At 33.9% G+C, this 72089-nt stretch overlaps 2 protein-coding genes across 2 annotated transcripts; both read right to left on the reverse strand.

Annotated features, from left to right (window-relative positions):
- Positions 1 to 8406: 8406 nt before the first annotated feature.
- Positions 8407 to 10670, reverse strand: LOC107914685 (ras-related protein RABA5c). The gene is made up of 2 exons (XM_016843681.2): positions 10181 to 10670; positions 8407 to 8967 (listed from the first exon to the last, which is right to left on the reverse strand). The coding sequence occupies exons 1-2, from the start codon at positions 10626 to 10628 to the stop codon at positions 8654 to 8656; spliced, it is 762 nt and encodes a 253-aa protein (XP_016699170.2). The 5' UTR covers positions 10629 to 10670; the 3' UTR covers positions 8407 to 8653.
- A 12737-nt stretch (positions 10671 to 23407) lies between these two features.
- Positions 23408 to 29274, reverse strand: LOC107914687 (transcription factor bHLH128). Its single transcript, XM_016843682.2, has 6 exons — positions 28658 to 29274; positions 25405 to 25727; positions 25072 to 25203; positions 24248 to 24313; positions 24009 to 24077; positions 23408 to 23751 (listed from the first exon to the last, which is right to left on the reverse strand). Exons 1-6 carry the CDS (start codon positions 29013 to 29015, stop codon positions 23698 to 23700), a joined length of 1002 nt encoding a protein of 333 aa, XP_016699171.1. The 5' UTR covers positions 29016 to 29274; the 3' UTR covers positions 23408 to 23697.
- Positions 29275 to 72089: the final 42815 nt, after the last annotated feature.

The following is a 72089-nucleotide window of genomic DNA, read 5'->3' on the forward strand; positions in this document are numbered from 1 at the left end:
TTCCTGTACTGGCAGCGAAGCAGATCGAAGACACCAGTCTTATCGCCTTGACGTTGTAATGGAATAGATTGAAGCTACAACGGCGAATCTTACTTCCCTGGCGTTGCAGCGGAGCAGATTGAAGCCACAATTGTGAATCTTATCTCCCTGGCGTTAAGGCTTGGATTAGCTGAAGTGGAGCGGATTGAAGCTATGGGCAGCGAATCCTATCTCTTTGGCATTATAGTGGAATAGATTGAAGCCACAACGGCGAATTTTACCTCCCTGGCGGTGTAGTGGAACAGATTAAAGTCACGACGGTGAATTTTGTTTCCCCGATATTGCAGTTAAATAGATTGAAGCCACAACGGCGAATCTTACCTCCCTAGCGGTGTAGTGGAACAGATTGAAGTCACGACGGTGAATCTTGTTTCCCCGACATTGCAGTTAAATAGATTGAAGCCACAACGGCGAATCTTACCTTCCTGGAGGTGTAGTGGAACAGATTGAAGTCACGACGACGAATCTTGTTTCCCTAACATTGCAGTTAAACAAATTGAAGAAAATAATCTTATCTCCCTGAAGTTACAGTGGAGCAGATTAAAATCAGATCTTATTTCTCTAAAGTTGCAGATTGCATTCAGTCTTATCTCCCTGAAGTTGAAGTGAAGCAGATTAAAGAAAATAATCCTATCTCCCTGAAGTTGCAGTGGAGCAGATTAACATCAGATCTTATCTCTTTGAAGTTGCAGAAGAGCAGATCGAATCCAATCTTATCTCTCTGAAGTTGCAGTGGAGTAAATTGAAGAAAATAATTCTATCTCCTTGAAGTTGCAGTGGAGCAGATTAAAAACGGATCTTATCTCTATGAATTGCAGTAGAGCAGGTCGCGTCAAATCTTAGTTTAACAAGTTGAAGCTACAAGTCTTATCTCATTGAAGTTGCAGCGGAGCTGACTGAAAATAGCAAATGTTCCCTCAAAGCATTACAAATCCTATTTCTCTGATATTATGGTGGAGTACGATGCACCAATTCCTATACCTCTGAAGAGGCAGTGGGCTGGAATAAGACTACTTGAAGAAGAAGCGCACCAAAGTTCAGCATGACCGGGCAAAATTGGTTATTTTTAGAGTCTTTGCTCTGTTCTCATTTCATGACAACGAGCAAAGAGGGGCAGCTGTAAAACCCAATTATTGCCCGGGGCCCAAAACCATTTACAGCAGCCCAAATTACAAACTAAAACCCAAATTTAGCCCATAACAAAAACCAAAATGGCAGAAACCCAAGGCAATTTTTCCCCATGCCGCAGCAACTGCCCCACTGCCCACGTCGTTGCTCGCACGTTCAGCAACCCTATACAATGCCCGTTTCCACGTTCTCCTCCACTTGCAATAAACCACGAACAATACTAATAGGACCGAATATACAACAAAAAAATGGTTAAAAGATTTGGCTATAAAAAAGCCAATGAATTTCTGTAATGGGGTTGGACAAATGTTGTATTGAAAAATATTGAAGAAATACGAAAACAAAGAATCAAAAACAATTTACTGTTTCTTTTATTTTCTTGTTTCTTAAAACAAATAAATGAAAAAGGGAGTAGAGGGGGACCTACCGTCGCGAGCAACATTGGGGGATCTCTTCATTTCGTCGTTGGAATGAGAGGGATGTGGAGCGACGAAGAGCAGTGTGTTGCGGCGTATTTTTGGAACAGTAGAAAGGATAGGGCTTTAGGGTTCTGAGGGGTTTTTTTATAGGGCATTAAACGACGTCGTTTGGGGCCTGTTTCAGTGGCCCCAAAACGGCGCCGTATAGCCTATACTCGAGTGTGACTCGACCCATTTTCTTAAGATCCGCATTTTTTATTTCAAATGGAATATTTGCACAATTAGTCCTCCTGATTTTATAGTGTGTCTAAATTAATTTTTTTTATTTCTTTTAGATTTTGCAACATGTTTTATTACTGTTTCAATTCGGTCTATGTTGTTACGCAGTGTTTAAGAGATTTGGGTAAATTTTCCCTTTGGTTCCTCCCCCTGTTGCGCGCATTTTAATTTAGTCCCTTTTTGTGTTTTCTATCTTTAAATTCGGCCTTTAAACTCCATTTATTTTTCAATTTAATCCTTAATCTGTCATTTTAGTTTTTTATTTTTTTAATATTAATATTATTGATATTGATTGTATCCTTATTATTATATTATTTATTATTTTTACCATTATTATTATTATTATTATACATATATACACGCATTTTTTTATAATATATATGCATACATTTTTTATAAATACATGTGCATATTTTATATATATATTTTATTATTATTTTATTTTCATAGTTTTTATATGCACTTATATTTTATAATACATATACATTTTCCTTATTTTATAATCCATGCACATATACATGTATTTCTTATAATATATATACATACTTTTTTTTTAGAAATTACTATAAGTTTTTTTTTGTTTTATATATTTCATTCATTTTCTTATTTTATATATGTGTACTTATATATACTTATTTTAATATATGCATATATTGAATGTTGTATTGAAACATATTGAAGAAATACGAAAACAAAGAATCAAAAACAATTTTGAAGGTGATCTGTTTTGTTCTGTTTTTTCTTTTCTTTTTACTGTTTTTTATTTTATTTTCTTCCTTGTTTCTTCAAACAAATAAATGAAAAAGGGAGTAGAGGGGGACTTACCGCCGCGAGCAGTGTTGGGGGATCTCTTCATTTCGTCGTCGGAATGAGAGGGATGTGGAGCGACGGAGAGCAGGGTGCTGCGGTGCATTTCTGGAATGGCAGAAAGGATAGGACTTTAGGGTTCTGAGGGGGGTTTTTTATAGGGCATTAAATGACGTCGTTTGGGGCCAGTTTCAGTGGCCCCAAAACGGCGCCGTATAGCCTATACCCGAGACCCAACCCGTTTTCTTAAGATCCTCATTTTTTTATTTCAAATGGACTATTTGCGCAATTAGTCCTCCTGATTTTATAGTGTGTCTAAATTAATTTTTTTTATTTCTTTTAAATTTTGCAACATGTTTTATTACTGTTTCAATTCGGTCTATGTTGTTGCGCAGTGTTTAAGAGATTTGGGTAAATTTTCCCTTTGGGTCCTCCCCCTGTTGCGCGCATTTTGATTTAGTCCCTTTTTGTGTTTTCTATCTTTAAATTTGGCATTTAAACTCCATTTATTTTTCAATTTAATCATTAATTTGTCATTTTAATTTTATAGTTTTTTTAATATTAATATTATTGATATTGATTGTATCCTTATTATTATATTATTTATTATTTTTATCATTATTATTATTATTATTATTATTATTATTATTATTATTATTATTATTATTATTATTATTATTATTATACATATACACACGCATTTTTTTATAATATAATGCATACATGTGCATATTTTATATATATATATTTTATTATTATTTTATTTTCATAGTTTTTATGTACATTTATATTTTATAATACATATACATTTTCCTTATTTTATAATCCAAGCACATACACATGTATTTCTTATAATATATATATACATACTTTTTTGTTTTAGAAATTACTATAAGTTTTTTTTGTTTTATATATTTCATTCATTTTCTTATTTTATATATGTGTACTTATATATACTTATTTTAATATATGCATATACATATTTTCAAAATTTACTTATATATCATACTTATATATATATACATATTTTGTAAAATACATATACATATAATTCATATTAAATTATTTGTTTCACGTTGTATATTAACATTTTGTCATTTTTTAGGAAAATATGTTTGATTGCATTAAAGCATTAAAACCATTTTTGTTCAAAGGCTTTCAAGATAATGTAATATTTGATATTTGAGATTTTCGAGAAGATTGAGCCCTAACGTATTGGGTTTCAATTTTCCTTGTTAACCCTAAATAATCGAGAATATTTTTTCAAAACGCATAAATAAAAAATCATTTTCGGGAATTCAACATGTTATGTCCTAACGCATTGGGTATGACATATTGTTTTCTCGAGATGAAGATTTTCCTAAAAAATAAAGGCAATATTCAGTGTTTGGGATTTTGAGAAATTGTACCCTAACGTATTGGGTCTCAATTTCCTCGTCTGACTTAAACAATTGAATATCCTTTTAAATTTCCGCTTGAGGTTTTTGGACAAGCTCATTCTTGAGGATATGAAATATCATGCCCTAACGCATTGGGTGTGACATTTTCTTTCTCCTAAATGAGAGAATTTTAACATATAATTTGATTTATACGAGTTTTTAAATACAAGGATTGTATTTTAAAATCTTTTCAAACTTTTGACACTAAGACATTAAACAATCGATTCGGTACCAATTTTGGGCATTACGAGGGTGCTAACCCTTCCTCATGCGTAACCGACTCCCGAACCTATTTTCTCAAAATTCGTAGACCTAAAATTATTTTCAAGGTAAACCAGTCACACCTCAATAAAAGATTGGTGGCGACTCTAATTTTCGTTTTTAAGTCGACAACTAAATTTTTTTTGTTTTATCAAAAAATGGTTTCGACAATTTTGTTTAGATTTCCCCTCGTTGATTTGTAAAACATCTTATCCATTTATTGTCGATATTAATTTGAGATACCATAATAATACACAAAATGATAGTTTAAATTTTATATTGAACATTTAAAAGGCATAAATATCAGGTTGGAGATTATTTTAAATTACAAGTGTAGCACCCATAACCTGGTCCGGTCGTCGGACTCGAGTTACAGAATGCTACAGTCATAACCTGAACAGAATGCATTCAATTTACATCGATTACCTCAAATAAACATAAAATACTTCATGAATGCATAATTATAAATTAAATTGTTCTGAATTGTTTTTAGAACTTTTGTAAGCTCAATACTCGAATCTAATTATATATTGTAATATTTGAGTGTTTATGATATGAATGATGATTTGAAGGATTTGTTTAAGATATAATTGAACTGAAATTTGGAAAATGTTACAAATTAGTCCTAGTTAAGTTCTAGATGATATTGGAGCATATATAAGCCCGTATATGATCTGAGAAATGACATATTTGTTAATTATAAATTGAATTGACTATGATTGGATAATTTTTATTTAATTTGAGTAATAATTATACATTTATGAAGTATTCTATGTTTATTTGAGTTAAACGATGTGAATTGAATGCATTTTATTCTGACTATGATTGTAGCATTCCATAACTTGGGTCCGACGACTGAACCAAGTTATGGGTGTTACAGCAAGTATGAAATGTGATGTTATAATTATATTATATAATCTTTAAATTACCAATAGTATATAAAAAAAACCTTATAATAAAATATATTTTCAATTTAACAAATATTATAAATTATGTTTTGTCGTCACATATAACTATTAAAGTTTCCATTTTTAAGAAATTATAATAGGATTATACGCATAAAATTATTTAATATTATTAAAAAACATAATACTTGTCGAAACCGTTTTTTGAAAAACAAAAATTTTAGTTGTCGACTTTAAAAACAAAACTGAAGTCGCCACCGATCCTTTATTAAGGTGTGATCGGCTCACCTTAAAATGATTTTGGTCTACGAAATTTAAGAAAATGAGTCCGGGAGTCATTTACGCACGAGGAAGGATTAGCACCCTCGTAACGCCCAAAATCGGTACCAAATTGATTCTTTAATGTCTAGGTGTCGAAAGTTTGAAAAGATTTTAAAAGGAAACTTTTTATCTCATGAATGCATCAAAATAATAAGACATTCTTATTTCAAAGAAATAAAACACCATACCCAATGAGTTAGGGCATAATGTTTTTAAATCTTCAAAATACCCGAATATTGCCTTTTGCTTTTAAAAATTCTTATCTCGAGGAGTCAAAATATCAGGACCAGTAAGTTAGGACCCAACATTTTTAGATTCCCAAGAACTAGCTTTTATTTGAAATTTGTGTGATTTTATTGAAAAATAAATACTTGGCTCTCTAAGTTCATTGAAAATAATCGCAATCCAGTAAGTTAGGACACGATCTTTCTCGAGAATCATGGATGCCAAATATTTAAGAATTTATAAAATAGGATGATTTAAATACTTTGACAAAATCAAAATATATTTCCCACAAGGTATGTTAAAAGTTAATGTATAATATGATACAAAACTTTACTTTAAGACAAATATGAATAAATATTTACAACTACATATATATATATATAAGTACAATATACAAGTAAATTTGCAAATTTGAGTATGCGTATGCTTAATACATAAATACAAGTGTATATATAAAAAGGAAAGCAAGGAAACATATAAAAACCAACTTGCAATAATTTCTAAAATTATGCATGGGAGTATATAAAAAACTGTTTAAAAGGACTCAAAAATATGTATATATATATCTAATAAAAAAATGTGCATTTCAGATTGTAAAGTATGGGAAACATGTGGATTTTAAAATGTGTATGCTTACATATATGTATGTTTTAAAAAAAATATAAAGATCTCATGTATATAATATTTATGAAATAAAAAAAATTGAATATATAAAATATATATATATATGTATTTAAAAAAGTTAAAAAAAATACAAAACTATGTACAATATACGTACAAGTATACATGTCTATATATAAAACAACATATATATACATATATAGACGATGCATGCATATATATAAAAACAATGACAATAATAATAAGAAAAATAATGATAAAAATAATATAAAAAAGACTAAATTGAATTAAAACGGAAAAAAGGGGGCGAATTCGCAATAAAACAAAAAAGGACCAAATTAAACGCGTGAGCAACAATGGGGAACTAAAAGGGAAAATAATCCCACCCTCCAAAACGCTGTGTATTGAAGGACCAAATCAAAACACAAAAAGAATAAGCGGCCGAATTTAAAAAAGGTAAAACAGGTCTAATTGGAGTGCGCTGCAAAAGCGAGGGATCTATTGCACAAATTTCCAAATTCGACGGAACACGCGGATCCCTCGGGTCGGGTCGGGTCGACGCGCGGATCCTGCTCTCTTAAAACGGCGCCGTTTCGCAATTTCAATAAAAACCAAAATTTCCCTTTTAAAATTTTATAACCCATTTTTAAAAATACAAACAATGTTGCCCCCCTTTTTGCTCTCTGCTTGGGTTTCGCACCCCCCTCGCCGCCGCCGTTCATCTGCCATGGTTTCGACGCAACCAGTGGCCGGAGAACTGGGTTTTCAACCCCCTTTTGGAGCAGCCCTGAGGGTGAGGTAAGTTTCCCTTCTTTTTCTTTTTTATTTTAAATGAAAAATAAATAAAAGAATAGAAAAACTAAAAACGATTCACCTTCGAAAAATATCTTAGTCTCAGTATATTTTTCTCTCTATATTTGTATGTCTTTTACACTGAAAAAATCCCCCTCCCCCTTTTACACTGAATCCCCACGGCTTTTAAATAGCCGAAAATAACAAAAATAAGCAAAAAAAAAAATCTCCCCTTCAATATTAGTTGCAATTTTTGCTATTACTCTGCTATTGCTGCTCCATATGCTTCTTTTTCGCAGGTTTGGTGGCTGTAGAGTGCGCGCGGAGCGGCGGGCACAACGTGCGGGAGTGGTTGCGCGATGTGCGGCGCTTGCGGAGGGGTGGTGCGCAGGGTGATGCAGCGCTAGGGCCAAAGCTGCTAGGGTTTTCCTTTTTGGGTTGATTTGGGTCAAAAAAATGAGCCTATAATTTGGTTATTGGGTCAGGGTGTTATTAGGTTTGTTTATTGGTTTGGGCCCGGGCATATTTGGGCTTGTACAAATCTAGTTTTTGGTAAAAAAATATTATATACATTTAAAATAAGTAATATTTAAATTGTACTAAATATTGTAATAGTTTAATTTCTTTTTTTAAATTTTCATGCAGAGCATAAAAATAAAAATATAAGTAAACCAACTAACATAAATGTATCCATTAGATTAATTAAAAATGCAGAGAAAATTAAACTAAAAGTAACCAATGGTGCATGATTAAAAGTACAATTTTTTTTAGGAGTAACTTGTAAAATGTTGGAGGAGCCAAATATAATTTTTATAAAAGTTTTAAAAAATTAGGGGCCAAATACAATCTTGCCATAAATTTCAAACAAATACACCATAATTTAAAAAAAAAAAAAGTCTACAAAATTTGAAGTTGAGCCTGCCTTACCCTCAATTACGGCCCCAACCGATGCTGGATACATACCATATCCGACACTCAAACTCGTCGATTTTTAGTAATATAGGTAAGTAACAACTAAAGAATATCCAGGAACGAGTTACCAAGCATTAATCAGGTTCCAAGACTCATCTGCCAACCCCCTAATTAAACATATGTTGTTCCCATGCATTTCCATACGGATATAAACTTCTAAGAATCCTCCAAATAGAGAGAGAGTTATACAACTACAAATACTGCAAGCCTGCTAAGATATTGAATTAAAAATAAATAGTTTTACAATGTGAAATCAGATGGCTGCCTGTTTCACTTCACTTTCAGCATACATCTTTGTATCCATAAGCCAAACCAGAAATAAGAGTCTTTATTTTCTTTAACCACAAAACAATAATTTAACTATGTAATGTGATATTTTCTGTAAAACCAACCAAATTGAATGAACAAACCATGGGAAGACCTTGACTCTTTCCAACGTACAAGATCACCTGGAACAGCAAGAAAAATTTTGGGTTTTCTTCGATCCATCGGTTTCGGTAAGGGTTACCCAGTTTACGGTTAATTCAGCTTTTTGAGTATCCGAATTCAGGACCTTCCTGCTGACATTGTTGTAAATTTCTCGTATAACTAACTCGAAAGCCTTGTTGACATTTGTTGAATCTAAAGCCGATGTTTCCATGAAAAACAACCCTTCTGCTTCAGCAAGGCTTTTACCTTCTTCAACACTCACATCCCTGATAGTTTCCAAGTCACATTTATTGCCGACCAATATCCTTGCTACAGTCGTATCGGAATGAGCTGCAAAACAGTTTTAAAATAAGCATGACCCTTGAACATCTCCCAACTTCAAAGCAAATATAAATAGATGTTGAGCATAAAAGCAGACCAGAAATCACAAATACAGTAAACATAGAGAAGTAAATAATATGCAAGAAGAGTGCAGAAGGCAATGGAAAGCATGAAACTGTCTCAATGCTCTGGAGTTTTACGGAACAACAAAAGAATAAAGTATGGTTTTGGAGATTGAGTATTGAAGTATTATTTCTGGTGTTATCATACTCGTATAGTTGTTTTTTTAGTTCTTCTAAATACAGAAATTTGAGTAGCAGATTCCAAGAACCTACACTGGACATTGCCACTTGTGATATTTATCAGCATTCTCTATTGAACAGTTTCAGGATAAATCCTAATTTGACAACCTTGGCTCATTCTATAAGACATAAAGATTAAATATCACCAGAAACAAGGCAGAAAACGAGAATGCACATTGCCAAAGACGAGTTGAACAATCTAAATCTAACATCTTTATTTGTTCTAATGTATAATTAAAACTGAGAAGGTGAAAGTACCTAGCAACATGCACACACAAGGTAAGAATTTGCAACATGAAAGTTATCAAATACCCTGTTTGACAAAATGAAATCAAGCCAAGGGGTAATGAAACTAGTTAAAAAGCATCAAGAAATCAGTCCCTTGCCCTCTGTTTTCTATTTTCTACAAGGGTTTTCACCTTTCTTCCTATGTTACATGATCTCTAAGTATGAATATCGGATATATGTTCAACAGGAGCATGGTCAATTTTGTTTAAGCTTTTCATGTATTTGTAGGGCTCTCGGAGAATGATATCCCGTACTCATGTCTATATATATATATAGATCACCTGAAACTACAATCATTACAGCATCAGATCTATGCCTTCAACACAAGATAGAATCCTGAAAAAGACACAAAAAGGAACAAAAAAAACCACCAATCAAACTAAAAATTCAATTGGATCTTCCTATAAGACTCCTTTTTAGTGCCAAATCCACCAAAAGCGAATCTTGAACCGTTACGATAACAATTAACCATTAGATACAAAACACCAAACCCTCCCATTACAAAGCAAGATCATTGAACCTGCTTAAAATCCATATAAATTCACTCCATCTAGAAAAGATCAAAAACCCAGATACGAAAACGAAAACCAAGAAAAGGAAAAATCAGCAAACAAAGCGTTAACAGAAGTTACTCTTGAGTTCATCGAGCCACCGGCCGACACTGTCAAAGGTGGTGCGGCGGCTAATATCATAAACAATAAGAGCACCAGCAGCGCCTCTGTAATAAGCAGAAGTGACGGCACGGAACCTTTCTTGACCAGCAGTGTCCCAAATCTGAGCTTTAACCTCTTTTCCATTGATTTCCATGGTTTGGGTCTGGAACTCGACTCCAATGGTGGCTTTGGAATGTGGGCTGAATTCGTTTCGGGCATAGCGGGAAAGGAGGTTGGATTTGCCAACGGCTGAGTCCCCGATTATTACAATCTTGAAAAGGTAGTCTTCTCCAGTGCCTTCGTCGTCCGACATGGCTTTGCCTTCAGATTTGGGTGTTGAGACAGGACAGAAGAGAAGAGAAAAGACAGGTGAATGGGATTTGGGGCGATGATGCTGTGTCTGAAAAGCTAAGCTGGCAAAACTCATACTGCTTATTTAGTGGGTTGATCATTGATTCTTATAGGATTCTTTTTATTTATTTACGGACTAATTAACTACTTTAGTAGTTTGTTAAATTTTTATATACATTCTAATTCATGTATTACTAAACTAGTAGATTATGGTACATGATATCAAAATTTAAGTCTGAGATCTTGAGTATTTAAGTTTATGAATTCCATCATGTCATTTGTGATATAATAGTTTGATATTTGGCATATATTTAGATTTGTATTTTGATTACGACTTTGATTAAAATTGTAAAAATAAAATATTGAATATCATAATATTTTACTCATAAATTTCATATATTTTCTAAATTTATGAAGTTTAAATGTTTTAAAAGTGATGATAATGTTACAAACTTTAAAAAAAAAAAAAGTAGATAATTTTTTTATATTTTTCCTAACATATTATTATTTACAGCTTGCTACGTTAAAGAATTGAAGATTTATTTGAGTAATTAACCTTTTTATAAAAAGAGCTATACTTATAGCAGTGCAGAATTATTGAATGATATTATATCACTTATTTATTTATATTCAAAATTCTATTTTACATCTTTCCTTATTAATTTTAATATTTTCACACAATAATATGCTTTAAATTATTTTTTACATCATTCATAAAAACCATAACAAACTTATAAAATGATTTAATGATATTTAATTATTAAGGGGTAAAAGATTTTATATCATATATATCATATTCTAAATCATTAATTCTATATCTACATATTGTATCAGTTCCATCTTTCAAAAAATTTTCCTCTTAATTAAATCATAAATTATATTTATAACATTATAAAATGTTATATTTATATGTTATATTATAATGTCTCAAGATCCCAATTATTCTTTTTACCATGTGAATTATTCCTATTTTAAATAAGTTTGGACAAAAATCTTTTTTATGCATATTATAAACATTACATGTACGTTGTGATTATATTAGTTTTCATCTCATATTTGTATTTTAGAGTATAAATTTATATATAATAATTTTTTATAAGTTAATTATTTGTTTGACATATTTTTGTATGTTTGCCATGTACATGTTATTTTACATGTAATGCCATATTTTATCCTAATGACTCAATTTAAAGAATAATATATATGTTCATATCGTTCTCGTGTTGCGTCTTAATGCATATCATATTTTGTATAAATTTATAATATCGGTTCAATTTAAAGAAAAAAACTCTATGTCTGTGTTCATTTAAATTAGCAAATTATATAGATTTTTATAAATTAATAATTTATTTTCTATAGATAATACTATGTTATTTTTCATGACGTATTTATTTAAAAAATTATTTATCGTATTAAGTGCTTGTAATCACTTCAGATATGTCGTGCTTAAGTTATAACAAAGTCAATTGTCAATGTGTTATAATGTGCTATTGATGCTGAGGCCGAGGCCGAGGCTTTTGTTATGTTAATGGACTTGTCATTTACCATTTACGACGAATGTTTACTATTTTTTTCTATAAAAAAACAAAAAGGAAAAAAATTATAATTACGTTTTTATACATTAATTAAATATAATATTTAGGATTTTAATATGATGTTTTGACGCATAGCAAGGGACGTGTTCTATTAATGAAGCTTTTCACCAAATAATGAATGTTTGGAACCAACTTCAACTTTTGAAAGTTTCTTATAGTGTTTTTTTTTTAAATTTAAAAAAGCTATTATATATATATTTGTGTTAATGCTCCTACAAATGAAAAGTATGCTTTATTTGAAATTTAATTATCTAAAAACTTATTAATTAAATTTTTAAATTTGATAACATACTTAGCAAATAGAAACTATGGCTAGAATAGTGCTTGAAACTATGACCACGGTTTCAATTACGAAATCAAAAGTGCAAAAACGTAAAGATGACCACCGAGATTGTTTACCTACTAGTCTACGTCTGCAAAGCCTTGCCTAGAACAATGATCCATTACCTTTCTCATAGTCCAACCAATGATTTAATTCTTAACATCAGTTTAATTCTCACCAATTTAGTAGCCTCATTGTTGTACTAAGGCTAGGTCACTCTCCCACCAAGGTTCCCCCTTGAAAGTTTAATTTTGCTATACAAGAGATTCTCTAGATTGCTTACAAAAACAATGCACACATAGAACGTTCCTTATTTGAACAAATTTGTGCTCTCTCAATCACTCGATCTTTTCTTAACCTAAACAAAACATAAGTTTATATACTACTTAGGTTTTTCTTACATAAGAGTCATAGTCTAATCACTTTTTTTATTAAGTAAAGTTAAAAATCAACATAGAATAATCTTGAAATGATTCCATAAGAGTCTCGGTGTAATTCAATGTCTTCAAATATAGAAAGCGACTTTACTTGATTTGCAAGTTATCAATATTCAAATCTTTAATTTCAACTCAATTAGTCTTAATGTTTTGGGCTTTAACTTGTTCAAATATCTCCAGAACAAATAGTTCAATTCTTTTGTTCTAAAATTTGCCAACTCTGAAAATAGGAAAAAACAACAATGAAACAATGACTGAAGTTGTGGCCACTATTCAACCACAGAAACAACCACAAAATTTTTTCTTGCCAAATGTGTCAAAATTCTCCCCTTTTGACAATTTTTGAACAAAACATATATAGGGAAAAATAAACTCTTCACTTTGTACCTTGGAATGAACTTAGGTATACTTATGATTTATATGGAACTTTTGAATGTTAAGATGACATAATTCAAGTCATAAAAGTGTTTAGATATGATATAAGATGTTTGAAAATGGTTTTGACTTAGTTGAAGGTGTTTTGGGTAATCTGTCTTAGTGTTGCAACATCCAAGTCAGTCTCGCGACACTCGAAGCTAGTGTCACGACATCTGAGTTTAGCGTTACAATATTAAGCTTACTGTTTTTAGTGTCGCGACATTGACCCTGTTTACCCTGTTTTGTTCCGATTAAACCCAAAACGACCCCGTTTGTAACCAAACTTTAAAGTAAGCCAAAAAATGACTTAAATAGATATAAAATAGTTTATTTATGTTAAAATTGTAACACCCCAAAACCCGGTGTAGAAGCCCAAATTTACCCGGGGCCCAAAAACCCAATTACAACCAAAAAGCAAGCCCAATTAAATAACCTAGCCCAAAACCTAAATGGCCGAAATGGCCCAACACAAAAAAAAATCAGAAAACCCTAACCCTAGGTGCGCCGCACCTAGGGCCTTCCGACCCTTCTGTCCACCTGCTCTGCCACCTCGCCGCGCGCCTCTGCCCACCTGCTCTAACCGCCCTGCAAAATGAAAAGACAATACAACAAAGTAGACAAACAACAAAAAAGAAACAAGTTGAAAAGCAAAAACAGATAGGGCCTTGTATTTTCGGCTATAAAGCCATTTTTGAACGGATTGTAACTTGGGGCTTTTTAGAAAAATATTAAGGAAACAAAACAGAAAAGAAATCTGAGGTTTTTCTTCTTTTTGCTTTTGAATCTCTTGTATTATTTATGTTTTATCTTTCTTATTTTTGTTATACAAAATAACCAAAAAAAAAACAAGAATAAAAAACCTTACCTGCGCCGTGCCAGAAGAGGAGAAACCAAACGGTTTCCCTCTGTTTCAAGGGTTCGTGGCCACCTTTCAAAGGATTCAGCCTTGAATCCGGGTTCTGGGGGTAACGAACCTTAAGCGGGGCTAAGAAAGGCCCGGTTTTGCGCCTCCGGCCGCCGCTTGCGGTGGAGCTACGGCGGAGGTGCGCCGGAGCCTTCGTCGGACCTAGGCCGGACTAGAGAGAGAGGCCGAGAGAGAATGAGTTTTTTTTTCTGGAAAAAGAAGAGGAAATGAAGATTTTTCTGAAAATTTTAGTTTTTATACAGCTGCGAAACAACACCGTTTCGTTCAAGGTGTTTTAGCGCCAAAACAGCGCCGTTCTGTGCGACCCGCGTGGTGACCCGACCCTGGGGGGAGGACCCGCGTGTTTTTTTCAAATGGGATATTTGCACGCGCAGTCCCTCTGACTTTGCAATGCATTGCAATTTGGCCCTTTTTCGTTATTTTCTTTTATTTTAATTTAGCCACATAGTTTTATTTTTGTTTCATTTTCGTCCAATGCAGCGCCGCGTTTTGGGAACTTAGTCTATTTGCCGTTTTGGTCTCCCCTCTTTCGGCGCGTGTCGCAATTTAGTCCTTTTCGTTTCTTTTATTTTGAATTTGCCTAGTAATTTCGTTTTTATTTCGATTCAGCCTGTGTTTTTAGCAGTTTTATTATTTAGTTAATTACTTTATTATTATTTTCTATTATTATTATTATTATTACCATTATTATTATTATTAATCATTATTAGTTTTATTTTTCTTTTATTTATTCATTATTATTGTGATAATATATTAATTAGTTTTATATTATTTTAGTTTTATTTTTATTTCATATATATATATACATATATGCATCATGCCCGTACATATATATATTTTTTATTTTATAATATTTACACATACCTACATACATGTTTATATATATTTCATTTTCATAAATATACATATATATATACTTAAATATTCTTTATACTTTCAAAATATATATTTTGTTTATATTCTTTATATTTTATAATTCATATATTTACCTACATATATATATATATTCTTTTATATATTTGATGATTGTTATATATGTATATATGCATGTACATACATACTTACATATATTTTCATGTATAATAGTTTTAAATATGTGTACACGCATATGTTTTTTCATTTTCATAATTTTATACATATATATACATTTTTTATATTGTTATAATTTTGTTCATTTATTTATTTACATGTCTATTATGGTTATTTTTCTTACTTTAGTTTTTATTTGTTTATTATTTGTTATTGTGCCTGCATGGTTGTTTTTTATTTATTTGTTTTATTGGTCTTATTATTTATTTATCTTTTGTTTTGCTCGTATTATTTTACTTACAGTATCATCATTATCATTATTTTACATCCATTTTTACTCGGGTTTGTCAAAAAAGGAAAAATTTCAAATTAAAAGCAATACTCGGTATTTGCGATCTTCGAGAGAATTGAACCCTAACGTATTGGGTTCCAATTTTCTTCGTTGGATCTAAATAATCGATGGTGCTCTTTAAAACAAAAACATAAATAAAAAGTTCATTATCGGGAATTCAATAAGTTGGGTCCTAACGCATTGGATGTGACACATTGTTTTCTCGAGACGAGGTTTTTCTAAAAAATTAATAAAGGCAATATTCAATGTTTAGAATTTTGAGAAATTGTGCCCTAACGTATTGGGCCGTGATTTCTTCATCTGACTTAAATAATTGAATATCCTCTTAAATTTTACCATACGAGTTTTTCGGACAAGCTCATTTTTGAGGAGGTGAAATATCATGCCGTAACTTATTGGGTGCGACATTTTCTCTCTCCAAAATGAGAGAGCCTCAACGAATAATTTGATTTATACAAACATTTTAATAAAGGATCGTATTTTTAAATCTCTTTAAAGTTTTCAATTTTCGACATTAAGGCATTAAATAATCGACTAGGTACCAATTTTGGACGTTACGAGGGTGCTAATCCTTCCTCGTACGTAACCGACTCCCGAACCCGTTTTCTAAATTTCGTAGACCAAAATCGTTGTTTTGATAAAATCAAATCGTTTATTAAAAACAATCATTTTCTAGGGTGACCCGATCACACCTCATCAAAAAAGGATTGGTGGCGACTCCCATTTTCGTTTTCATTTTCAAAAATCCAAGTCGACCCTATTTTCTCCAAAAAATGGTGTCAACACCCGGCCTAGAAGTTTAGACCATATTCCGAAGATTACACTGGCCACCATAAGTGGCAGAAACAAAAACTTTAATTCACACCAAGAAAACCCTTTTTGTTCGTTATGTTTGAAACAACCTTAAACTGATGTCGAAACATTCAGAAATAAAACCACAGGTTCTAAAGTTTAGTTCAGATAACACTTTACGAAAATCCCACATAAAAATTTTGTACCACAGTTTATATAATCGTTTCACAACCGACTTAAAACTGAACGTATAAAACTTATGTAATTTTACTTAAACCGAAACAAATCATATCTTTCTAAGACCTCCCATAAGCCGAGTCCAGCTTCCAAAACACAGACTGTACCTGAAAGGAAGAAACACTAAGGGAAGGTGAGTTACACGAGCTTAGTGTGAGTTAGAAACCAAAAGTAATTAGCCAACAGAGTAACACATCGAATATTTTAGATTACTAACTGCACACGAATCACATACAAAGTGAACTCAAATTGGTAACATTTAGCATACAAAATTGTATTCAAAGCATTCCAAACACACATTAAGTAACACACTTATTATAATATATTAACTATTTTGCCAATATTCCAATGGCCACATAATCAGATATATATATATACAGATTCGCAACAGATGTAATGAGTCAAAAATCCCACCCCACTAACCAAACACCGTTTCATCCACCTTGCACACCACATAAAGGCTACAGAAGGCCCGTCCACCCTGTACACCACATAGAACTATAATAGGCTCATCAATCTTACACACCACAATGCAGAACTAAGCCACTGAATTAACAAAATGTAGCTGAGCTAGCATATGTATAGTACAGTGCGGTAAACCGTTGTACAGATGTATTATAGTTAAACTGCCAAATTAGATCGGTCTTCCTTCTCTCTATAACCAAACCCCAAAGTTTTCATGCTAAGGCAGCAATACAGATAGTACGCAGACATACATATAGAAATAGACATTCATGTTTCCAGTTGCATAGGACCGGATTTGATTACACTAATATTTCAATGCTTAGTTATGAAAGCAAGAATAAATTCAGACTTCTACACTATATATAAGAACAATAAAATTAAAGCTTATAATTGCACAATTAATCACAAATCCAAACTTGACTGAGTCCCAAACACACTTACCAAGGCTTAACCGAGAGTCGAAACATACAAAAACACAAAACAAGTCAAATTTCAATACAGAACAAAAACTTGCGAAACAGGGCGACACCGTGTGGAAGTGCCTAGGTCGTGTGGAGGTCGACATGCCCATGTGGTGGTCTACACGCCCATGTGCAAGCTGCACATGCCCGTGTAGAGGAGACACGTGCTCATGTAGAGGAGACACACATCTGTGTAACTTTTTGTCCAAATTTGATAAAATAGGGTGCAGAGCAGACACGGCCTTGTAGAAATCTCACACGCTTGTGTGGATAAAGGACACGACTGTGTGACCATGGCACACACCCGTGTAAAAATCGACTAAATCCCTAAAAGTCAACCACACGACCGTGTCGCACCAAAATTCGTCCAAATCCCTAATACCCAATCTCACACGGCCGTGTGAGTTGCCCGTGTGTGGCACACACTTGTGTGGTCATGAAACCACAAGGAAACAAGCTGAAAAACACGCTCTTGGAAACGAAATAGACCCCAACCTTTGGTAATTCATAAACATACCAAAACACCTAGATTTTTGTACAATTCAATAGCAAAACAGCACTTCGATTAGTTAATTTCAGAAACACACACAGAATTTGTCGAGTCCTATAGAATCAAACCAACAATTCGATAACGAAATTGGAGAGTTTTCGAACATACACCTGAATTCACAACTAAAGCCCCACAATAACCTCAATCCGAACTTCAGACTAACACACACACAAAAACAAAATCCATCAGAACATAAAGTTTGCAATACCAGTTTAGATGAAAATAAAATAATCCAACTCAAGTTACCCTTATCCGGAAACTCTTATCGACGAAATTGTAAAACAATAACTAATGAAGACAAAAAAATTTGAAATAGAATAGAAGGAAAAAAGGGAAAAATAGAGGAAACAATAAAAGAAAGAAGAAATTGACAAAAAGAAAAAAAGTGAATCGTCAGAGAAAAAGGTAGAAAGGAATGTGAGAACATGGAAAAATTTTGGGATAACTCCCTATTTCAGATAAATAAAAAAACAAATAAATAATTATTGAAACTTTTAACAAACTAAAATAAAATTGACCCCTTCAAAACACTCATGAGGATTTGAACACGAGACCTAGAGATGAACCTTCACACCCACAACCACCGAACCAGGAGGCTCATTCTGACACTAAAACAGGGAAACAAACACAATTATTCAACCTACTCACTAACCCTTACTTCAAACTTTAAAATTTCTAACCCTAAAATTCAAGGTGTTACAACTCACCCCTCTTTAAAAAAATTTCGTCCCCGAAATTTCTCATTAACAGAACAGTTATCTAACACAAGCTCCACAACTACACTCCCAATGCGCACTTTAATCCCAAAGTACTACCATACCGTACTTAATTTCTAACAGAAGCATTCTTAAATTACTAATACTCACATAACCATTCTCCATTGAACAGACGATCCAATCATTCACAACAAAAACAGACATAGCCAAAATAACCTACGACCATACTTGTCTCAATGTTGCCGAGGACACTCCCTAATCCGATGCCCCATGGACCTACATCTAAGGTACGCTCTCGACCTTTTCCAACATTCGCCCAGATGGCGCTTCTTAGAGTACCCACAAACCGATACGTCTGTGCCACTATTGGAACCTTCCACATTACATTTACTGACACTCAATTGCGATTTCACACGCTTCGTAAACTGAGGGTCCAACCTTGAAGGACTACGATATCTTTTCTTCCCACAATCTACGCACCTACCTTGAACCAACTCTCTATTTCTCTCTAATCTAGCCTCGAAAATTTTCTCTAGAACCTCTCTCACTACCCAGTCAATACCTCAGTACCAGCCTCCGGATTATCGCTACCCGAAGTTGGCAAAATCGCATTGACTTCTGAACAAACACACGTCTCAGAGAAGCTGACGACTCCTTGAGAGTCTCACCAGGCTAATCCTCACAATCTCGCTTACCACCAGAATGTATATCGAACCTAAAATAGAACACAAGCATAAATATCAAAACATTACAGTTCTAATCTTACGGAACTAATCTTACATTCCTAGAGTTTCGCACGGACCAGCATCGGAGTCTCAGACATTTCATTTTCGTAAAAATTTTCTAAAACACAAATCATTTCAAAACACTGTAGTACGGTTTATCAACATTTTTCTTTCAAAACGAACACGCACACACATGGATACGTAAAAACACAGGCTGAGTTTTTACAAACCTCACTCTGATACCACTAAATGTAACACCCTAAAACTTGGCCTAGAAGTTTAGACCGAATTCTAAAGCCACCAAAAGTGGCAAAAACAAAAACTATAATTCACACCAAGAAAACCCTTTTTGTTCGTTATGTTTGAAACAACCTTAAACTGGCATCGAAACATTCAGAAATAAAACCACAGTTTCTAAGGTTCAATTCAGATAACACTTTACGAAAGTCCCACATAAAAATTTTGTTTCACAGTTTATATAATCGTTTTACAACCGACTTAAAATCGAACGTATAAAACTTATGTAATTTTACTTAAACAGAAACAAATCATATCTTTCTGAGACCTCTGATACGTCGAGTCCAGCTTCCAAAGTATAGACAGTACCTGAAAGGAAGAAACACTAAGGGGAGGTAAGCTACACGAGCTCAGTGTGAGTTCAAAACCAAAAGTAATTAGCCAACAGAGTAACACATCGAATATTTCAGATTAGTAAATGCACAAGAATCACATACAAAGGGAACTCAAATCGGTAATATTCAACACATAAAATTGTATTCAAAGCATTCCAAACACACATTAAGTAACACACTGATTATAATATATTAACTATTTCATCAATATTCAAATGGTCACATAATCAGATATATATACAGATGAGCAACAGATATAACGAGTCAAAAATCCTACCCCACCAACCAAACACCACTTCGTCCACCCTGCACACCACATAAGGGCTACAAAAGACTCGTCCACCCTGTACACCACATAAAACCATAATAGGCTCATCAACCCTACACACCACAATGTGGAACTAAGCCACTGAATTAACAAAATGCAGCTGAGCTAGCATATGTATAGTATAGTGTGATAAACCTCTGTACATATGTATTATAGTTAAACTACTAAATCTGATCAGTCTTCCTTCTCTCCAGAACCAAACCCCAAAGTTTTCATGCTAATATAGCAATGCAGACAGTACGCAGACATACATACAGAAACAAGCATTCACGTTTCCAGTTGCACAGAATCAGATTTGATTACACTAATATTTTAATGCTCAGTTATGAAAGCAACAACAAATTTAGACTTCTACACCATATATACGAACAATTAAATTAAAGCTTATAATTGCACAATTAATCACGAATCCAAACTTGACCGAGTCCCAAACACATTTACCAAGGCTTAACCAGGGGTCTGAACATACAAAAACACAAAACAAGTTAAATTTTAACACCATAAAAACTTGAGAAATAGGGCCACGCGGCCATGTGCCCTGGCTATGTGGAAGTGCCTAGGCCCTGTGGAAGTCAACACGCCCATGTGGTGGTCTACACATCGTGTGCAAATTGTACTTGCCTGTATGAAGGAGACACACGCTCGTGTGACCAAGTTACATGGCCGTGTGAATAGTCCATGTAACTCTCTATCCAAAATTGATAAAATAAGGTGCCAAGTAGACACGGCCGTGTGGAAATCTCACACACCCGTGTGGCTAAGGGACACGGTCATGTGACCAAGGTACACCCCGTGTGAAAATTGATTAAAATCCCCAAAAGCCAGCCACACGGCCGTGTGGCCAGGCCATGTGGAACCAATATTCGTCCAAATCCCTAATTCCCAATCTCACACGGCCGTGTGAATCGCCCGTGTGCGGCACATGCCTGTGTGGTCATAAAACCACACGGAAACAGGTTGAAAAATGCGCTCTTGGCAACGAAACAGACCCCTAACCTTTGGTAATTCATAAACATACCAAAACACCCAGATTTTTATACAATTCAATAGCGAAACAACACTTCGATTAGTTAATTTTAGAAACACACATAGAATTCACCGAGTCCTACAAAATCAAACCAACAATTGGAGAACGAAATTGGAGAGTTTCCGAGCACACCTGAATTCACAATTAAAACCCCACAATAACCTCAATCCGAACTTCAGACTAACACGCACAAACAAAAACAAAATCCATCAGAACATGAAGTTTGCAATACCAGTTTAGATGAAAATCAAACAATCCAACTCAAGCTACCCTTACCTGGAAACTCCTATCAACGAAATTGTAAAACAATAACTAATGACGACTACAAAAAATAATCGGAACAGAACAAAAGGCAAAAAGGAAAAAATAGAGGAAATAAGAAAAGAAAGAAGAAATTGACAAAAAGAAGAAAAGTGAATCGTCAGAGAAAGTGGGAGAGAGAAATGTGAGAAAGTGGAAAAATTTTGGGATAACACCCTGTTTCAGATATAAATAAATAAATAAATAAATAAGTATTAAAATTTTAACAAACTAAAATAAAATTGACCCCTCCAAAACACTCATGAGGATTTGAACACGAGACCTAAAGATGAAGCTTCACACCCACAACCACCGAACCAGCAAACTGATACTGACATTAAAACGCGGAAAAATTTGTCATGTTAGTTTGAATTCTAAAAAGTTCAATAAATTTAACCTCAACATTTACAAAAGTTTTCAATTAGTTCTAATTCTAAAATTTAAAAAAATAATAAAAATATTTGAAAAACTTCATTTTCTTAATATTCCTTAGCGTACCCCAAAAACTCGCTGAACAAGAAGAGTATTTAATGCCATTTGTATTGTGCTCGTTTTAAACTAATGTCACCTTTGTGAGTATGGTAAAAAATTAAGTTAGCTTAAATCCAACTATCCAAGTGTCATAATTTAGATTAATACCATATTATTCAATTCCCCCCTAAAAAGTTAACAATTTTTTAAACTATTACTAAACAATTATTTTGAATTTTTCTTATTTTAAAAATATACAGAGATCTAATATTTGAGTAGAGAAAATAATACAATATGAAATCTTTCATGAAAAGAAAAACCTAGAAAAGTTTTTTTTTTCGCCTTGTTCTTTTTAACTTGAACATGTCATTAGTAACTTTTAAACTTGCGTAGTCCAAATACGTCGGTCAACTAACCAAAGTCTCATAAAATCTAGTCCATGATTTAAAAATACGAGCTGAGTTGAATCAAGAAAGATAACCTTGTCAATTCCATGTCCCATTGACATGTCCAACTTCATCTCCCTTTAATACCCCTCAATCCATTTTGTGTCATTTCTTTTTGAATCATTTGATATATATATTTTTATTTTTTAGTATTTATGTTTTGATTTTTATTTACACATTTTAGTTTTTTAAATCACCTTTTCTATTTATTTTTATCCTAAAATGATTTTCTTTTAATTTTTCTTTTTTTGAAACTTTTAAAATTAAAACTAAAATTATAAATTTTGTAACGGCTAAGTTTGTTTAATTTTTTAGATTTAAGATTAAATTAATAAAATGTATAAATATTGGTGAGCTAAATTTATTATTAAGCTAATAAAAAAAACCACACCACCTTTTCGTCACTCATCTAATAGCAAGTAAAGGAAGAATGACGAAAATATTTAATTTCAAAAAATTAAGTAGCTAAATCTAAAAAATTAACATTTGAGTAACCAAAATAAAATCAAAACCATAATTGGATTTTACCCTGAAAAATTTACATCCAAACCATTGTCCCATCTCAAAACATTGCAACTTTTTTATACATATAAGAAACTCAAAATATTAAATTAAATACCCAAACATGTAAACTGAATTCTTCATTCCCATTTAAAATACAAAAGCCAAAACATATGTTACATTACAGACACTGAATTTTAATAGGGAAAACTAACAAATTGCTTCTTTTTTTCATTTTCCAACTCAATCACTTCTCAAACTAGGGAAACAATGTGACTCCATTTATATACATCTTCGAGTTGTTTACCTCTACTTTTTCATTATTAAGTCAAACTAAGCCAACTAAATTAGTCTTGGCTTCAAAATTTGGAAATCAGACAAACTTCTTGTTTCCTTAAACCTGGTTAGCCTTCATCATCATGAGCTTTGTTTGCACCCACATGTACAACTTTCCAATTCTTTGTGGAGTTTCTGCAAAAGTACAACCATAAATGTCTTAAGATTTTGTCTCACAAAAAACACTTGGAAATTAAGGATTTAAGTCCCCATGTGCAACGCCCTTGGATTCCAAGCCCTAATGATATTAATTTTTTGGCCATGAGAAAATTAAATTGAATATACTCACATGCACATGCACACACGCATATAGATTCCGTATCATTATCCATATAATATTCAGAAGCATGATAAAGATCTTGTTTGAAGCTCAGCATGACATATTTACGAACCTGAACTTCGTTTTGAAGGCCTTTAATATGCTGCACAGCCAAGTCCAGCATGTCTGCATAGCTCGTTTGCTGCAAGAAGATTTTAACGATATGTCATCTTTGTTTAAAATAATATATATATTACAATTTGTATCCTTTTCATGGTAACTTGAAAACCATAAATCACAAAGGTAATGAATGATTTGAAGCAACTTAAATATAGATTCAATCTAAGGGCTAGAATAGAAATATGTGATTACCTTGTCCATGTTAGGAACAAGCTCTTGTAATTTCTTCAGCTTCCCACTTATTCTTGTTCTTCTCTCCTGTACATATATAAGAAGTTTTAATGATGCTCAATATGATTTCTCATTCTTTAGAGGATTACTCTTTCCTCATGCATCATAATAATGTACACTCTATAATTTATATGCATACTCTTCAAGTCAACCATACGAGCAAGTGGCGACGAGCATTACCAATTATCGGACCACTATTATTTATGACTATTAGACAAGCTGTCCACTATCCTATAGAACCAACAAATACAAATGCAGATAATGTTCTGGCACTCATTAGAAGTCGTCTTGTCTTATCATACTTGTCACCAACACCTTGAAGGAGCAGAAATTTTACCATAATTTCATGCCTCAGTGATGCAGCAGGATATATGATTTATGCAATGTATCAAGCACCTTGTTTGCCATTTTTCTTTCATGCATATCATTGGTAACTTCCATTTATATGCACATCAAATAAAATTTCGAGCCAAAAGACAAGGGTATATATATATATTTAAAGGGAAATAAAAATATCTTAAACTGGTTCTTCCTTACAGGATCATGCCTATCAATGTTAAACGTTTCATCCTAGAAAAATATGTTTGAAATAATGAAGGATGGGATTCATGGATGTAATAAACTCATCGGCATCGTACAAACTATAGGGGATAGCCCTGAAAAATGTTATGAGACAGAACTGGCTATTTAAAAGACTATAGGTTGGTCTTATGAACCTATACATCTACAGAATTTACTAAGAATAAACAATTCGATTTCTAGGCAGCTATTGAATTTTAACTTACTCTTTCAGCAATGCTTCGAGGGTGAGTGGCACAACCACGCTTGGCTCGGATTTTGCAGGGCACGGAATCTTCAGGAATATGTAGCAGCTTTTCAACTGTGGCCATCTCGAGTGTCGTTTGGGGCAAGCTAAACTGAAATAAAGAACCAAGGGAAGCCTATAAGGCAATAGTAAGAAGTAAATGACATGACTGCAAAACACATTACTATTTGCTGCAAATCATGCTCCTATTTGGCAAAGAACCATTAAGCTAAGAATGAGATATAATGGCCTCCTGAATATTCATTTTCTTGGGAAACAAACAACATTAAGTAATTCTTGATGGAGTATGTACCTGAGTTTCCAAGGCATTGAAACAGTTATAAATATCGCCATCAAGATTTTTAGCCCTCTTGCTTGATGGGGCAGAAAACACAATGGAGTTTGTATTATCCCATGAATCCATTCCAAAGCCAGCAGCAGCAAACGAATGTGCAGGATTTTGGTGGTTACTGTTAGAGCTAACACCATCCACAAGATTCTCACTCACTTCAGAGATCTGAGAAAGAGAATCTTGCCTAGTGAAACTCAACTGGGACTTCAACCTTGACACTCCATGGCCACCATTACCACTGCCTTGAGAGCTATAATTTCTGTTGCCCATTGTAACGGAAAAACCTGCAATGGTCATGTTTAGTTTTTGCTGCAACAGTCATTCATAGAAAAATAATATAGATAGCTTTGGAAAAATTGAAATATATTATGTTTTGCTCGAACATAGGTATAGGCATATCGGATACATATCCAAATTTGATACTCACACCCAAATCCGTTTTTGTGAAATTCATATGAACCAATAAAATCTGCAATCTAGCAGAAAAGTTAACTTTAGACTTGTAGGTATGTGGTAAACTTTTCATAGTATAGGCATGGTTTAATTTATGACAATGCCCATTTAAGTAATACTTTTTAACTTAATACTTTTTAATTTCTGGTTAAATAGATATGTAGCAAGTCGTGCATATAATCAATATCATACTTGAATTTGAATTTTAAGTATTATGAGCATGTGTTGATACATGTATATTTAAATTTTTTTAAAAGTTTTTTAATATACTTGAAAGTCCTTGAGTAATTACATCTTTATACACAAATCCAAATGTATATTGGATAGAAAAGTGAAGAAGGGATATGACATAATATAAACTTCTGAAATATCCTACACATAACTTTTTTAAAATGTACGGCTTGCGACCTAGGATCCCTTTGGATGCATGGATTGGCTGAGAAATGAGTTTTTCTATTTTTGGGCAAACTTGAGGTCATAAATTTTTTTGTCAAACTATGAAAAATTATAAAATGGTCACCTAACTATTAGTAATTTTTTTTTTGGTCACTTAACTATAAAAAGTTAGAAAATGATCACCCAACATTTTAATTTTGTCTCTTTTTATCACCAGCTAGTTAACATAAAAATGGAAACACCCAAAAATCCAAGATAATTGGATGATCAAAAAAGACAAAATTGAATAGTTGAGACACCATTTTGTAACTTTTCATTATTGAGTGATCAAAAAATAAATTTACTAATATTTGGATGACTATTTTATAATTTTTCATAATTAAGTGATAAAAAAACATAATTGAGTGACTACTAATATAATTCACCCTTATTATTCTGAAACATTTATTTTCGACATTCATATCCAGATTAAAAACGAGGATATAAACATTCAAAAACATAAAAATTTTAAAAAATAAAAAAATAAATCTATCGTATAGAACACAAACTTATATCTAATATTTATATTTCAAATCTAAACATGAGTAAAAAGGGTACATTAAACACTATAGTATAGTGGGATCCCTCTCATCCTCGTGCAAATGGGCATTTAGACGATATGAACAACTCTAAGCTTCAAGTCCCTCTCACCCCCACTGAAGTAATGTCAGATCGAGCTACAAAGCTCATCTATCTTTACTTTATTTCAACTTGTCCAACTTGCACATCATAAAATATTCACCCCCCATAAAAGGCATAATATACTATATATATTTTATGCGTCTATATCGATTTCCATAAAGTAAAATAAAAGCATAATGTTTGGATTCCTAAGAAATTGGTGGGGACATGTGTGGCACGTGATTGATGCCCTGTAAGATCTCACCGGCCGGCAAAAAACCATGGTGGGTTGCATTGATTGGCTATCTATAACTTTCCCTAACCAACCATTAATTTCATTCTTTCTTTTATTTTCATTCTCTTTTGCTCTTTACCCACCTTCTTGTATTCATTCAAGCAACACACAAACACACTATCAAAGCTTTTGGATTATTTATTTCTATGTTTTTTGACTAGATCTGTGTGCCAGATATATACAGATTAATAAATATCACATTCAATACAGTAATTGACAATTTTATCTATCATTTCTAATATATTAAATGAAACAAATTATGAATTTTTGAAGGATTAAAAGCGTAAACTACAACACCCCATGTTGAAATACACTTCTTTGCTTCAAAGTGCCTTTGTCTTTTGCAACATTTAGCTTTTTAACTATACAGTCTAAAGATAGATCAAAAAGAATAGTATAATTTTATATCATTTCAACTTTTTAGTTGTGCATAAAAGTTATTTAAAACTTACTAAAAAAGTTAAAAAAATTTATTAGTAGTATCAAATATTAATTCATCTATTTAAAAAATAATTATCAGCAAAGTTTAAGAAGCTAATGTGTATTTTTAATGTAATTTAAAGATACTTGATAAGTTCTGTTTAAGGTTGAGAAAAAATTATCGAAAAAACAAAAATCAACCCAAACCGATTAATTGGATCAAACCAAATCAAATTCTATTTTTATTTAATTTATAATTAATTAATTTTTTTCTTATGATGTAAAAATAAATATTTTATATTTAAAATTACAAAATTATTTTTTAAAAATACCATATAAAATTTCTTGATTACTTTTTATTTGTTTGAAAATTTATTTTTTTCGTAAAAATATTCATGAAGAAAATATTAAAACTTTATGAGTGAAAAAAAATCATAAAACAAACCCTATTTTATAAAATTAAAATTGAAAGCCGGAAATTCAAATTCAGTATTAAAAACGCACTTTGACAAGCTAGTAATTTTTAAAAAAAATGGAAATAACCCAGTTTTGCTTTGCTTCATTCAAGAACTAAAACGTTTAATCAAAATTGAAAATGGACGTTGAAATATAACATTTTGGAGATTAATAATTATTAAAGACAACAAAGTAAACTAGATTAGGATTAATAAAAATAAATTTGCAACGGTAAATCATGAGTTACATAAGACACCAAATCAAATTAAAGCAATCTTTTCTTTAAAGGTGAGATTCATTATTACTCTAATTTTCGTAATTAAATTGAATAGAAAGTGACATTCGGGTCAACTTAAACATTTCGTCAACGCTTAGCATAATAATGCCGGTGAATTATTCAGGCCAAGGAAAGCCACCAATCAAAAGGAAAGGAAGTCATAAAAGTCAAAAATACCCCTAAGTAGATAATGATTAATCAGATAAACAAGGACAAAACGGTCGCTTTCAAAGGGAAAAAAAGGGAGGAGGCGTTACCGTTTTCCGATGTGAGGTGACTAAGGAAACCGGCGGGGGAGCTGCGTTGTCTGAGCAGAGAGGAAGAAGAAGGTGCAGGGTAAGATCCATGGGGATGATGCGGAGGAGGATGAGGAGGAGCAGGAGCAGCAGCAGCAGCTGATTTAGGCTCTCGCGGATCGTTGGATGAGCTGACTTTACAAGTTGACTCTGATGTTAAAGAGGAGGAGTCAGCGGCGGAGAAGTAGTGGCCGACGAGGTTAGGGTCCGCTCCGATGACGGAATCAACGGCGTTGGCCAGAAAGGAGCCGGGAGCAGAACCGTAACGGGTGAGGCCGGATTGACCCATGGGCTTTTGAGACGAAGATGATGGATACATGGCTTTGGTAGCGTGGAGAAATGGAAGAACTAGGAAGGGAAATTATATAAGTTAAAGGAGAAATCTTCTTTTTTTCAAAGCTCAAAGGAGTACATAAAAATGGAGGGATGGTTTGGATGCTTGATGGGGAAATGTCGTATGGAGGTTTTGCTTCCATCACACGGTGGTGATTTTTGTTACGTCACCACAACTAAATTGTTTTTTAGTTCTTATCTGAGTTGGCATAATTCACGTGCTCTTTGATTTTCTTTTTTTGTTCTCTTGCCGAGTTGGACTATTGTTGATTTTATTATTAATGACATTAAATAATTTTATTGCCAAATTTTGATTGGAGTCTCACTCTAATAAAATTATTTTATTATTTTATATTATAACTACATCCAATTTTTATTTACTTTAATTTCTCGTAATTTATAACAATTAATAACTTAATCTAATCTCACCAATTTAATCCCTCCACTTTTGCTAATTTGTTGTCCATAAATTCTTAAATTATTGGTCTTTACTAATTTTGTATATATAAATTGTTCAACTACTGATTTTTAAGTTGGCGAGGCAAATCTAAGGGGTAGGTAACCCAAAAATAACAACAACAATAAAAAGATTTTCAATGTAATCCCCTTATCAGTAAAGAAATTAAAAATTGATACATATAAACTTATATTTTAGTCTATAAAAAAATTATAATTAAATCTCGGCACCTGCTAATTTTGCTATTCGCTCTTGTTTAAAAGTTTTCATAAAGACCGCATTCTAACAAATTAATAAAGGAGCTATCAATTTTCAACTTTATAAATGAAAATAGAATCCATTTTATGTAGAAAATTTCATTAGTCTTACAAAGTAAATAAATTTAATGGGCAAAAAAGTAATATTTAGATGTATATTCTAATTGTTAATTCATTTTTCACAACAAATATCATTTGCATATAAAATAAACTTTACATGTTAATAATAACTAGTATGGTTTCCAACTCATGCTCCGCATTGGGTTCATTGATTTTGAACTAGTTAGTTAAAATTTAAAGGTTACAACATTCTCTAAGTTTCTATACTCTTTGTATATTTGAAATTTAATATCTATTTTTTAAAGAATTTAGTTCCTTTATTTTTCAAACATAAAATTCAGATTCAATTATCAACACCATTAATATTCTTCTGTTAAATTTGTTGGCGTGACATTATAAACTTAGAACTCGATAATCATGTCACAAAAAATGGACTTGAATTTAACAAATAATTTAACGATGTTAACGATTCTTTAAATTTACGTTAGCATTTTGATTAGAATAAAATATTTAGATTAACTAATGACATTATAAATGTTGAGACACTAAATTATATAAAAAATTCAAATATAAAGATCGAATCTCAAATTTTAACATAGTATAGGGACCATATCTGAAATTTGACTATTTTTATATAATTAAAAAGTAGAAGGAACCAAAATTGAAAATTAAGAATGTCAAAAATGAAAAAGAGAGTGTCAAAAAGAAGAGGGACCAAAATTAAAAATTAACCATTTTTATTAAGAATGTAAAAAAGAAGAAAGTGCCTGGTGTCTAGAAAGAAAGACTTTAGGGCTTTCCATATATAGTAGTGTATATTTTTGGTAATATTTATTTATTTTTAAAATATACATACATTTATATATTTAAAAACAGTCAAATCAACAAGTATTCATGAATCAGTGTTAGAGGTGCTCATGGGCCGAGCGGCCCGGCCAGGCCCGATGGCCCGCCCAAAATATTTGAGGGTTCGGGTAAAAATATAGGCTCGAAATATGAGTTTGGGAAAAAAAGAGGCATGTTTAGAAAACGGGCCGGGCCTCGGGCACCACTTTTTTGGCCTGAGCTCGGTCCGGACCGACCTGAATATAATAAATATTTTTTTATTTTTTATTTTTTATTTTTTAATTTTAAAATACTTTTTTTATTTTTATTTTTAAAATATTTTTTTGTATTTATTAAAAAATAGGCCGGGCTCGGGCTTAGAAAATTTTTCGGGTCAGGTCTGGACAAAATTTTAAGTCCATGTTTCGGGCCGGGCCGGGCCCGAGCCTAAGATGCGAGTCAATTTTTCTGGGCCCGGCCCATGAACACCTCTAATCAGTGTATATAAAAGAATCAATATTAATTCATGTATCATCATTTTAAATAATTAAAAAAGAGAGTAGTATTGATAAAATATTTTTCCCTAAAAGAGAAAATCTTTTAGAGCTCCTTCTCCACTCTAAACTCATGAATTAGTATCTCTACTTAATTTTGGTTGAAAATCATCCATTTCTTTAATTAAAAGAAATATAATCTAATTACCCACATATAATTGAGCATTCATAATCTTATATAGAAAAAATGGTGTTCCCAAGAAGCCAAAACAAATGGAAAGGGGGACCATATCATACATTGAATTAAACCTAACTTATGAGAAAGTTGAGTTAACCTAGCAAGCATTCTATTTTTTTATTCATTCATTAACAAACATCCCCATTTTTTTACTACCAAGTGGACTCACTACTACCTTTCCCATTGGACAAAATAATTAGAAATAAAGATAACATTAACAGAAATCTTGTGTTTGGAAAAATAGTTGTCTATTTATGTCACGGTCCAATGAAATTTAAGTGCATGTGATGGTACTTTGACAACTATAAACCAATCAAAACTTCACAATCTTGGAGGAACTTTCCTTTAACAATTTCAACTAATTGGTTGACCATTTCAAACTACTAGCATATAAGATACCATTTCAATCATCACACCAGAAATTCATTTTTTAGACTCCTTCCAATTTTTCATTTCTATATCTATCATCCACAAAAATCTCCAAATCACTTTGGTAATAAATTTACACAGAGTCTTAGCTTGATTAGTATGAGTATTATTATCAATGCAGGAGGATATGGGTTCGAGTGTGCTGAAGACCATTATCCTCCTATTTATAGATTGGGGAGAGGCTATGGGTAGTTCTAGACATTGTGTCAAAAAAAAAGACAGATATGATCAGAATCTATAACTTATAATAAAATTATTCAAATAAAGAAAATTTATAGAGAAAATTACTTTTTTTTAATATACTTCTTATTTCTACCATTATTTTCTTTGCCTCTTAAATTTAATGGTGAGCGTTTGATAGAATTGGAGGAAAAAATTTCGAGTTAGTTGAGTTTATAAGTCTTATTTTATTAATCTAATTTAATTTAAAATTTATTTCGAATCGATTCAAGTACAATGAAATTTGATTTGAGTCAAATCGAGTGAAATTGTTCGAGTTAAATTATAAAAAATAAAACATGTCAAATTAAAATCTTGTTATAACATAACTAATTCCATCTTAGAGCACATAAAATTGAAACAATTTATATTTGCAAACTCTTTCGAAGCTACTTAGATCCTCAAATTTATTATTATTTTTTTGGTTTTAAAATTTGTATATTCTTTATAATTCTTTTTTGAAATTTTAGAATTTTTATAAATATTTTGAATTTTTTTAATTTTTTTGAAGAGATTAATTTTTTTTTTATTTTCGAAATTGATAGGGATTAAAGATATATTTACATCAACCTATTATTTGAGTCATTCGAATTATAAAATTCAACTAAACTCAAACTCGATAAAACAAATTACTTATTTAAGTTGATTTAAAAAATCAAATAACTCGATTCGATTAATTCAAAATTTAAAAATAAATTAAAATTTTTAAATTGAAAAAAAAAGCACTCACCTATTTGTATTTTCTACTTCTAATATTGCTTGAAAGATGAATTGTGGAATTGAAATTATGGGTTCTCAAATCTTGTGCGGTTACGGTTTTAATTGATTTTGTATAAAAGAAAAACAAATGAATGATTTGGAGGTTTTGGTCTAATTAGACGTGACATGAGAGAAAAAAAAATGGGCCTAATTTTATTGATTGGACTTCTGATTAAGATTTATAAAATAACTTTCTACTTTACTTAGACAATTTTCAATTTAAATTGTTTATGGATTTGATTTGTAGTTTCAGATGTTGAGTCTAACATCAAATTCGGCTTCCCCATATTTTAAACGTTCTCGTGATCAAGGTTAATATTTTAAAATTAAATAATTTTTTATTAATAAAACAATAGCCCTTCAATTTTATAAAAAAATTATTTTAGGTCTTAATTTAATTTTTCTCTTTTTTAATCTTTAAATTTGTATAGTTTGTCACAAATCACCTCAAAATAGATAAAAAATGTAACGTGCTTGTTAACATTGCTGATGTGACATCTATGTAAGCAGTCCACGTAAATCCCATGTTAGCAATTAATTAATTTTTAATAATTTAAAAATATTATTTTTTATATTTTTATACATTTTTAAATAAATTTTAATTTTTTTAAAAAAATTATTTTTTATGATTTTTTTAATTTTTAAAATTTTAAATAAATTAATTAATTACTGATGTGGCATCCACGTATATTCCACATTAGCAAAATTAATAGACGTTAACTTTTTATCTGTTTTGGGGTAATTTGACAAACAATGCAAGTTTAAGGGCCAAAAGAGGTGAAGATTAAATAGAAGGTTAAAATGATTTTTTTGTAAAGTTGGAGGACTAAATAAGTCATTATGCCATGAAATAAATATGTTGACTCCTTTTACGATAAAAGAAAAAGAAAATAAACAGTGAGAGAATATAGGTGTATAGAAAAATTGTTTTGAACCAAGAGGCATATAGAACTATAGACATGAAGGTTTATGTAATATTAGAGATGTTATGTAGACAAAAGAGAGATAAAGGAGTTGATTGAGTCTTAGCTTAGTTGGCATTGGCATTGACATTATTGGACTTCGAGGGTTCAATGAGCACATGCTTCAAATTTCAAATGTGATCGAGATTGGGGCATTTCTTACTTTTAAGAATGAGTTAAAGCCGTGGGTCAGACAAGAATTGGAACGAGGATGTGTTCAAGAGCTGTCGAAAGCCATGATGGTAGCAGATTCCATGGTCAAGCTGGGTCTAGGGAAAGACAAACTTGAGTCTTTCGAGTTCGAGAAAAGGGGTGTACGTGGGTGGAACCATGAGGGAGATAATAGCAATGGTAATGGCGATAGTGGTAATGGGAAACCACGAGTTGAGAAGAGAAAACCTAACAAAAAGAGGGGCAAGACCAAAAGTTTTCTTTGCGACGGTTCATATATGTTGAAAAAATGTTCGAAGAAATCTATGCTTTCTGAGAATAAGAAGCCGGAAGGTAAGGCCGTGAGACTTGGGTCGAGCGTAAAGGGTGCCGAAGCCAAGGAGGCCAAAAGTGAGAAGCAGCCAATGGAGTGCTTTTTGTGTCATGGTTCATATAGGTTGCGAAAATGTCTGAAAAAGCCTGTTGTCGAAAGAGACAATGGGTCAGACAAAGTGCCTAAGAAGCTTGATTCGGGCGAGGGAATAATCGAAGCCAAAAGGGCAAAGAGGATCAAGAAGAAGCGAGTGAAATACTTCTTTTGCCATGGTTCATATGAGTTGCGAATCTGTCCAAAGAAATCCAATTTTGCCGTGGTCAAGGAAAAGACACATCCAAGCTTGTTGAGTCATCGAAGGGGCTTTCACCTAAGGAAAAGGTAAGTTTTGCATCGGACTTAGAGGAAGAAGTAGCGATACAAACATTGAAGCTAGGACCAATGAGACTCAATTCGAGGAAAGCGACGAAGTTTGCTGAGTCGTTGGCGAGGATTTCACCCAAGGAAGAGGTGAGTTGTGCATCAGACTTAGAGGAAGAAGTAGTGATGTAAACTTTGAAGTTAGGATCAATGAGACTCATTTCTGTTGATTTATTGAAGGAGCTACCACCTATGGGAGAGGTGGGTTGTGCATCAGACTTTGTGAAAGTGGTGATGCAAATTGGACAGTTGACCAGAGTAAATGCTGCGAGTAAGGTACATTTCAAGCACTTTGATAGTGTTTTGTATTCTAACTTGTTGGCTTGGAAAGACCATAAAAACCCTTTTAAAGTTCTTAAGCAATAACGCTGAGGGACTGTGCGCATGCCAAAGCCTAGTTGTGAGAATCAAGAAGATTTTAATCGAAGCAAGTCAAAATGTAGGCAAGTGAGAGCCGTGGCTTCTTGACAACGAGATGTACTAATGAGTGAGACGGTTTAAGTTAAGAGGCGATGAAAGCCGAGGCAAAAGTTTCGAATGAAGGGATGACTTAATAGTGAGACTAATTGGGAAGGAGCTAAGGTGACGAGAGAGTTCCGAGGTGAATCAAGTCAGTGCCATTCTGAAGGCGCAATGAGGGCGTTATAAGAATGGGTGGGGGGAATGTCATAGGTCACAGTTCAAAGGCTATGACCATCACACAAAATACATCCTATGGAGGTCTATTGTTTAGATAGGGATCATTTAACCCACGAAAGTTGGCTCGATTCAAAGATGTGTTTCAGAAGCGTGTCCATTTGAAGCTTGGGTGGCCTAATGATGCGAATATGAAAAGTTAGGCTGCCTTTGTAATTAGGGAAACTAATCTTAGAAGATTAAGGGAAATCATATCTTGTAAGATTAGATGTGATTTGATATTGTAAATCTTGTAAATCCCTTAATTGTAGGGATATACTTAATATCGTTCGTCAATGGAACTTGATCTAGATCATCAGTTTTGGGGGAGCTCAGCTATAAATAGAGAGCTTTCCCCCCACTTGTAAATCATCCATTCATCCATTGTTTCATTATTCTTTGTGAAAAAGAAGATATTGAGAGCATTTACTCAAACACCTCTAGTGCATTGTTTTTTGTGTCTATTCTGTTCATTAAGCCTTCTTTTGATTTGTGTTGCTTCCACTATATAAATTGATGCATTGGAGGAATTCTTTGTGAATCCTCAATTGTTTGGTGGTTAAGCTGACTTATGCGTGTTTAAAATGAAATGATTGCCTAAGGCCACACAAATTGCGAAACTAAAGTTCTACCCAGTGACACTGAGTATTTGCATGAAGAGATAGAGATAGATAGATAGATAGATAGATAGATAGATAGATAGATAGATAGATAGATAGATAGATAGAGAGAGAGAGAGAGAGAGAGAGAGAGAGAGAGAGAGAGAGAGAGAGAGAGAAGAGTTTTATATTTCATTGAAATAATAATCTGGCATTTTTAGTTCACATTCTTTTAAAAATATTAAATTATTTAAAAAATAAAAAAATAAAAAATTGTAACAAATTAAAAAAGAAAAGTTTTAAAGATATGTTGTTATTCACCTAACAATTTTTAACAAATCCTCCCTTAAATTGAAAGCTCCCATGCTTCGTTTATATTGAACATCGTAGAATGAACAATTATTGACTTTCTTAAATTTTTGAAGGGAAATAATTTGAAAGGTTTAGTCTTCCGATACAACGGAGTCATATCTTATAATGGGAAGAAAAATGTTTATGCTGTCTACACTATAGTTTTGCTTGTATCCTCTAACCACCAATCGTGCATTGTACTTATCAACATCACTATTTTTCTTCAACTTCGTATTGTAAACCCACTTGGCACTAATGGTTCTGTGACCTTTTGGAAGGTCATTTAGCTCTCACATATCATTCCTTTCAATGGTTTTAGTTTCAACACCTATTGTCATCCTCAATTTTGGTTATTTGATAGCACTTTAAAAAGTTGTTGGATCATAATCACAATAAGTGAAAAATGGGTAATTGCATCATCTATAGTGTCAATTTTAGTTGTCTCATAGTTATGCATCCATGTAGGCCTTTTTGAACAAGATAACGTGCTTGAGCTACCGCATTAATTTTTTTCTCCTGTATCAAAACTTATATGGTTAGTGGAGTAGCATTGGCTGGAATTTTAGACAATAAAGCTACTCCTTCAACTTCATCATCACATAAAACTTGAGTAGGTAGTTTCTCATTTTATTCCCAAGTGTTTTCTTTATAAAAAAACAACACTACTACTAGTCATAATCTTCTTTGTTCATGGAATGAACAACTTGCATGCCTTGGATTTCTTACTAATACCAAGAAAGACACATTTCTTGCCTTTAACATAAAGCTTCTTTCTCTTTGCATCCGAGACATGTGCATACACAATGCACCCAATGTTGTAAAAAAAGGGTCAAAGCGAAAGGGTGGTTGCATGATTGAGGCATAACTAGCACTGTCATTAATGATATTTTACGGATGGTGTATCCCCTAGGATCCAACAATCACTTTTGTTTCAAAAAGAAAAAATTGAGCATGAAGAATGAATCAAGAAGCACTTAACTAAATAGAAAAGAAAGGAAAAAGGTAGAGGATTTCGAAAGAGAAGAAGAATGCTCAATGTTGGATGATTTAGAAGGTTGGAAATGGATGGTATTTATAAGCACCATGCATGCCTAAATTTAGCAAAATATGTATGTTAGAAATTAGAACTTTAGTTGTTGAGAAAATCATGGAATTTCAGATAAGCTCATTTGACCAAAATAATTAATAAAGTAAAATCAAGAATAAAAAATGGAGTAGGCCTTGTATTGTTAGCGGGGATCGACCGATTCCCACTCAATTGAGTTTTCTAGCTTAATTCTCGTGCACAAGTGCCTATCCTCTTATTTTGGCTCTTATAAGCCCAATATCAAATATTTTTATATAATTAAAACTTAAAGGGCTTCACTAAGGGATATGAGATTCTTTAAAATACATTACACTCCCAACAATGCCTCACATATTTCAAAGATTAATGGAAATGATTTTAACTAAGTACTCTAAGTACTTTAATATAATGCAATAATTATAATGTCCTTTAGAATGTGAACCATAACTTAGGTAAATGAGATATAATTTACTAAACAATTAGTGAAACTTTGAGTTTCTATGAACCACTTATTTATCACGAAAATTTACATTCTCATTGTGGCACTCCACACTCGACTTGGATGTTGCCAGTGCAACTCAAACTGTCGCCATTCATTTCTATTAATATTAAACTGGTAAACATAATATAATTCATACATTTCAAGTTATATAAGTGGATTGCACATACATGAGGTCAAATGGGCCCACAAATAGTGACCTAGGGTCAAACATAGAGTTGGACATGAATCCTAACTCAAATGATCAAAGTGAAAGGTTGCATCTTAAGATAATGAAGCCATGTCTTGAGATATGCTTCCTCTATTTTAGTATTTTTGCTTTGAGCTATGTTGCCTCCATACAATAGGGTTCATGTTGCAAGACTTGCACCCTTATCTCTCAAGAGAAGTCTCGAGCCTTAGCTCTCTTATTTTAGACCCTTAGCTTTGACGTTTATGGTCTCGAGACAATGGCCTCCATGTTTCAATGTCTCGAGACATTTGAGACTAAGATTTAATGCCTCAAGACATTTACCTAGAGTTGCACAAAATGGTCATTTTTACTACTAATGTCTCAAGACATGTTCTTAATATCTCGAGACACTAATGCAAAATTATTTATAATGCACATTTTAAGCCATGCAATTGATGTCCCAATCGTACCTAACTTAGACCAAAATGACACCAATCTTATATGCATCAATTTAACATTCAAAGCTTTTAATATCATGGTAGCTAAATCAAAACATCAACATGTTCACAATTAATACTTTATTAACCTCAAACCATATTTAGACATAAATCAATCATCAAAGTTCACAAAATGACCAAAACATGTCCCACAATGTAACCCACAACTCGTAACATCATTGAGACTTAATAAGCTCCTTACTGACTTAGGTACATGCCATTTACTTAATAATTTTAAAACAAACATTACAAGGGCTTTGTTGGGCTGAGATATATACCTTTGGATGCCAACGAACTACACGAGCAATTCAAATGTCACCTGATACCTGCGCATGAAAACAAACATATTTACCTGCTGAGTATTGAAAGCTCAGTGGTGCTAAAACAATTTGATTTCAATACATAAAAAAAATTAGAAAAGAAGCATAATATATTAGCATCAAAATATATTGCTAAACCAAGTACTAAATTGTTCAACAAAGATAATATATCTATATATCATTATATTTATCCACCCTTAGGGTATTTAAACAAAATTGTAACACCCGATTATTCTAATTGACACGAAGTTTGGGAAAGCTAGGATTAAATTGAAAGGACTAGTAAATTTTCAAACTTCGATGGGAGATTTAAAAATTTTAGTAGCTGAATTATGAATAGTTAGATTTGAAAATTTTAGTAGTTGAATTATGAATAGTTAGATTTGAATTCCAGTTTAGTTAGGTTGGAACCGACTGGTTCCAAAGTGGGAGACAAAATGATTAAAAGTGAATGGACAGAATAGTCAGTGAAGACCATGCCCAAAGAGCATATATAGGCGTGAGTAGATACATGATTTTCTCAATTATGTATATAAATATTCTCCTCTCCATAACATCATCTTCTTCAGTCGTTTTGAAGAAGAAAATGATACAAATGAAGGAAGCTTTGCATGTCATAGTAGAGGTGTGAATTTAAGTATGGTGAGGGAGAAACTGAAGAACCAGTAAGTTTCCTTATCTCTCTGTACTTGTGAATCGAAGAAAAGAAGTGAGTAAGAACTCTCAAAGCTTTTGAATAATTGTATATTCTAGGTCTTAAAGGTTGAACACATTTAGTTTAACCAATACATGGCTGTCATGTTTAGTTTCCAAGATGAATGAGGCTTTAGCGTTCTTAAAAGCTAAGTTGAGGAGGAAAGAAAACATCATGTGAGTTTCTGCACTCTGTCTTCTAACTAATAAACGTTGTTATGTGAAATGCTAGATATGTGCTAATTGTTGTCAGTAGGTAAATTTTACTATATGCTTGATTAGTGTATGCATGGTATGTGAGGGAAACATTGATAGGTTAGAAGAAGCTAGGATTGGGAAAAAAAGTGATTCTGTTAGATATTACCATATGGTATTATTGAGTGCAAACCATGATGTGTGAAGCTTCGGGCCTTGCAGAAGGGAAACTACGGTGATCGAGCACAAGGTTAGGACGATGAATAGTGGAATGGATAGAGGAATAGGAAGAAAGGAAAACTAGAATTCCATTTTGATTTCTACCATCTAATATTGCTGGGAGCAAATCGTGATGTGTGAAGCTTTGGGACTTGCGAGGGGGACACTTCAGTGTTTGAGCATCAAGGTGGATATATGATAAAATGATATTGACGATCATTAGGTTCCATAGAGTAACACCGTGATGGCGATCAGTAGGCTCTATGGGGTGACACCTCTAAGAGGTTTAGGGTGTAAGACCATAGCTCAACTATTGAGACCTAGGTAGTTCGCTGGGACAAGAAACACGAGATAGTTTGCTGAAACGATAATCACGGGAAATTTGTTAGAACGCCAAACATAGAGATCATAATTGGACCATCTGCGGTTCATGAAGGATGTCAAGAGTGAAAGTAGAGTTTGCAGAGTGAAATGAGTGATAAATATCAAGAAAGAATGTTTTTGGTGTGTCTAGGGAATGTAGACCACCAGAATAGTGAGGGATGCTAATGATGTGTCCAAACCCCAGTTAGGGTGAAAAAGAAAAGAGGCCTTTTAGATGAAAAAGCATAATTGGTATATACAAGTACTAGTTTGCTAGAGAAGTTGCAGATTCCATATGCTTTAAACAGTTGTAGATTAGTCTATAGTAGAATGCGATCATTGTGAGCTGATGAAAGCCGTTGAAGGGTTCAATAGGCCGATCAAGGTTTTACGGGAGGAATTGTATACTCGTGGTTGAAGTGGCCAGAGGTCTGTTAGGGGATAGTTGAAAGCGGAGGTCGAACATGACCATGGAGATTGACAGAGATCTTGTTGAGTTTTCCCTAAGGGCAGGAACTGCATGTCTTAAGAAGCCTCCTTTGGAAATAAATCAACAAGGCAAGGATTTCGGTGTTGTTAGTGAGCTCTAGTACTCCAAGGAAGTGGGGTCGCTGATAAACTGCTTTTTCCTTTCCTTTTCCCTTTAACATCCCGACCTCATCTTTAGTTACATTCAATAATTTCAAATATTAAAATGAGTTAGTTACACACATTCAAGCATTGAATTCATTAAATCAAAACATGTGACGTATTATTTCAACTTGTTTACTTAGAACCTTAATGTTTGAAATACACCTTTCTCGTAATTCTCCTATTCGAATCTAATTTCAACTTTGAAAATATGATCTAGATACCTTAAGTTATTTAAAAACATAACCATTCACCAAAGGTCTCATTATTTTCTCACTAACCCTAAGCTTCCATCAATGGCTAACCTTAATAAAACTTAACAATTTCAAATTCTAGCAAAAGGGCTTTAACTATTTACCAATTTAAGCTAAAAATCCAACTAAAACTCAAATGAAAGCTATTTGCCCTTACCTTGGTGAATGATATACGATAATGGAGAGAAAACACATGCAAAACTTCTTTCTTTTCTTGTTGGTGTCGTTGGAAAAGGATGAAAATGAAGCCACTAACATGTTTTCATAATTTTATCTATTTCCAATTTTAATATTAAACTTAATACTATGAATCTAATGATTGATATTTGTTTGGTGATGGTTACTGGAAATGGGTGGATAATATCATGTTCATCCACTAGCACTGGCTATGTTTCAATTATGGATAAAGTATACTTAAGGCTATGGTTTAATATCATATTAAGGGCTTTGCTAAATATTTCACCTAATCCTTCCATTTAAGCCACATTGTAATTTAGGCATTATACTACACTTAATAACTTATGTAATAATTCTCTTAATAATTTACTTAATAATTCTTTCTTCAATTCTCGTTCTCACATTGGAAACCTCATGATGTAATTTTTGGAATGACTCGATTTACAAAATTCTCTGAACAATTACCATGAAACTCTTACAAAAACTCACATTCGACTACATCTTGTCACCCTTAAGAAAAGCCCTTGCTGATTGACATGTCTAAATCTGGATTACAAAGGCCCTTTAAATAGGCTTATATTAGAGTTCTAATCATACTAAAATATCCCTAGAATAATCAAAGTCCAACTAAGAGAAGTCATTCTGCTTGAATTCTAAAACGCGGCTGTATAACTTGGAGAAATCATCGTGACGTCCTATGCATGCTCATTACGACGTCATCGCTATGTTTATTTAAGGTTTTGTTGCGACATTGCAATGTCGCTTGTCTTCACGTCACATATGTTTTACCTATTCTTCGGTAAATTTTCGTTCATCTTTCTAAGTGCCTACAAAATGTCTGATAAATGCGATGCACACCTCACAAATCTCCATCTTGACTCGTATTTATCATGCCTCCTTTTCCATGCCCCGTTAGGGCCAAACTTGAATTTTGTAAAATATCAACCAAGTCTAAAAAGAGCGTTCAAACTTGGAAACTAAAAGACTTTTAGTCTTCAAATCAAAGTTGTATAATGCAACAATGACTAATAAATCTTGAACATGAGAGAAATCATCAACTCTTTCCACCTGACTGTAACCTTCTGCGACCTACCTTGCCTCAAACACTTTGTGAGCCATCTGAGTCATAAAGACCAAAATGGGATTATATTCTTTTCTAAATCAGGCACATGCCTAACATTTAGCACGACTCCACCTTCAATCAGATTATGTAGAGAGCAACGAATCCTCACCCTTGTCCTCGACGACATCAACTACCTCTGTAATTATCCGAAATTGCCAAAAACTAAAATTTGTGGTCTGTCGAACTTCTCAATATCCAAAATCATTGCTGTGTTACTGAACAAGTCGATCTGTGAAAACTGAAACTTGACTTTGATACCAATTTATTGAGGATCGACCCGTATAAACAACGAAATAGTAAAAGTGGAGAAGAACGAACACAAATAATTTAAGTGGAAAACCCTCAAAGAGGGAAAAACCAATGGAAAAGGAGGTATCAAATTTTCATTAAATGAGTAAACAAACAAGAATACAATATAGAGAAAATAAACCTAAAAGTATTAAACATACAATCCCAATCCTTGAAAACAAAGTCCTAACTTGTAAACAAAATTCTCTCTAGAGTTACCATGAAACTCTCACAAAAACTCATATGCGACTACATCTTGTCGCCATCAAGAAAAACCATTACTGATTGACATATCTAAATCAAGGTTACTAAGGTCTTTTAAATAGGCTTAGATTAGAGTTCTAATCATACTAAAATATCCATGAAATAATTAGAGTCCAACTGGGAGAATATCTAAAATATCTAAATCAAGGTTACTAAGGCCTTTTAAATAGGCTTAGATTAGAGTTCTAATCATACTAAAATATCCATGAAATAATTAGAGTCCAATTGGGAGAATCAGTCTTGCTTAAAGTCTAAAACGTAATTGTATAACTTGGAAAAATCGTCGTGACGTCCCATGCATGCTCGTCACGACGTCGTTGCCACGTTCGTTTGGGGTTTCATCGCGTCATTGCAACGTCGCCTTTGTTTTACCTCTTCTTCGGTGAATCGTCGTTCATCTTTCTGAGTGCTTGCAAAACATTTGATAAATGCGAGGCACAGTATCCATTGTCGACAACAGTGATTAATCTTTTTATTGTGAGTATTCTTCAAAGAGGTAGAAGATTGGCTACGGAATATGTTTCATTTTCATGAGTGGAATCAAACCCTCAACCATATAATTAAGGGACAAGATGGAGAACTACCATCGCACCACATCTATTAAATTTAATAAAAAGTTGGACAACATTTGGGAAACTTTAGTTTATGAGCTGAACCCACCTCAAATATTAAAAGCTTAAAAAATGAACCAAAATTTTAGTTTTATTTTTTTGATATAATATTGGATAAGGATAAAATCAAACTGTTTGAGCTCATGTTAAATGAATATCCAAAAAAAAAAAAAACATTAATAGTTAGTCATACAAATCAAAACATTTTAAGTTCTATTTTTAAAGTTTAAGTTTAAGTTTAAGAAAGAAAGAAATAAAATATATATGCATATATACAATTGTGTAATACTAAAATAGTTTTACTCACTTAAACAATATTTTGTATGCCTAATATATTTTACAACCTTTAACGTTTTATGGACTAGTTTTCTTCCTCACATGCGTTGCATGTGGTATACATGTTTTTTGTTTTAAATAAAGGATCATATTTATAAAGGAATTAAAATATCATTAAATAAAAAAATTACAGTATGTAAAAAATAAAACAAACTATATAATAATCCATCACATAATAAACAAAATCATTGAATATAATAAAAACAATACAATTGCAAAAGGGATTTGATTTCGCAACAAAAGCAGAACTCTTGTTAACCTTAATAAAATATACAACTCGCTGCTTACCTTAATAGAAGATTATAATTAAATTTGGTCACAATATGATTCAAATTTTAGTTCCCTAAAATAATTTAAACCAAATACATAAAGAATTATAATATTAAATTGAATAATAAAAAAATTATTACATCATCATCAATATACCACGTCTTCGAACAACCATTGCTTTAATGCTCCATTCTTTTTGAGATAATTGTAACTTATTAATGTGAACTATTTACCGACAATTTCTTAGATGCTACTTGATTGAATATGTCTAACTGCTAGGCTCTATTTATAGATTTAAACTTAAATTTTAATCGGTATATAATTCTAATATTAATTAAGGGATAATTAATAATTTTTTATTTTATACTTAGAATCATATTCAAATTAAAATTCAATTAAATTATAAATATAATTTGTAAATATCACTGTTATTTTACATTTAAATATCAATTAATAATTAACGAATATTGTTAAAAAAAAGAAGAAGAGGATGTGAATATAATTTATAGTTATTATTTTTACTTGAGTTACCATGCTACTTTATGACTAATAAATCTAAAGTAGAACTTATAACGACTAAATGACCGTTAACTTTATAACAATATTTAGGTGTATTACTACTTTATCAAACCTACTAAATTACTTTTACTTTATAATTATAATGACATTTATATATGTTTACAATTTTATTTATCACATTTATTAAGAATTACTTTTAAATATGAATTAATATTTTTGAGTTAAAATATAATTATATTTAGATGACAATTTAATAATATGATAGAAAAAAGAATATTTAAAAGTCTTTCCAAATTTATACTTTTATGTATATTGTAGATTAGACTTTGTTCAAAAAAAAAAAGTAAAGTCAAATTTAAACAATGTCTATATTCCTTCACTTTATTCAAACTCGACCATACCCAAAATGTCAATTCACTTTTTTAGTCGAGCCTAACCTAATTAGAAGGATTTGGAGATAATTGGGGTCACCCATATTTATTTATTTACTTTTAAAAAAATATCTTTAAGATCGAGAAAGAAGGCCAGATAACAGATGAACAATCAAATGACAAGCAATAAGTTTAAGTCTCAAGTTCCAGTTTCATAGTTCTCGCAATCTTATAATCTCAGAACTCAATATATCAAATGACAAGGCATGGTTAATTTATTAACTTTTTTTTATTGATTATACATTTCTTCCAATCATGATCTAAATATATATAAATTCAGGTTGAGCTTAGTCGAGTTAAAGTAAAATTTTTTTCTAACTCATGTTGGATTTGAAAAGAAAATGAGCCTAATATTTTACCCAAACCTCTTTTTTGAATTTCAAATTTCGTCCAAACCTTCTTAAATTTTGGATTAACCTTTTGCTTGATCTCAACCTTTAAACACGTTTAACATAGATCATGTATGTTGAAATATAAGTAAATTAGAAATGTCAAATTATTTACACGATGTAAAAAACTTCTAATTTATACATCCCTATGAGTATGTTACAAATATCTAATTGATTCGAAACTTTATTTTTGGGTTGAAACTCTCATATTAAGAGTGATTTTATACTAGCTTTCATAGTATTTCGGAGAAAATTTTGATTTTTAGGTTAGTTTTTGTTAAATTTGATATATTTTTAAATTATGCATTTTATTTATTTTTCATGTCTATTTTACGGTTCATGTTTGAGATTCGGGGTTGTTCTTTTCAACAATGTCGTCTCTAAAGTTTGAACTTGCGACCCTCTCTTAAGAATGTAATGTATTTTATTACTGTACTAAACATTTATTGATTTTTTTTTTGTTGTTTTTAAAGTTAGTTTGGAATTATTTGTAAAGTTGCTTTATCTGCTAAGGGTCCGTAACAAAGAATAATGGAGTGACAAGAAATCTGTAGGTTCATGGAACCAAAATCGAAGGTGGAACAAGCTGAGTCAGCGAAGAAAAGATGATAAAGGTACAAGGCTTATATAGGTTCTTCATCTATCGTAATTAACTAAGATTTAGGTTGTTTGAGATTCAACCATGTTTACCATGTTGATTGTAGCATCAATCCATGGCAAATAAATGTAAACATTTTGGGTACTCAGGAGAAACCCCCTTGCCCTATTTTTTTATTATTTTTTATTATCAATTTGATCAATTGATCTTTTTTTTGGCAATTTCAGTAAGCTGATATAGGTTTCAAGATGATAAACACAAGAAGGGTTTTGGAGATTGAAGAAATATAGAGATAGTTCAACTCCACCATGAGCATAGCAGCAACAACTCAATTGGAACTCATATCTTCCTCTCAAAAACCTTTAAGTTTTCATTGAAGAAAACATCGGGAAACTTTGTAATGGGGTTGTTGACATTCACTATTCTCAACACTTTAGACTCCCAATTGCTCACAAATTCGCTTGAAACTTGAGTTTCCAACTACAGGAGAAGATAGTGAATGGTGTTTGGTCTTGGTTGTCTAAATTATCAGTTTTATTCAACACATTTCTCTAGTATAGCTGCAAATATACGATCCCCATTAGTACATGTAAAGGTAGTCTTATGAGTATCCTTAACCACCATTGCCCTCTTCACCATCATATTTAGCCCTTTCAAGGTCCTTGATTACATTCGATAACTCCGACGACGACGAATAGCTTGGTAAGTGACATACCAGTCCGTTTCCATCAAATATATCCCGAAGGACTCGTTTTGAAACTCTCCAGCTTATCAAAGACGGTAAAATGTTGAAACTTCTTGCTAGTGCCTTTCACTTGCCATCTCATTTTCTTAACTTGATATGAAGATGAAACAAAAGTTGCTTTCAAAGATCATGAAAATGAAAAAGAGATCAATACAGGATTGAGAAGAAATGACAGAATCTAAATGAAAGTTGGGCTAGGCATTACAAAAAAAAGTAGGATTGACGAGTAGCTATCAACGTAGAGACATCTCCAACATGAGGATACCACCACCAAGTTGGCATGAATAAGCACCCCAAAAATAGAAAGAGAAAGAGAAAAAGAGATAATTTTTTATTTCATTTCTTATGTATCCACACAAGCTTTATACATGCCTATATTTATAAGTCTTCTAACATAATACAATCTCATAAATTACAAAATAAAAAATAAAAAAATAAAGACAAACTTAATTTCATTATAAAAAAACTTGTAGAGTTGACGAAAAAAAATCCTTTGAAATTATAGGTTTATCTCTCATAAATCCTTTAAAGTTATCAACTTCAAAAATTATGGATATTCATAATAAAATATCGTTTACAATACTTATAGTTTTTTATTTAAAACTTTTGATCCTCCTATCCAATTTTGCTTTTAGTGTTCTTGACGTGGTAATTATAAAAAAAAAACATGTATAGTTATATATAGTTAACATATTTAAATTTTAAAAGTATATAAAAAATTCTAAAAAGTAATTCATATTTTCAATAAGAAATCCTTAAAAATAGAAAATTTTAATTTTAGAAATAAAAAATTATGAAAAAAAATAAAAGAACTTTGAAATTCAAAATATAAAAAAAAATTCATTTTGAAAATTTAAAAAATTAATAAAAATATAAAAAGTTATCAAAAAAAAAGTGTCATTTACTCATTGGATGGTAGTAAGATTTCCAAAGTTTTAACTATTTTGTTTAGTCTGTATTAATCTAAATTTAGCCAAATTTTTTTTAATTTAATTCAAATGAATATGTATATAAAATATTTTTTATGTTTAAGTATTCTTCTAGTTTACTAACCCATTTTTTTAGAGAAGGAATTTTTCTCGCCATTTTGGGTTAATTAATTGATAATCTAAATTTTGGATAAACCTAGTTAGAAACAAACAATTTTAAAATATTTATCTTTTATAATAATAATAATAATAATAATAATAATAATGTGCTCGTTGAAAAGAAAATAATGAAAGCCAAAATTAACATCTTATTTGTTGTACTTAAAAACATTGAAATTTAAACATGATATTAAACACATTTTATTTTTATTCAAAATTGATTCAACTCAAAATATAAACTTAAAATATTACGTAATCTAAAATACCCTTCTCATAAGTAAATCCATCGTGGATAATCTTCCAAGAAATATGAGCCAGAGGAGGCGCTAAACTTTAGGCAAAATTCTCACCTTCCAAAAAACTGAAAAACCAACTTCAAAGCTTTCAAAATTTGCATTCATTAAGAGATCAGCAACCAAGTTAAGTGAGAACGATCCTTTTCGATCATGAACTCACACAATCCTATCATTAGAATTAGGGTTCAGCACAATTAGCTCCACCAAAGATTCAATAAGCCTTGAACTATTTTCATCTCCCGTTCTCAAGGGTCCTGAGAATAAACTGTCCCAATCAACACCAACAAAGCTGCCCTGAACCACAATCTCCGCCACCTTAAACCATTTAAAATCTGTTGCAGCAAACAATCTTGGCACAATATCTTTCAAGGGGTAGTCACCACACCTAGTATCATACCAAAACAAAACATCCCTACCAGATCCAACAATCCACCTAAAACAAGTTTGAGAAACAAAACTCCCTACTTCACTGTCATGGATAAGACCCACAATAGCTTTCCAAATGTCCGACATTTTCTCTCTACAATTATGCTTCGGAATTTAATTGTTGAAACCGATTTTTTTGAAAACAGAAATTTTAGGTTATCGACTTTAAAAATAACAAAAATTGGGAGTCGCCACAAATCTTTTATTAAGGTGTGATTGGGCCACCTAAAAATGACATTGGTCTACGAATTTTAGAAAAATGGGTCCGGGAGTCGGTTACGTATGAGGAAGGATTATCACCCTCATAACACCCAAAAATTGGTACCTAGTTAATTAATTAATGTCTTAATGTCAAAAATTTGAAAATATAATCCTTAGCAAAAACTTAAAAACGTTACGTATTAAGACCTTTACCATTTCAAAGAAAGAAAATGTCACACCCAATGCGTTAGGGCACAACATTCTTATTTCCTCAAAAATGAATTAGGCCAGAATACTCGTGTAATAAAAATTTAAAAGAATATCCATTTATTCAAGATTTAAGAAATCGCGGCCCAATACGTTAGGGCACAATTCCTCCAAAATCCCAAACTTGGAATATTTCCTTTATTATTTTTTAGAAAAAAATCTCCATTTCGAGAAATCAATGCGTCACATCCAATACGTTAGGACACAACGTGTTGAATTCCCAATAATGAATTCTTATTTTTTTGATTAAAGAGAAATGCTCGATTGTTAGATTTAAAGAAGAAAATCGGAACCCAATACGTTAGGGCTCAATTCCCTTGAAAATCCTAAATACGAGCATTATCTCAATTTGGATTTTATTTATTTATTTTTTTTAAAATCGAGTAAAAAATGATGTAATGTTATATTGAATGCATGTCTAAATATCGCAATAACAAATAACAATAATAAATACGACAATTGTAAATAAGATAAATAAATAAATAAATAAAAATTAAAAAAACCAATGACATGCAAAGTATCAAATAAATGAGCAAAATAAAAAAAATACGAAAACATAAATCAACAAACAAATAAATAAACAAAAAAATATAAAGAAAAAAAAGTGCATAATATATACATTGAAATTATGGAAAAGAAACTATAAAATTTATATAAAAATATTTATATATATAATACATTTATGAGAATAAAGAAAAATATACATATAGAAATTATAAAAATATGGATAGAAAGTATAATATATATACGTACATATATATGTAAGTTAATATATATAGACCATAAAGATAATGATTGCATATATATATATAGAAATTATAAAATATGTATAGAAAGTATAATATATATACGTACATATATATATAAGGTAATAAATATATATAAATCATAAAAATAATAATTACATATATAAACTTAAAAAAAAGAAAAAAGAAAATATTTTGAAATTAATTAATTCTAAAAAAAGGACTAATTTTAAACTGTGATAAAAATTAGGGCAAATTCGTAAATAAATAAAGTCAGGAGGACTAAATTGAACGCGCGAATTACATAGAAGGGCTGGAAGGGCAATTTTCCCTTCTCCTCTAAAACGGCGCCGTTCAAAAGGGTTAAATTGAAATTCAAAATAAATTAAAGGACGAATTAAAAAAAAACAAAAAAACCTAACTGAAAATATATTAAAAGGCGGAGGGGCCAAAAGTGAAATTTGCCCCTCCGCATAAAAACACGCGGACCCTAAAGCGGATCGGGTCGGATTCGGGTCGGGTACTCAAAACGACGCCGTTTTGGGCGTCTGAGGCTTCCCCAAAACTGTACCGTTTTGGTACCCTATAAAAAGCCCCTAACCTAAAAAAAAATCATTTCAAAACTGATTCTTTAAAAAAAACTTAAAAAACTCTCCCCCCCAGTCCGTTCGGTTATAGTCCGGGCACTGGTCAGTCATCGGCCGGTTGCCGGCCACCGATCGCCGGCACCGGCACCGCCGTCTGCGGTGGCCGGAAAAAATCCCCTTTTCGGCCCTTCTGACCTATCCAAGTACAGATCGAGGCTTAAAATTCCCAAAATCCAGTAGAATACGCGGGGAAATCACGAAAACCTTTCGATTTCTGGCCACCAATCCTCGAGGGTGGCTCTCTCTCAATCCTTCAAGCGGTGTGACAGATCCGAATGAAGGTGAACTTCTTTCTCCCTTATTTTATTTTATATCAGTGTATAATAAAAACAATAAAAAGAAAATAAATAGTAAAACGAAAATGTATTAACCTTTAGTTTCGATCTCCTTTCTCTGTTTGTTGTGAAAACACTTATTTCTTTTTATTGATTTTTTTTCCAAAATCAGATCCTTATTACAGTGTGTTTAATGGCCTTTTATAGCCATTCTCAAAATATATGAAGAAACGAATCTGCCTATACTGATTTGATTTGCAAATCTTTCGATTTTGTTTTCCATATACTGTTTGTTTCCTTTTTTGTGTGTAGATGAAGGTCGGGGACGCTGGTGGCTTGGAGGGATGGTTGTGGCACTGCTGATCCTTAGAAAACCCTAGGGTTTCTTCATTTATTTTGGGCTGCGTTTGTAACTGGGCCACCGTTTGAAATCGGGCCATGTATTTTGAGTTTAGGCCGTATTGGCCCACTGTAATTTGGACCCTATTTTTCTATTTATTTATTTTTTATTTGTTTACTAAGAGCCTTTTAGACCCGTGCCAAAATCGGGTATTACAGCTGCCCCTCTTTGCTCGTTATCGTGTAACAGGAACAGAGCAAAGACTTAAAAATACCTGATCTTTCCTGGTCGCGCTGGATCTTGGTACTCTTCTTCTTCAAGTAGCCTCATTCTCTCCTGCTACATCTTCAGAAGTATAGGAATTTGGTGCTTTAATCCACTCCACTGCAACTTCAGGGAGATAAGATTTGCCATCTTCAGTCTGCCTCACTGCAACTTCAGGAGGATAAGACTTGCTTATTTGGTCTGCTCCACTGCAACTTCAGGGAGATAAGACTAGATGCGATCTGCTCTTTGCAACTTCAGAGAGATAAGATCTAAGATTTTAATCCGCCCACTGCAACTTCAGCGAGATAGGATTACCGGCTTTAATCTGCTCCCTTGCAACTTCAGGGAGATAAGATTTGCCATCTTCAGTCTGCCTCACTGCAACTTCAGGAGGATAATACTTGCTTACTTAGTCCACTCCACCGCAACTTCAGGGAGATAAGACTAGATGCGAACTGCTCTCTGTAACTTTAGAGAGATAAGATCTAAGGTTTTAGTCCGTCCACTACAACTTCAGCGAGATAGGATTATCGGCTTTAATCTGCTCCACTGCAACTTCAGGGAGATAAGATTTGCCATCTTCAGTCTGCCTCACTACAACTTCAGGAGGATAGGACTTGCTTACTTAGTCCGCTCCACCGCAACTTCAGGGAGATAAGACTAGATGCGATCTGCTCTCTACAACTTCAGAGAGATAAGATCTAAGGTTTTAATCCGCTCACTGCAACTTCAGTGAGATAAGATTACCGGCTTTAATCTGCTCCACTGCAACTTCATAGAGATAAGATTTGCCATCTTCAGTCTGCCTCACTGCAACTTCAGGAGGATAAGACTTGCTTACTTAGTCCGCTCTACCGTAACTCCAAGGAGATAAGACTAGATGCGATCTGCTCTTTGCAACTTCAGAGAGATAAGATCTAAGGTTTTAATCCGCCCACTGCAACTTCAGCGAGATAGGATTACCGACTTTAATCTGCTCCACTACAACTTCAGGGAGATAAGATTTGCCATCTTCAGTCTGCCTCACTGCAACTTTAGGAGGATAAGACTTGTCTGTTATCTTCACTGATCTGCTCTTTGGGGAACATGACCTGTATAATGAACCTAATTATGCATAATGATTAGGATGACATAAAATGAATCAAATGCTCCTAACTAGACATGTGTAAATGACGTTTGAATGAATGCAGAATGTTATTTTTCAAGAATTATCATTTCTTAAAGTTTATTAAGGCTTTGTCACTGGCGCCTTTTGCTTGGTTGATATCTTCGAAGAAACACTTAATCCAATTGCCCCCCATTGTGCACTTCCAAACTCAACCCTCTAGGACACATAATTTGTACTATATTCCTTCCACCGTGACTTAAGAGTAGGAAAATTTGACTCTTCTCAATCTTCTCCTATCGTAATTCAGGGATACAGGTTATGAAATTTGTTTACACCACTCTCAGGGTGTCCTATCAAATGTTCATGCCCAAATGAGGAATTTTCTTTCCATAGGGGACTTCTTCCTACCCCATCAAGACTTCTTGCTGTCTCATTCGCTATTTAGACAACCAAATCTGAAAAAGCAGTCTTAATTTAGACTTTTTCCTTCTTAGGCTCTTTATCTGTTGAACTCAGGGTGTTTTAAACAATAGTCCTGATTCAGGTTACTAAATTATTTAGAAATTCCCAGAGTAATATACCAAACTTCTTTTGTGAAAGTTTATTAGTCCATCAATCATTATTCTAATGCGACATGCTTGCGCAAAGATCAAAAATACTGAGTAAGAGATGAATTAATTCAAGAGTTTATTGATTGTAAGTGTCCTAAAAAGAAAAAGTATTCAAGAACAGCAAAGAATGAAGTATTTACAAGAACCAAAAAATTTGGTACAAATAGTATGAAGACTAGGTGCTTTGGATATCGCCGCTTGAACTTCTCTGTGCAAGCCAAGAACCATTTTGAATTTAACATGTGTTTAGGGGATCTACAGTACTCTGTCAATGCCCCAAGACGTCGTATCTTTTATTCGTTGACTTAAGTGAAGCAAGATCATTATATGCCCCAATCTGACATCGTCTGAGCCGCCCTTTTCGGGTTTTCAACTCAAACCCCTTTTGGTCTCAAGACGCCCTTTTCGGGTTTTCACCTTGGTCTCTCCCTTTCTTTTTTTTAGGAAATCAGAGTGCCTTTGCGGGTTTTCACTTTGATTCCTCTTTTCCTTCAAGCGAAATATTTCTTGACCGAATCTGAATTTACAGGATTCGGAAGATTTTTGCCATCCATTTCACTCAAAATCAAAGCGCCTCCAGAAAAAGCCTTTTTCACAACGTAAGGTCTTTCCCAGTTTGGCATCTATTTCCCTCTGAAATCCTTTTGTAAATGGAGGATCTTTTTCAAAACCAAATCCCCTTCATGAAATTCTCTGGGACGAACCTTCTTATTATAAGCTCGCATCATTCGCTTCTGATACATTTGACCATGACGAATAGCTTTTAATCTTTTCTCTTTAATCAGGTTCAACTGATCATACCGGGATTGGATCCATTCAGCCTCATCCAATTTTAACTCAGCCAATACCCGGAGAGAAGGAATTTCAACCTCAATAGGTAAAACTGCTTCCATTCCATAAACCAAAGAAAAAAGTGTTGCCCCAGTAGAAGTCCTGACAGATGTTCGGTAAGCCAAAAGAGCGAATGGTAACTTCTCATGCCAATCCTTGTAAGTTTCAGCCATTTTCGCCACAATCTTTTTAATGTTTTTGTTGGCCGCCTCTACTGCACCATTTATTTTTGGACGACACGGTGACGAATTATGGTGTCTGATATTGAATTGATTACAGACTTCTGCTATTGTGCTGTTGTTCAAATTCAATGCATTATCAGATATAATCCTTTCAGGTATTCCATATCGACATATGATCTCCTTCTTCAAAAACTTACTGACTGCTGACTTCGTGACATTAGCATATGATGCTGCTTCCACCCACTTAGTGAAGTAGTCAATAACCACAAAAATGAAACGATGTCCATTAGAAGCCTTCGGTAATATTGGTCCAATGACGTCCATACCCCACATGGAGAAAGGCCACGGAGAAGTCATCACATGAAGAGGAGAAGGAGGCGCGTGCATTTTGTCCCCATAAAATTGGCATTTATGGCATTTCTTGGCATGATTGATGCAATCTTTTTCCATAGTGGACCAGTAATATCTGAATATCATAATCTGCCTAGCCATGGTAAATCCATTAGTGTGCGTTCCACAAACACCCTCATGAACTTCTTCTAAAATTTCCTTAGCCTCTACAGCGTCCACGCACCTCAACAATACTCGATCCTTTCCCCTTTTGTATAGGATCTCCCCATCTAAGACATAGTCAATAGCTAGTCTCCTCAATGTCCTCTTATCATTCTCCGTTGCCTGATCAGGATATTCGCGATTCTTCACATATAGCAATATATCTTGGTACCAGAGACAATTATCATTCTCCACTTCTTCAATGCTGTAACAGTGGGCTGAGATCTCATAAATACTAATTTGAAGCTAAAGTAGCAAGAGCATCAGCCATCTGATTTTCTTCCCATGGGAGATAACAAAAGGTAATGCTGTCAAACTCTTCAATTAATTCCAGAACCAATCTCCGATAACGGATCAACTTGGGATCTCTCGTTTCCCATTCCCCTTTTAATTGATAAATTACCAATGCTGAGTCTCCATATACTTCTAGTATCTTAATCTTCCGCTCTATAGCTGCTCGAATCCCTATGATGCAAGCTTCATACTCGACCATATTATTAGTGCAATCAAAGTCCAACTTATTGGTGAAAGGATGATAATCTCTATTCGGAGACACCAGGACTGCCCCAATCCCATTGCCTAGTGCATTCGATGCTCCGTCAAAGTTTAATCTCCAAGAATGATTTTCTTGGGGATCCTCTTCAGCATTTGCCATATACATCAAATCTTCATTCCGGAAATCAAAGTTCAGAGGCTCATAATCTTCCAGAGCTGCTAGCCAAGAAATCTGCTATCACACTCCCTTTGATGGCCTTCTGACTTACATATACGATATCAAACTCAGAGAGCAAGATTTGCCATCTAATCATTCTTTCATTCAATGCTGTTGACTCCATCATATACTTCAAAGGGTCTAATTTTGAAATTAGTCAAGTCGTATGATAGAGTAAGTATTGCCTCAACCTCTTGGTTGTCCAAATCAGGGCGCAACACAATTTTTTGATAGACGAATATCTTATCTCACAATCAGTGAATTTCTTGCTGAGATAGTAAATTGCCCTTTCCTTCTTTCCAGTCGCATCATGTTGACCCAACATGCATCCCATGGAGTTGTTAAACACCGTTAAATACAAAATCAAGGGTTTATCTGGCTGGGTGGTGACAGAACTGGAGTACTGGATAAGTATCGCTTTATCTTTTCAAAGGCTTTCTGGCATTCTTCATTCCAGACATCAGGATTATGTTTCTTCAAAAGGCGAAATATGGGATTACATTTCTTGGTCAACTGTGAAATGAACCGAGCAATGTAATTCAGTCTTCTTAAGAAACCTTGAACTTCTTTCTAGGTACGTGGTGGCGATAAATCTCGTATTGCCTTGACTTTATCTGGATCAATCTCAATTCCCTTTTCGCTGACTACGAAGCCTAACAACTTTCCTGACCTGGCTCTAAAAGTGCATTTTGTCGGATTAAGCTTGAGCTGGAACCTCTTCAATCTTAAGAACAATTTTCTTAGGTCCTGTACATGTTCATCCTCTGTTCTGGATTTGGCAATCATATCATCAACATATACTTCAATTTTTTTGTGCATCATATCATGAAACAAGGCTACCATGGCTCTCTGATATGTTGTTCCAGCATTCTTTAATCCGAATGGCATCACCTTATAGCAAAATGTTCCCCACAAATTAATGAACGTAGTCTTTCCCATATCTTCTGGATGAATCTTTATCTGATTATATCCTGAGAACCCATCCATAAAAGAAAACAGCGAAAATCCTGCCGTATTGTCCACCAGAGTATCAAATGTGGCAATGGGAAATTGTCCTTTGGACTTGCTTTGTTTAAATCCCTGTAATCCACGCACATTTGTACTTTTCCATCTTTTTTAGGGACTGAAACGATGTTGGCTACCCATTCAGAAGATATGACCTCCTGCAAAAACCCAGCATCAAACTGTTTCCTAACCTCATCTTTTATTTTGAGCACAATATCAGGCCTCATTCTTTTAAGCTTCTGTTGAATTGGTTTGCAATCCTCTTTTATAGGTAGGTGATGCACTACAATGTCAGCACTCAATCCGGGCATATCCTGGTATGACTATGCGAAGACATCTTTGAATTCTTGGAGTAATTCAATGAGGTCTCGTCTTGTCTTTGTAGAAATCTCAGTTCCAATTTTCACATCTTTCCTTCTTCCAAGCTCACAATTTCTACTGATTCTTTGTGAGGTAGGATTTGCTTTTCCTCTCATTCTACCATCCTCAACAAGTCCAAAGATAAACCACTATCTTCGTCACCTTCAAAGTCGTGCGATCCCTCTAAACACACGTTTCATTCAAAAAGGCACTCTGAGCTCGTAGCGGCGTCATTCACGTCATTGATACACAAGGAATATATTTACTTGTATGAATTTATGTACAATTATTTGTGAAATGAAAGAATATATTTACTTGTATGGAAAGAATGAAAGAATATTTACTCGAAACAATTGCAAAGATGTATTTTATTAAGATAATGATGTTTAAACATAAGCCTATTTCACAAAAGAGTTCTTGTTATTTCTAGGCTAAAACAACAAGTTTGTTCTGAATATTACTCTGAGACATTTCTAAAGACTTTAGGTACTTCTTCCATAGTCCAATTATCTGGAACATTCCCGGGCTCATAAGGACGAATGTCCAGCCAGCTCCTCTCTTCATTCACATGCTCATGAATGGCGTTGATGTGCATATTTCCCAACGTCTCATCGATGCTTTTCTCAACCGATTTCTTTCCCTCATGATGAATAACTCCTCCAGATACGAAAGTTTTGGATATGTGGGGGATTATCATTGGCTCCCACTTAGCTTCCTCCCCATTTAAACGCGCCCTTCTCCTTTCCTGCCTTTTTTCTACCTTCTTCCTTCTCTGTCCTCTATTTGGCTTGTATCCTAAGCCAAAGTGATCCTACTTTTCTTTCAGCATTGGAACCTCAGTCCTCCCTTGAAGGTATCTCCCTAGCCCTCTTTTGGGTAAAGCTCCTTTTCCCACCAACAATTGTAAACCTATCTCTGTAGTTTTGGATAATTTTGGCACTAAAATTTTACTCCCTTCAGGAACAAATGCCGCATTTACAAACTCCAAAGATCAAAATGAGCATTCTATTGACTTGTCATTAGTCTCCACGTATGGCGTCTCATTGGATACAGGTGCTATTATATCCTCTTCGGCTTTTATTGTCACTAGCCGACTATCTGACACTAACTTCAACATCTGATGTAATGATGACGGTACTGCCCCCGCCGAATGTATCCATGGTCTTCCTAATAAACAATTATAGGAAGGTTTGATGTCCATTACAATAAAATCTACCTCATAAACTGTTGGGCCAATCAGTAGGGGTATCTCAATTCTTCCCATGACCTTCCTTTCTGTACCGTCAAACGCCCTCACTACATTTTGACATGTTTTCATGTGCGAACTGTCTATGGGTAGCTTGTTAAGTGTGAATAATGGCAATATGTTCAAAGCTGATCCATTGTCAATCAGTACTCCTGGCAAAATATGCCCATTACATCGTGCAGTGATATGCAAAGCTTTGGTAGATCTCATGCCCCAGGAGGTATTTCATCATTATTGAAAAATATGAAATTATCAGCACTGATATTATTGACCAACCGATCTAGTTTGCTGACAAAAATATCCTTGGACACATAAGTCTCATTTAGCATCTTCATTAGTGCATTTCGATGTACTTCTGAATTCAAGAGTAAGGCTAGTACAGATATGCGAGCTGGTTGTTTATGCAACTACTCGACGACATTATACTCACTATGCTTCAGAAATTTGAGGAATTCCACAGCTTCTTCCTCCTTCACTGGCTCAACTATTTTCCCTTTCTGCTCCCTTATTATGGCCCCTTTCATAGGTTCTGGTTTGGCACTCACACACTGGTCCTTTGTAGTCTCTTTTCCGGGGACAATTGTATTGCACTAGTAGCTCCACGGAACCTTCCTACTGTCCTGGTAAGAAACGGTTGCAGGTTTCTTTATTATGATTCTTGGCATCACTGGCGTTCTCACTTCATCCTTCTTTGGTCGCGAGATGATGACCACAGGTTGCGCTACTCTTGGAACCTTCGAGGATTCAGATGTGCAAATACTCCCTTCCTCCCTAACTTCCTCATAAAATTCTATTTCTTTATTATCCATCAGGCCTTGAACCAGGGCTCTGAATTCAGAACATTCCTGGATTTCATGTCCCTCCTCGTGATGGAACTCACAGTAATTTTCCATCCTTTCGAAGCTTCTTTCTGAATTCAAAACAATCAATCCCCTTTTTACCATATTTCTCCAGACCCACCTCAAAGGAATTTTCACTTCTACTATGTCTTCCTTGATTTTTCTACCTATGCTTATAAGTCCAATTTAACCATCTGTACTGTTCGAATCATCCAATTTAACCACACCTATGCTTATAAGTCTTTCCACCAGTTTCTTGAACGCCGTACAATGTTCTATAGAATGACCCTCAATTCCCGCGTGATAGTTGCACTGTACATTTGCATCGTACCACTTGGGGTATGAAGGCTGCAGAGGTTTCAAGTGGAAAGGGGAAACCACATGTGCATTGAATAGATTCTGATATAGCTCCCTATACGTCATTGCAATTGGCGTAAATTGAATCTTTTCTGTATTTTATCTTGTATCAGATCTCTGCTTTGATGATCCTTACTGGTTAACAGCCACTTTTCTCGGCTGATTCACCGTAACTGTCTTCGAATATGAACTTGTGTTTTTGACCTCGTTCTCTTTCTTCTTCGAGGCCAACCTTCTGCTACTTTCTCCAGCATCTATTTTCTCGCTTCTGATAGCATTTTCTATCATCTCGCCATTCATAACTATGTCGGAAAAACTTTTAGTAACACTTCCTAACATAAGTGTAATAAATGATGCCTTCAATGTGTTGACGAAAAGCATCGTCATCTCTCTTTCTAGAAGAGACGACTGAACTTGTACGGCAACCTCCCTCCATCTCTGTGCGTATTGCCTAAAGCTTTCGCCTGGCTGTACTGCTTTATGAACGCCTGTGCCAAATTTCTCCATGAATTAATCTGGGTACGGTTCAATCGATTGTACCACTTGGCTGCTGCCCCTGTGAGGTTATCCTGGAAGCAATGAATCAAGAGTTGGTCATTATTGACATAACCGGTTATTCGTCTGCAGAACATGGTAATATGAGCTTCTGGGCTACTGGTTCCATTATATTTTTCAAACTCTGGCATTTTGAATTTGTAAGGGAGCACTAAATTTGGAACCAGACTCAATTCTTTAGCATCTATCCCATAGTAGCCCTCTGCACATTCCATCGCTCTAAATTCTCTTCCAGCCATTTGTACTTTTCCTTTAGCTGTTTTGGCAATTCATCATTCATTTTCTCCTTTCCAACCGTCTCATCGAAATTAAGAATAGCAGGATTAACAAAGTTGGCTCCAGGGTTAGAGCCTGATCCTGCCTGGAGATTCATTAGCGTTGCAGCGTCACCTGGAGGATTAATGGTAACAGAGGACCTATGCGGGTATATCTCAACTTGTTGGGGAGTAAAGTCCGGAGGATAGACAGGTCCCTCATTGTCTCCTTCTTCAATATTGAGCACAGAGCCTTTTCCTTTATCAGTTCCTTTGTTGAACCATTGAGTTAACTGAGCCATCATACTCCCTTGAGATTCCATCATTTTGTCTATCATCTTTTGCTGCTCATTCATTTGCTTTTGAAGCTACTCCTGCATTTCCTTTTGGGATTGTTCTAGTCTTTCCATCCTTTGATCCATATCCTTAGTTTTCGATCGAGTAAAGTAGTGGTGTTTAGTAGGCTGGTTGGTTTCCAGATTAACTGAGGAGTGATTTAAATTAATTAGAATCCCTTGGTGTATTTCTTAATGCATATGAAACAATGAAATGCATGAAATGAATGCAGAAAGGCGTCAATTTTGATTCAATTCCATATAAGAAAACTTTACTAGAAATTAAATTCCTTTACATAAAGTGAATTACAAATAAGACTTTGCCCTAGTACCCAGAACTCTAATCTTTCTAAGTAACAAAGCTAATTCTTGTCCTCGATCTGATTCTAATTCATACTTCACACTCAGCTTGTCAGCCTGTGCTGCTAAAGTCTGTATATGATCAGCTACTTCTCGAATCTGGACCACAACTTCCTCGATAAGATGATCTCTGCTTCTAACTTGACTCTGAAAGTGATGAAGCTGTTCATTATTACGACTCTCGTTTGTTTTCAAGTGCTTGATCTGGATCTCACAATTTTGCAGCTCCATTTCTAGCTCTTCGATTCTTTTCTTCATTTCTTCAATCTTGCTCAAGCTAGCTTTCAACTCTTTTGCCAAATTTTGATTTTGATATTGACTTAGAAATCCTTCCAACACAACCACCCTTTCCTTTAGCTCACCTTTTCGCTTTGGCTTTCTCACAAAATCTTTTCTAAAACTTCATTTTGTTTCTGCATCTCCTGACATTTCTGTTCCCATCTATCGGCTTTGTCCTTTTCTTCTCAGATTTTTGCTCGCCATTGTTCTGAAGTCTTTCCCAGCCTAGCAGTTCTCATTGACAAACGTATTTTTTTATAATCCGTCTTCAGACTACCCAGCTCTTCCTCAGTCTTATTTTTCTCTTTCTTTAACTTCTCATTTTCAAGCTTCTGAACGTCTATATCCAATCTTAAGTTCATATTTTTCGCCTCCATTTGCTCTATCTTTTTCTCTAAATCCGTATTTCTCCTCTCAAAATCTTACCTTATGATTTCCAACTCAGAAGGAATGACTCGCAAATGCTCTTCTATTGACTGGCTGTCTTCCTGATTTAACTTAGATGTATTATCATTAATCCTTCTAGCCCACCATTCATGATACTCAGGAGTTGTCATTGGACCCACAGCTAGCCTCTTCATTCGGCATGTCTGTTTCCACGCACTAGACATCTCTTGAATCTTCTTTCTATAGCCATCATCCTTGTACGAAAAATCACAATCAGCTATCCCTTGGGTCGCAGGTATAAATTACCTTGACCTATATTGCCTTAGTACTAATAATGGAGCATATCCAGCAGCTCCCCAAATACCCAGCAAAGGAACCCAATCAAAACTACCACACTTATATAGGATCTCATCTGGAAGTAACCAAGGAGCTCTCCCTCAACGTCCTCCTCTTGAAGATTTTGAAGAATTGCCATCCACTTCTCATTCGAAATGTCGTCTCTCCTCGGCATGGCGACTATCTCCTTTAGTGGTGAATAATTTTCAGAGAAAACCCGATACGAAACTTTATCCACCTTCCAAAAGTCACATTGAAACCATGCGAGTAGAAGCTGTGCACATCAAATAAATCTACCTTCGCGCGTCTTATGGCATGCACTCAATGACCTGAAAGTTTCTGCCAAAATTGCTGAAATTGGTATAACCTTCTTATCGAGTCGGTCGAATAAATCAATGACTGCTTCATCCACATACCCCAAGGCTTTAGGGAAGACAACCAAACCGTATGTACTTAAAGCAAAAACATCTAACCTTTTCCTTACATCTGGGTGTGTGAGAATTGCATCTTTCAAGCTTTTCAAAGGGACTCACTTACTATCCCCTTTTTGCTTAATTCGTGCGACAACCCACTGCTCACTCATTCCTGTTACACTCATCAACTTCTTTGAAAAGGTTGGTACATTTACCGCTATTGAGTAGACTTTGTCTACTTGAAACTTTGAACATCGGAGTAAAGCCATATATTCCTCTATTGTAGGCACCAAATCGACTTTCTCAAACGTAAAGTAGCTATAAGCAGGATTCCAGAACTGGGCGAGGGCTTGAAACAAATGCTTGTCTACCTTTACATCAAGCAAATAAGGCAGATCCCCATAATTATTGTAAAATAACTGTCTAACCTCATCACTCCACTGACCCCAGATTTCCTTCAATTCTTGCAAATTGTTTTTAGTTACACTGATATGCGTAAAGTCCCATAACTCCGATACATGCCCATCAGCCAAACTATCACCCTTTTCTTGCTGCGTTGTTTCAGACCAAATTCGGACAGCTGCATTGTCCTTCACTTTATCAAGAAACCCTCTTTCCATGATAAGCCTTCTATCTAGCAACTGAATATAGACTGAAGCTTTTTATGATGAAATGAAATGCCATGTCATACAAATAAAACACCAAAAGTAAGTATCACATAGAAACATAAGATATAATCAAGAAATAGTAAAAATCCCTAATTGGATATCTACTAGGGTTTAGTATAGTTCTACCTAGGGTGGATTCCTAAGGTTCATTATATGAAGTTCGGCTTCTAGGGTAAAGGTACCCGAACCAGCAGATTCCTCAATCCTCACCCATTATAGGCTCATATGGATCGAGTTTGGTTCAAGGGAATACATTTCGCTATGGCTGCACGAAGATGAAAATCTCACGAAGACATAGGTACAGATGTATCCCAGAAGTAATCCGCTACCCTACACGGAGGTGAAAACCTCACGAAGGCATAGCTTCTCACTCCCACTTAAAAGGGTAAAATTGTTTAACTCATGAAATGTATAATGCAAACAATATTTAAGTAATAAGATAATGAATGCGAAAGGATGCCATGAGTTTTTTAAAAAAAATATTTTTCTCGACCATAAGACAAAAACTAATCAACTTTGTGGCTCGACTCCTTTTTTTTTTAAAAAAAATTTCCCCAGCGGAGTCGCCAAGCTGTCGAAACTGATTTTTTTGAAAACAGAAATTTTAGGTTATCGACTTTAAAAATAACAAAAATTGGGAGTCGCCGCCAATATTTTATTAAGGTGTGATTGGGCACCTAAAAACGACCTTGGTCAACGAATTTTAGAAAAACGGGTCTGGGAGTCGGTTACGTATGAGGAATGATTATCACCCTCATAACACCCAAAAATTGGTACCTAGTTAATTAATTAATGTCTTAATGTCGAAAATTTAAAAATATAATCCTTAGCAAAAACTTAAAAACGTTACGTATTAAGACCTTTACCATTTCAAAGAAAGAAAATGCCACACCCAATGCGTTAGGGCACAACATTCTTATTTCCTCAAAAATGAATTAGGCCAGAATACTCGTGTAATAAAAATTTAAAAGAATATCCATTTATTCAAGATTTAAGAAATTGCAGCCCAATACGTTAGGGCACAATTACTCCAAAATCCCAAACTCTGAATATTTCTTTTATTATTTTTTAGAAAAAATCTCCATTTCGAGAAATCAATGCGTCACATCCAATACGTTAGGACACAACGTGTTGAATTCCCAATAATGAGTTCTTATTTTTTTGATTAAAGAGAAATGCTCGATTGTTAGATTTAACGAAGAAAATCAGAACCCAATACGTTAGGGCTCAATTCCCTTGAAAATCCTAAATACGAGCATTATCTCAATTTGGAAAATTTTTTATTTTTTATTTTTTTTAAATCGAGTAAAAAATGATGTAATGTTATATTGAATGCATGTATAAATATCGCAATAACAAATAACAATAATAAATACGACAATTGTATAGAAATAAGATAAATAAATAAAATTTAAAAAAAAAAACCAATGACATGCAAAGTATCAAATAAATGAACAAAATAAAAAAAATACGAAAACATAAATCAACAAACAAATAAATAAACAAAAAAATATAAAGAAAAAAGTGCATAATATATACATTGAAATTATGGAAAAAAAACTATAAAATTTATATAAAAATATATATATGTATAATACATTTATGAGAATAAAGAAAAATATACATATAGAAATTATAAATATATGGATAGAAAGTATAATATATATATACGTACATATATATGTATGTTAATAAATATAGACCATAAAGATAATGATTGCATATATATATATAGAAATTATAAAATAAGTATAGAAAGTATAATATATATACGTACATATATATATATAAGGTAATAAATATATATAAATCATAAAAATAATAATTACAAATATAAACTTAAAAAAAGGAAAAAGAAAATATTTTGAAATTAATTAATTCTAAAAAAAGGACTAATTTCAAACTGTGATAAAAAACTAGGGCAAATTTGTAAATAAATAAAGTCAGGAGGACTAAATTGAACGCGCGAATTACATAGAGGGGCTGGAAGGGCAATTTTCCCTTCTCCTCTAAAACGACGCCGTTCAAAAGGGTTAAATTGAAATTCAAAATAAATTAAAGGATGAATTAAAAAAACAAAAAAACCTAATTGAAAATATATTAAAAGGCGGAGGGGCCAAAAGTGAAATTTGCCCCTTCGCATAAAAACACGCAGACCCTAAAGCGGATCGGGTCGAATTCGGGTTGGGTACTCAAAACGACGTCGTTTTGGGCGTCTGAGGGTTCCCCAAAACGGTACCGTTTTGGTACCCTATAAAAAGCCCCTAACCTAAAAGAAAAATCATTTCAAAATTGATTCTTTAAAAAAAAACTTAAAAAACTCTCCCTCCTCCAGTCCGCTTGGCTATGGTCCGGGCACTGGCTAGTCATTGGCCGGTTTTCGGCCACCGCGTCGACTGCCGATTGCCGGCGCCGGCACCACCGTCTGCAGTGGCCGAAAAAAAGAAAATCCCCTTTTCGGCCCTTCTGACCTGTCCAAGTATAGATCGAGGCTCAAAATTCCCAAAATCTGGCAGAATACGCGGGGAAATCACGAAAACCTTTCGGTTTCCGGCCACCAATCCTCGAGGGTGGCTCTCTCTGAATCCTTCAAGCGGTGTGACAGATCCGAATGAAGGTGAACTTCTTTCTCCCTTATTTTATTTTATATTAGTGTATAATAAAAACAATAAAAAGAAAATAAATAGTAAAACGAAAATGTATCAACCTTTGGTTTCGATCTCCTTTCTCTGTTTGTTGTGAAAACACTTATTTCTTTTTATTGATTTTTTTCCAAAATCCGATCCTTATTACAGTGTGTTTAATGGCCTTTTATAGCCATTCTCAAAATATATGAAGAAACGGATCTGCCTATATTGATTTGATTTGCAAATCTTTCGATTTTGTTTTCCATATACTGTTTGTTTCCTTTTTTGTGTGCAGATGAAGGTCGGGGACGCTGGTGGCTTGGAGGGCATGGTTGCAGGGCTGCTGATCCTTAGAAAACCCTAGGGTTTCTTCATTTATTTTGGGCCGCGTTTGCAACTGGGCCACCGTTTGAAATCGGGCCATGTATTTTGAGTTTAAGCCATATTGGCCCACTGTAATTTGGACCCTATTTTTCTATTTATTTATTTTTTATTTGTTTACTATGAGCCTTTTAGACCCGTGCCAAAATTAGGTATTACACTAATGTTACAAATTCTTCTTTTACTTTGCCTCATTGACTTTCCTCCAAAGTGAGGATGGCTCGTTTGAATACCAACACCACCTCTTTGAAACAAGTGTTCTATTTTTCATATTAAGAACCGCGATTTCGAGTCCTCCAAACAGTTTCGACTTGCACAGTCTTCTGATTTACCTTAGCAAGTTTTGCTTTGGCATCAACACCACCCCATAAAAAAAGCTCTACGGAATCTAACAATTCTATGGATAACCCTTTTCGGTGCTTTGAACACTAACATATAGAAGATAGGTAGTGCCGATAAGATAGAATTAATAAGTGTAACTCTATCCCCTAGAGAGAGGAACTTCTTTTTCCACCTAACAAGTTTCTTTTTGAATTTATAAATAATTGGCTCCCAAACAACTAGACTTCTTGGATTAATTCCTAAAGGAAATCCTAAATATTTCGTAGGGAGTGAACCAACGATACAACCAAACAAAGCAACAAATAAGCAATGACATTTGTGAACTTAAGACAAATCACCATGTCATCTGCGAACTGAAGATGTAATAAGGGTAGTCTTGGAACGATATCACATATCCCCTTTATCCAACCTTTATTCGGCTAAATTAGAAGAATATACTGATTTTTTTAATTGATCAAATGGGTCGTTTTCTTTTTAAATTTAGAGAAATAAGCTGTTTTGGGAGAGAGAATACGAAAGCGCGTCTAGCTAGACGAATGACAATTCTCTCTATTCTCCCTAAACTCTCAATTCTCTCAATTTTCTCAAGTTTTGTTCGAAAATTTCTATTAGACTTGTTTAAAAATATTATAGTTTTATTTTATTATTTCGTATATTAGTCATTTTGATTAAATTTTCATGAATGGCAAGCTCTCTGATTCATTTCGACAACAAGTACATTTCTGCTAATTAAGCGATGATAACAAGAACTTTTAAATTTTGTTATTTTCAATTAAGTTAATTTTAAAGTTTTTTAAAATTTTAAATATTTTATTTTATCGATATAAATAGGCGGATGATCATGTTTTGGAGGGGTTCATACATAATTTGTCAAGGAGCCCAAACACCGAAATTCGTGGTTATTTGCAAGACACATGATTCTTACATGTGTCTCGTATGCTCGGGGGCTGCAAATTTGGATCCTACACTTATTAGCACATTGGTGGAAATATGGTGATCCGAGACACACACATTCCATCTTGTATATGGTAAGTGTACAATCACACTCGAGGATGTAGCTTTACAACTCAGTTACCAGTGTATGGGTCAGTCATTACGGGGTCAGCGATCGTTCCCAGTAAAGAGGACCTTTGTGACCCATTTTTGGGTAAGGTGTCAAACAAGTTTCAAGGTGGTCGAATATTTATGAAGTTGTTGGAAAATAATTTCAAAGAACTTCCTAAGGACTCAACTGACGACGTCAAAGAATAATACGCCCAAACATTCATCCTGAGATTAATCAGGGGCATTCTAATGCCCGATAAATCTCAAAATTTGGTACAGATAAGGTGCTAACTACACCTAGTTGACTTCAAAGAATGTGGACGATTGATTTGAGGATTAGCCATGTTGGCCACGTTGTATTGGGAGTTGTGTCGGGAGAAAAAATTGGATAAGATGTCAATGAGTGGTTTTTTGCTCCTATTGCATTCATGGGCGTGGTGGCGAGTACCATATCTACGTCCCCAAGTGAACGAGCCTTACACATTCTCATTGGTGACTAGGTAAAATTCATTTCATAATAATATATAGTTAATATAGTAAAGGTTGTTTATTTATTATATGTTTAAATTAACATATTGCTTGAGTAGGTGGAACTATGGGCCGAGTTATGTAAGACTACCAGAGCAGCTTGAAGATATTCGACTGATGTTAGATCAACGCTCAGAAGCCGAGGTTAGTTATTGATTTTTTCAAACATATAATAATTAAGCAGTGATTTGAAATTTAAAATTTTGTATATAAAAAATTTATAATTGTGCACTACAGTTTAAATGGATGTCACATGCCGATCCGGATATTATAGAATGTGTCCCACTCGAATTTTTGGCCATTTGGAGTATGTGGGATGCGAAGGTGCCATTGATAGTTTACACGATGGTGGAGATGCACGAATTGGATCGAGTGATGTGATAGTTTGAGCGGAGGCACAAAATTTTGCCGCTATTGCAAAGCATGCAATCACTGCACAAGCTTGATATACTGAGGAAGACCGACGAAAGTTTGTGAGATTTCCACAAGGAGTACGTCGACATTTGGGATCGTAGTATAGAATTCTTACCCATTTGTAAACACTTTTTCTCATCAAACACGATGAACCGTTTGGAGTACATGCCTTGGTTTAGAGTCACTATAGGCCATATCTACTGTCGGTGGAGGCGAGGAGTAGGCAACTTTGTTCGAAGAGGCTACAATGACCACCTCAGCATCGTAGGTCCGGAGTAAGTGTCGCGACGAGTTTATTATCGACTCTAAACCCAACAAAGGCCAATGATGTCTACACCACACCCCAGTCAATTCCGTCTATATATTCCTGTTCCTTTCTCTAACCCCATGTTTTATTGACAAGCACCACATTATGCACTACCGCAACACCTTGCATCCACACCTCCTGCAAGTATGTATTTTGTGCCACCGTCGTCCCTAGCATATTACTCTCCGGTATCAACACAATTGCGGACATAAATGGCGACACCAATGCCCACACAGATACCGTCATCCATGCTAATATTAATACCAATGTCTATGGGTTTTGCAACATTGTACATTTATTAGCTAGTAGTGTCACAAACACCCATTGCATCGTTGTTTTATCAATGTGGCTTATCATCGGAACCACTTTCTGATAGAATGGAGTACACACGATGGGAGGCTAGGATGACATCACGCTCAAGCATGGAAGAATGGGATGGAGACGAAGACGAAGGCGAAGACGGGGATGGAAATGAAGATGAAAATGAGGGTCGAGATAAAGATGAGTACGAGGGTTGAAGTGAAGATGAAGAAGATGAGGACGATAACCATGACTAAGAGGAGAAGTCGACACCCCAACTTGTACGTGGAAATCCTACTCGTAACCATTAGCCACCATCTTGTGGTACACATTTGGCCTGACTATGTCGATGATATATTTCTTATTTACTTTTTGTGATGTAAATATAAATGATATAAATAAAAATGATCATTTTTTATATTTCTGTTGCAACTCATAATTGTCTTTGTTAATTTTCTAATTTAAATTGTACATATTTTTTCATTAAAGTTTTTACTTAATACTTACAGAGTTATATAGTAGGCGAATTAAACTTCAGATAGGTGATTTTAGTGAACTAGTGATTAATTAAGGTACATGAACTAAATAGTAAAAATGGTAAAAGTTTAATCGCCAGCGAAATTATAATTGGTACTTGAAGTAACGCTTAAAGTAGCAATTTTTCCACTATATGAATTTTAGCAGATGATGGCAAATACAAATGAAATACAAAAAAAAAAATGAATGAAAAAATTTTGTAAAAAAAGAAGAAGAGGCATTGTAATCAATTTTTGTACAAAACAATATGTTAGTGACGTTGAGGACTCAATGTATCCCTCAATACGAAACATGTTGTCTTTGTATGCCCTGGGTTTCTATAGTACCTGCCTAACCTCTATTGATTGTCCTTCTCCTGAAAATCCATATTGGTGCATATCTAAGTAGAAGTCGGATAACCTTTTTGGACGTGATACAAGTTCCTGTTTAGGGCCAACTTGAATGAGGCATTGGATACTAGCGGCCACATATTCTCATCTAGGACGGGTGGGAATTTAGATATCTATAGATTAAACATGCATTCCAGTATGTAGACATAATTAATACATAGCGCGTACTTCCACATACATCAATTACATGTGTGCATGGGAATCTAAGTGTCTGGAATCTCCTACAATTGCAAGTCTCTTATAGTAGGTCAACACAAAATCTTAAGTTTGGACGCGAGTGCCATACTACATACACAATGTTTACTCTCTCTTTATTTTGTCTAATTTCTTTCATGACATTCTCGTACCAAACGTGACAGCCCGCTATCTGTCCAGTATATGTCACGACTTGCTTTAGAAATAAGGTTTCTAGGAGAAATTATGTTTCTTTGACAACCGAGGTTTTCAGAAAATAACGCGTCCCCTTATGTACTGAATTGATGCATTCTGCTAGGTTCATCGTCATGTGCCCGTGTCATAGACCCTCGTCATATAATTGTGTCCGCTATTTAAAGGGTATGCTGGTGAGGTAGTCCGCACTAGCACTGTTGATCGCGTGCAAGTTATCCAACATTTCATGAAAACGATGTTGGAAGAGCTCGTACCCTTTCTAAGAAAGTATAATCATGAATGCAAAAAATGAATGAAATATAATTTAGCATGATTGTGGAAATAGTGGAAACTATGTACTCATGTCAATGCATTGATCTCGCTCAATTTTTGAAGGCCATTTTGTGTGGTAGTTGGAGCTAACATGTCGAATATAGTACCTATGGTGTGTGCGATCCCAAAGGCTACCACGTCATTCAATAGCAGCCAAGATTTTGGGTCCCTTGTCAGATATGACACATATTTCAGGCTACGGAAAAATGTGACAACTTAATCGGCTAAGGAAAAATCTCAATTATCTACCTTTCCGAAGGGAGTTATTGCAAATGCTATCAGAAAAATCCTCGAATTACTATCATTGGCAACGACCATCAAAAACTGATGGTCATACCTCCCATACAACTAAGTGCCGTCAATTTTACCAAAGGCTTGAAGTGACAGAAAGGTTCCCTGCATTAATCGAAGGTTCAAAAGAATCAGTGGAATACTCTTTTCCCAAGGACCAGACGATCGCCGAAGTAGGCTGGGTGTGTTTCCAAGTCCGTTACAGAACCTCGTACGTATTAATCCAGTACCTGACATCGTTGCCACTAATCGTTATACAACCTGTCCAAGTCGTGATACAACTTATCCATAGCCTTTTATTTTTCAACCAATGCCTTGTAGTACGATGACGTGTAATCGTACTGGCTACGGATGTTGGCAATCAACACCAGAACAAGAATCCTAGGAATCATTTTCACCATAGGTAAAATTATGTGAAATATCATTTCGAGGTCTAGCCTTGGATGATTCTAAATTATTCTTGCAAAGTACGAGTTAAAGTTATGCTATTGGAAAAAACGAAGACCTAGGTTAGGTCACATTATGTCAAATATCAGGTAATCACACCGCGCACTTGATGCAACACAAGTATGTAGACCAATATACTTCTTTATCGTCCACAAGCCCATCTTTTTCTAAAAAGATGTCATGATCTTTCATTTGTATCTCTTATCGAGAATTGTGCACTTTCCCTAAAATTTTTTCGAACGGGATTTTGTGATGTGATAGTTCATGTCGTTCTTGAAGCTGTACCGCTTTAGTGCATGAAGAAATGAATCTTTTTTTAGATACTTCATGCAAAATTCAAATACCTGGATATTTGATGATAAACATACATGGCCAGGTGTTCTCACGGGAGCTGTTGGAACTCTAAACCACCATTGAAGGAGAGGTCAATGTTGGTCATCTGGGGCAGAGGTTCATATGTCTTAAATCGTGGATCTGGATCAGGAGTATTGCTCAAATCATCATCGTCAGATCCACAAGATTTTGGCTCAGTTGAAACCTGCTTTGGTTCAAAAAAAGTGCTAGTTCCGAACCATTTAGACTAGACTGTCGAATTGGATCAGGGTTTGATTCTAATCCATCAACAACATTCGCTACCCCTTCTTCCTCGGCTACATCTTCTTCCTCACTCGTATCTTCATTGTCATCTTCAACCAAAGGGTTTGATGTACCCTCACCGGACCCGATCGTAGGGAGTAAGTCATCAGTTCTTCTATGCCCAATGTTACGATCCACATCTACATTGGATTGCCAACCAGTATAGGTTAATGCTCCCCCGCTATAAGTGCTTCCGCCTCAGGACATCGAACAAACGAAGTTGAAATCTAATGCACTGACTGAATGTCATGCTCAGGTATCGAGGTTTAGGTTTCACTTCTACC

The sequence above is a fragment of the Gossypium hirsutum genome, chromosome D10 (genome assembly GCF_007990345.1).
Source record: "Gossypium hirsutum isolate 1008001.06 chromosome D10, Gossypium_hirsutum_v2.1, whole genome shotgun sequence".
Lineage (NCBI taxonomy): Eukaryota > Viridiplantae > Streptophyta > Magnoliopsida > Malvales > Malvaceae > Gossypium > Gossypium hirsutum.

Coding starts and splice junctions, on each gene's coding strand:
- LOC107914687 (XM_016843682.2), bottom strand. CDS start 29,015: ATGTATCCATCATCTTCGTCTCAAAAGCCCATGGGTCAATCCGGCCTC. Junction 25,728..28,657: donor TCACCTCACATCGGAAAACG/GTAACGCCTCCT, acceptor TGACCATTGCAG/GTTTTTCCGTTACAATGGGC. Junction 24,078..24,247: donor TTGTTCCTAACATGGACAAG/GTAATCACATAT, acceptor ATCTTCTTGCAG/CAAACGAGCTATGCAGACAT.
- LOC107914685 (XM_016843681.2), bottom strand. CDS start 10,628: ATGAGTTTTGCCAGCTTAGCTTTTCAGACACAGCATCATCGCCCCAAA. Junction 8,968..10,180: donor GTGGCTCGATGAACTCAAGA/GTAACTTCTGTT, acceptor ACTGTTTTGCAG/CTCATTCCGATACGACTGTA.